Below are 72,089 nucleotides of genomic sequence, written 5' to 3'. Positions count from 1 at the left end.
CAAGGCCTGAAGAACTGCCACCAGTTCCCTGAAGTTGGAGGTTTTCTGAACGGTCTGTTGATCCCACTGACCCTGAAGAAAAGAGGAGTGGTAGTGAGCTCCCCACCCCCAAGGACTCACGTCTGTGGTAATGTTGAGAGTAGGGGTTAACTTCCATGGAATACCCCGCATGAGGTTCTCCTTGTTCAACCACCATCTGAGGGACAGCCTGGCTGCGGATGAGATGTATAGGGGTTGGTCCAGGGAGAGACTGCTCCTGTCCCACGGATTTAAAAATGTCCCACTGTAGGGCCCTGGCGTGAGCCCATAGTACAGCTGGGATGCATGATGTCATGAGGCCCAGGACAGACATAGCCTTCCTGAAAGATGTCATATGGCCCAGGTAGAGTTCTGATACTCTGTCTATCAGAGGATTGATTTTGTCTTCTGGAAGGACATCTGCTTGGAGGAGTCTAGCAGAATTCCTAGGAATACACAACTGTTTGATGGGTTTAAACTAGATTTTTTAAAATTTATGTTCCATCCTAACCTTGTTAGTATAGTGCAAACCATTTGTATTTGTAGGGTCAAGGTCTGAGATGTTTCTGCGACCAACAAATAAATCATCCAGGTACGGGATCAGGAGGATGTCCGAGCGGTCAGTGCGTCCTGGTGCTTCTCCTGGCGTTTCCATAATGGAGGAAGAAGACTGGAGACCGAAGCTCCTGCTGTTCAGGCCTAAATAGGCCTTGGATTGGCTGGGAGGCCCTCGGCTCAGAACGCTGGAACGCCTCTACCCCGCATGGGTCACCGGAACCACTGTCTCCTGGAGTGTTGGACGCGTCACCCCGCCGGAAGTGATGCATCGCGGCGACCGGAAGTCTCCAGTGAACGCGCCAGTAGCCACCAACGCTGGGCATCATCCAGCCCACCGAACCAGACCCCAGGAAACCGCTCCCCGCCAGAGGAAGGACCACAGTCTGGACCTTAAACCACCTCCAAGGAGGGAGGCGATGGACCGGGAGAGGAGGGAGTATCTATACCAGGCTTAAAGTTGCTCCCTCCAAAGGAGACTTACACCTTCCAGGGCACGCCTAGTGAAAATAAGGTAAGACCTTGCTAGGGGGTCTACAACCCCAGGAGAAGTGTTTTTCCCTCAGGACAATCCTTCCATCCGGAGGACAGGAAACCTGAGTGTGTGGCGGAGAGGTGTGTCCCTTTTTATATCCTCAGGTTTCCTGTCCAACGGATGGGATGTCTCTCCAGGGGTGCTGTCATAGGTGAAAGGGTAAAACAACAACTTTAGAAAACTTAAGGATGAAATTAAAAAAAAGTGTACTTCCCTAACTAGAAGCAATAGGCTGCTACCTAAAACGTTTTTGGTTTTTATAGAACGAGTGGACTTCCCTGACACTAAACCTAACTAGATTATTCCAAGCTTCCCAGACGCTAAGCCTAACTACAGTGACTGATTCCTGACCACTAAATTCCCCGACGCTATACCCAACTACACTTTTTGACGGTTCCCTGACACTAACTAAAACACGGACAGCACACGGATGGAAACGCACCAATATAACTAGAAGATAACTTTCTAAAGTAACTTTTTTTAAATATATATTTATGGGGTTTTTTTGCACTCTCTCACCACAACCGCTCTCCAACTCCAACAGAGCAGGCGTGGCAGGATCTGAAGTAAGAGCAGGAAATTATGTAAGGGTATGTGCGATCGCCACTATTGGTTGGTAGTCACTGACTAACCAATAGCGGCAATCGCTGAGGAAGGAGAACGATTGGTCCCTGCACACTGAGGTGTGATAGCCTGCTATCGGAAACAGCAGGCATCACAGCTCGAGGGGGAAATGGTTCTGCATTTTCCCCATGCCGTACTATTCAGTCACTGAACGAGAACAATGTGCTCAGCATGACGGAATAGTACGTCAAGGAGCGGGGAGTTAAAGACCTTGTGGCCCATTTGAAAGAAGTGTCTGGCCACCGTTGTCTCTCCAAACTTTTTTTGTCTTTTCTCACCATCATCTTGTCTCACTTTAATCTCATGTCCCTTTTTATCCTCATTTTTTGCTCAAAGGTTATGTTTTCTGATCGTTAAGACGCAGCTTAACAAGCTGCATCATCTGTCGCTTTCCGCATAATTGAACGCCTGTTCTCCTCCGGCAACATCTCTCCCTTGAATATGGACTATTTGATATTAAAGGGAAGGTGTCATGATTTATTTATTTTTTATTATACTGCTTTTAATATAATGTAAACAAAAATTTTATTTATTTGTGTTGTCACTTTTTACTTTTTAATGTATTCATACTTTTACTTCTCTATGGGGGCTGCCATTTTTTTTTTCATCTCTGTATGTGTCGATAAACAACACATACAGAGATGGAATATCACAGCACAATTCATAGGACACAATGAACGGCAGCCGTTGATTGCTTCTGCCATCTGGCTCTGTACTGCACAGACGCAGGTCAGAGTCACACAGCAGAGAAGCTGGTTTGTAGAGATAGCAGGCACCATTATGAAGACCGGCTGAACTGCAGGTAAGGGGGGTGGGGGGTGTGTGTGTCCCTCTCTCTGGGGGGGGGGGAGAGAGAGCCGTGTCCTATTCATGTGCAGCGGCATATGCACGGGCACCGCTGTTCCTTCATAGCCGCTTATCAGCTGTTTTGAAGAATCAGCGGCAACGCCTACAAACATCTGCCCATTGGTTTCAGTGGGAAATACAGCGTTCTGTTCCAACGGGGCGTTTTTGGAGCCGTTTTTCATTGACTCTAGAAAAACAGCTCCAAAAACGGCTGTAAAAAACGCTGCCAAAAACGCAAGTTTGATTAAAACATGGCTGAAAATCAGGAGCGGTTTTCCCTTTGTTTAGTAAGCGTGTGAACATAACCGTAGCCTTTTGGTGTGTCCTATAGCTTCTGCCAGCTGCATTTCAAAAATCACACCCAAAATAGCAGCCGGACACTGCTTAGCAATTTGAAGACACCTTTTCCTGGCTTGTAGGAGGAAGGGGGGAGATTCCCTCCCACATTTACAGCAGCTGTGAGTCGGGCTGCTTTGCCTTATTCACCTTGCTGTAATTCTGGGAAGTGCTCCCTCTGGTGGCCAACATAGGAAAACATGTCAAATTATTATTTCAATTTTTAATACTTTCCACCATGTCGAAGAAAAAAAAATAAATACAGCAAAAAACGTAAAAAATAATAGAAGTAGGGGGCGGGGCTTAGCCATGGCGGAGTGAAGACGTGCTTTGGGGGAGCTCCGTGCAGCGGTGGAGTAAAGAGCAGTCAGATCCCGTCTTGTACCGGCAGGAGATGCCCGGAAAGCGTCAGGGACTAGGCTCAACACCCTCCCGCTCCTTATCGCGCTCTCAGACGCGCAGCGCAAGCATGGAGCGCTTTTTTCAAGGGCCGCAAGCTGCACCGATGCCTCCAGGTGTCATGGCGGATTCCACACAGCAGCCGGCCACGAGGAGATCAGACGACACACTGAGCATGCCAGCAGGCTCCTGCACGCTGGGACACACGACCGCATCACAGCATGGAGTAACTTCTCTTGAGGTACCGCCTGTGTTCCCTGTCCTTTCTCTCTCTGTGCTACCGACAGCTTCTGTGCCCCTGCCTAATATTGCAGAAGACCTGCCATTACAGCCATTCCTGCATGCGGATTTACATTTACTTAGGGCACTGATTCAGGCTCTCCCCACCAGACAGGATTTAGATACCCTGGTCACAAGAATAGAGCAATCCCACCAACAAGATATCGCTGCTTTAAAACAAGAAGTGGACAGGGTGGACGCTAGGATTAATACCATTGACCACACGGTTTCTTCTATTGATAGCAGAGTGCTAGCTCTGCAGCAGGCGGCCATTTCCAACAGAACACACATGCAGTCCCTAGCACTCCAGTTGGATGATCAGGAAAACAGGGGCCGTAGAAACAATGAACGCCTGAAAGGCCTCCCAGATCTGGGCCTCAGAGATGATCTCTCGACCAGGATTACCGCCATCTTTAATACGGTCACCAATAGACCTCTAGACGCTACATTCTTACTAGACCGTGTTCACAGAGTCTCCCGTCCCGGCCCGGACGACCCATCAAACCCCCGGGACGTCCTATGCCGCCTACATTACTATTCTGACAAGGATCTAATTTTCAGAGGAGCATGGTCACATGGGCCGGTATCTATTGATGGCTGCAGGGTTTCGGTCTATCCAGATGTTTCCCCTCGTACACTCTACATGAGACGTCTCCTACACCCATTACTGGAAAAGATCAAAGCGACAGGAGCCACTTATAGATGGGGACATCCGTTCCACGTGGTCGTCAGGAAAGATGCATCTACTTTTCTTCTTCGCCATTTCTCGGATCTGGATGCACTATTCAGGTTCCTACAGATTGAGCCGTTTCCAGTACCGGATAGGTTGGCATTGGACCGGCCTGAACCGCCTCAACGTCGGCGCAATAGGCGCCCTAGCCTACCCCGCATCAGGCCTCCGCTCCGAGAGACACCGGGGTCTCACCGGACTTGTCGCTGCCGATACCTCCAGAGGCCTGAACGGGATTCCCTTCTGGAGATTTCACCTTGACCACGTGGCAACGTATTGACTGCACCTAGTATCTTTTTGCCTCCTACAGTGCCTAGTGGTTCTTTTTCTCTGTCACAGTTGCCTTTAACAACCACTCCGAAGAAGGGGTTTTTCTTTTATAGCGGAACTTTGAGAGCTGCCTCGCTACTACTACAGCGGATCGCTGAGACTCCCTTGGGACTCATGATGCAGCAGTTGATTCCACAACTACACTCAGAAATGTAGATATACACAGGCTTACATTGTAACCTTCCGTTGTTCCTTGTCGTCGCTCTCCCTGTCAGGTCCGTATTTCACACCGAATAACCACCTCTGTAAATTGAAAGCTGAAGGCATGGACATCAGCAAAGATCAAAGTAAAGACCAAAGACCTGAGTGAATCCGTCAGCAGGATCAAGTGTTTTGATAAGTAAGTGGCTAGGAGGGGGTAATAATAACTCCCCCACTGGACACCAACGTAGTCTGACTCCACAATTGTGTGGGTTACCCTGAGGGTGACAGTCAGTGAAGAGCAGAAGACAGGAGAAGAAGAAGACGATGGTGTACAGGACTGGCAATGAACTGATGGGACCCGAAACCTGAGGGTGATAGCATTATGATTATTAGTTGAGGCCCTATTGTTTATAATGTCTGAGGTTTATAATTATAATGTGTGTAAATATGCCACGGTGCTGCAAATTACAATCTGAGGAGTTTTGTGTGGAGGCGTGAGGTGAAGGTCACTGTGCTGCCCATGACCTGTTATATCTGCAGGGGTAAAAGTCCCATTAGGACAGTAAGTGACAGTGCGACAGTTGTTACCATTAATAAAATGTAGACCGGATTAATTATATATATATATATATATATATATTACAACCAGCAGCGGTTTGTAGATTATATCAAGACAACCATCCTGTATCCAGAGGAGAATAGGGAAAGTTAGGACCACTCCGACACCTTGGAAGTCCAGGTACAAAGGGGGGTCACTCATCAGGAGTAGCTCGTCTCAAGCTGGTGAAGAAATCCAAACCCCTACCCGCCTGGTTCAAGTGGTCAGTGGTAGGTCGATAGGCAAGACTCAGGGATAGAATAATATTTTTAGGGGGGACTGTCAGGGATCATTACCATGTATATTGTTTGAAAAATATTATCCTTACATGTATATATATATATATATATATATATATATATATATATACACATATACATACATATATATATATATATATATATATATATATTCAGTATATTACACAAAGAGATTGGATTAATGGAGCACAAAGAGCCTGCATAACACGCCTATGGAAGACACCGCCCCCTGGAATGCAAAGAGGAGTGTGCAGAAGAATGTACAGGAAAACTTACAGCAGAGGAGCCAATGGGACTTAAGCAAGTCCCACATCTCGAGGGAGGGGCATGTGTCTCCTCTGTCTGTTTCTTTGTTCTGAATAAAGTTCAGTTCTCCTCTTTTCTGATGAGAGGGAAGCTGTATCAAACATTTCTGTGTGATGTACTTCTCTCCAGGCATGCCTTCAGCTTTCAATTTACAGAGGTGGTTATTCGGTGTGAAATACGGACCTGACATCCCCTCCCCCTCTCATTTTTATCATGTCTTTTTGCATAATATGTTTCATGATCCCCTTCCCCCTTCCTTTCCCTACCCTCCCTTTCCCTCTCGCTCTCCTAATGGTGTTCGGATGGGGAATGGTGCAGTGGTCGGCACTACTTCGCCAGTCTCCATTAATGTATATCGGGATGTTTTAATGTATTTTTTAGGGCTGAATTCATTTCCTGTTAACTAATAGGTTATAAGATTGGCTCACGGGTACACTAATGGGGTAATGGATGTACACGCCTCTATCGTCTTTCCCAGCCTTCTTCCGCCTCTCCCATACCTTGTCCCTCCGCTCTCGACTGACACCTATGTGTACCCCTTTTCCTCCCCCTCTTTACCTATTAAATGTCCTATTGCTTTACTGCCCTCATCTTAGACAACGGCAGTTGGTGGATATCACACTTATACGATAATTTTGCTTGGGTATTCTTTGTGGTTATTTACGAATGTTCGTGGGGAAAAGGTAACTGGTCATTGTACATAGGGCCCTGCTTGCAGAGCCAGGGTCTATAAAGTGTTGTTGCCTCCCTTACTCATCTCTTGGTGGGTATCGGACGAGTTTGAATTTGTTTATGTTATTGTGCTGCCTGCTGCATGGGGCTCCCCCCCCCCCTCTGCCTTTGGTTCTCCCTATCCCCGTTCTGTTACTAACTTTTTCTCCACAGGTTTCCACACCGCTAAGGAGCCGGCATTTGGGCCCCTTTTCTGTCTATTCCTCCTTCCTTCCCTTGATCTTTCGCTTTTACCTTCTTTGCCCTCTCTCCCCTCCACCTCCCCTCCCCCTCCCCTCTCCCCGCCAGGGACATGGCAAGTCAATCCCAGACAGAACTGCGGATAGGTTCTCTGAATGTCAAAGGTCTGCATGGTCCTGGGAAACGATCCATTCTGTTTAACTTGTTGAAGGCTAGACACTTGCATGTAGCTTTTCTTCAGGAAACGCATCTGAGTGAGCAGAAACCCTTCAAGTTGTCTAATCTATGGTTTCCTCACGCTTATCATATTTTTTCCCCTGACCCGAAATCCAGGGGGACAAGTATCCTTCTTTCCCGCTCTCTACCGTGGGAATTCCTGGACTCACGCAGTGATGTGATGGGGCGAATGCTCTTAGTCAAGGGGAACATAGACTCCCAGATTTTCACCTTTGCGTCCTTCTACATGCCCAATGTGGGACAAGGTTCTGCCTTGATCGGCTTTCTGGATGTGCTGGAGGAGTTTGGAGAGGGTACCATCGTTCTGGGGGGTGATTTCAATGTTGCATTAGAGCCTACCATGGATGTTTCAACGGGATCTTCGTCAATTCCACACTCCCAGCTACGCCGTATTAAACGCGCGCTTCACGAACACAACTTCGTGGACACGTGGCGCTTACTACATCCAGCAGACAAAGACTTCTCCTTTTACTCACCTGTCCATGATGTCTACTCCAGACTGGACTTCTTTGTCAAACACCGGTCTCTTCCAACCGTACAAGCGGCCGACATTGACTCAATCTCTTTCTCTGATCATGCCCTTGTCACACTGTCTTTGTCTTTGCAAACTCCTATACTGCATCAATCTCAATGGAGACTCAATCCCTCGCTTCTCCAGCATTCCCTGGTCTCTTCTGATGTGTCGCGCACGCTTGACGACTACTTCGTCACTAATAACTCCTCAGATACGAATCCACGGGTACTATGGGAGGCCAGGGGAAGAAATAGATCCAGCGCTGATGATATTTAAAAGAGAAACTTTTTCCAAGTTTTATTTCTATTTGTTTAAAAATTGTTTGGATCAAGATAGAAAAAATTATGTGATGATGTCCTGTGATGCCAAGATGGATAAGTTGTAGAATAGATGGCCTACGAGTTTCGAACGCCGCTTGCGTTCTTAATCAAGCCATGATTAAGAACGGGGTACCTTCATTAAGCATGGGGCCCGGTTGAAAAAGGAGCACGCAGTGGCCATTACCCGGTTCCTTACGGAAATTAAGGCACTGGAGTTCACGCATAAACGCTCCCACGAACTGGAATGCAAAGTTGCGCTAATTCAAAAACGGGAGGAGCTACGTACCTTACTCCTAAGGCAAAAGCCACTCTCGCCAAATGCAAACGGCCCTTTTATGAGTACAGAAACAAATGTAGCAAGTCTCTTGCCAGAGCATTGCGCCTCCAACAAGCGCGCACTTATGTACCTTTTATTACAACCTCTCCTACCACTCGAGTTAATCTGCCTTTGGACATAGCGTCACAATTCCGCGACTTTTATGCTTCACTCTATGACACCGACTCCACCAATCCGGCCACACTCTCGAGAGATTTCCGTGCAAATATTAAGTCCTATATTGCGGAGTCGGGCCTCCCCTCCCTGTCTGAGGAGGTTCTCAATGCTCTAGAGGTCGCAATTACCGCGCCAGAACTATCCGACGCTCTCAAAAACTCTGCCTCTGGTAAGGCCCCTGGACCTGATGTGTTTACGCTTCCCTATTATAAAAAATTCCTCGCTGTCCTTAGTTCGCATTTCTTAGCGTCCTTGAATTCTTTCTCCTCCTCCGCTCGCGTCCCACCTGACGCGCTCAGGGCACATATCGCAGTGATCCCCAAGCCAGGGAAAGATCCGTCTCAATGCGCAAGTTATAGGCCAATTTCCCTTCTTAATGCAGACGTCAAACTCTTTGCAAAGATTTTGGCAGTGCGTTTGGCCCCATTACTCAGCGGTGTCATACATCTTGATCAGGCAGGGTTCATGTTGGGCAGAGAGGCCCGTGATAATACCACGAAGGCAATCAATGTCATTCATAAGGCTAAACTATCTCGAGTTCCGCTTATGCTCTTGTCAACAGATGCTGAAAAAGCATTTGACAGAGTCAATTGGACGTATATGGAGGAAACTCTTCTCCGACTTGGCCTTGGTCCACAAATGATGGGATGGATAATGTCGTTATACTCTTGCCCGTCTGCAAGGGTACGCGTGAATGGGATCCTTTCGGAAGAATTCAACATCCACAACGGGACCCGCCAGGGTTGCCCCTTATCCCCCTTGATTTTTATCCTGACCTTGGAACCATTTCTACGGCATATCAGAGCGAACCTTGACATTAAGGGCCTAGAAGTGGGAGCTCGGGTCGACAAGGTTGCAGCGTACGCAGATGACTTGTTGTTTTTCCTGACCAACCCGTCTATCTCCCTCCCGAACCTGATGCAGGAATTTCGTCGCTTTTCCAGTCTATCCAATTTTAAAATAAACTTTTCCAAATCAGAGGCCATGAATGTCTCCATCCCCTCCTCCCTTCTACGCACATTGGAACAATCCTTTAGCTTTAAATGGAACTCAAAGGCGCTCAAATACTTGGGAGTGCGCATCCCGGCGGATCTTAAGGAGCTTTTTAATTTGAATTTGCCAGTGTTTTTTCCCGAAGTGAAAACGGATTGTGCCAGATGGAGGGGGGGCACATTCACGTGGATGGGTCGCTGCACTATTTTTAAAATGAATATTCTTCCCCGACTACTTTACTTATTCCAAGCTCTGCCTATAGCAATTCCATCCTCGTTCTTCAAAGCAGTAAACTCTTTACAAATTTCCTTTGTCTGGAATGGTAAGCCTCCACACCTTAGTCGAACGCTCTTGTGTCGGTCACGGGAGTCGGGGGGACTGGCACTTCCTGACATCCGATCATACTACATAGCAACTCACCTAGCGCGCGTAGTGGATTGGTGTAGACACGCCCCCTACAAGTCATGGGTGGGTCTTGAGCAAAGCTTCACGGAGGCCCCTCTTGAGGTGGTTCCGTGGTTGCAACGCGGACTTCTTAAATCCATTCACCAACATCCCACTATCAGCCCCACACTGCGATGTTGTTCTCTTCATAAGGTCCGATCAAGCCTATTGCCCATCTGCTCCCCCATGTTTCCGATTCTGGGGAATCCTGCTTTCCCATCAGGGTTGACAGATTCGGTCTTCCGGGCTTGGTTCACGTTTGGTATATTTAGGGCAGCGCACTTCCTTAAGAGTGGCTCTCCCTCTCGGAGCTGTCGCATCTGCCTGAACTCCAACCTCTGGGCCATTGGCGCATATTTCAGCACCGCCATTTTTTCTCTTCATTATCGTCTCCGGCTTTATTCCAAGAGTCTAGATCCCCGTTGGAAGAGATGTGTGTTGGCTCCGAGCCAGCTCGTCACACACTGTCCACGATCTACCATCTCCTTCTAAACCCGCCGGATCTTCCCCCGCCAGGATACATCGCTGAGTGGGAAGCGGACTTGGGCATCATCCTTACCGCAAGTCAACGTTCCCGCATCCTAACTTTGGCTCATAAAACCTCGATCAGCTCGCGTTACCAAGAAGCCAGTTTTAAACTGCTCTCGCGATGGTACAGGACCGTATTTTCTAGACAGTTTCACCTCTCTGTTGGAGATGCGGGCGGGAAGATGGTACCCTCCTTCACACCTTTAGGTCTTGTCCGTTGCTCGCAGAATTCTGGGAAGGAGTGAAGAGAGTGATCTCCGAGGTAACAGATACCAGTTCTCGTTTGGACGCGGCCTTCTTCCTCCTCCATCATCATTGTGACATCCCAACAAATATCTACAAAAGCTTGCTGCTTCACTTTTTAGTGATGGCCGCTAGACATTGCATTCCACTGAGATGGAAAAACGTCTCCCCACCTACTCTGTCCCTCTGGGTCTCGAAGGTCAACGATCTAATGCACATGGAGGATCTGACCTCAAGCATTCATGATACCAACGCTAGGTTTTGCCTCACGTGGTCCCCTTGGATAGTGTTCCAGGACACTGACACCTATAAAGACATTCTTGGTGGGTTGGAAGTTGGTTGATAACCCGCACCGGATCTTCTTGGGTGTTGCAGAATCTCCTCGGCGGGGAGTGTTGCCCCTTCCTCCTCCCTTTACCCTTCTCATTTATCTTTCTTTATCTCGCTTAGTCTCTCTTGCTCCTTGCTCTCATAGGGGAATGTCAATCAGATCACGTGGGCTATGTCATATGTGGTTATACCTCTCATGAGGTTTTCAGTATGTGGTTAAATACTATGCATCTTCATTATTGGTTGTGTTTCATTTTCCTTTCTGTATTTGCTGTATTCTTGTTTTTTTATTATGTAAAAATATGGTTGTCTGCCATGAAAATAAAGAATTCAAAAATAAATAAATAATAGAAGTAACGAACTTAAAAAAAAAAAACTGGTTTCATTCGCGACACATTCCCTTTAAGGCTACCTTAGCCACTGCTGGGTCTATACTCTCCAGATTATGGTGAATATCGCTTCTTTGTACTGCCAATTTTTTGTACTGGATTGCTAAAAGAAAAAAGGTTTTTACTTGAAAACAGGATTGGCAATCCTGAAATAAACGAGAAAGCACAATGAGGAAGGAGGTACCTCACCTACATGTATCATAGCAGCGGTGCCTTGAAAATATACCTGGTTTTACACTATTGCTTGCTACGATTAAAAAAACTAGACCTGGCATTTACAGGAAACGTCTGGTGGTGATTGCTGCTAAAGGGGAAATGTTATTAAATTTGAGGGATCACTTACTTTTCCTCCTGCACTGTGAACGTTTACTCAATGTGCTCAATAAAAGACATGAACAGTACAACTGTATGTGTTTTATTAGATTGTGTTTGCCTATAACTGACTTGGTTACTAATAACATGTAGTCTGATTATTATCTAATGCAAAGAGTCCGGTAACTCCAAAGAGTTCACTTACTTTTTCTTGCAACTGTACATACATTTATTTAACTTTTATAAATATATTTTTTTTGGGGGGTTAAACCGTTCACTGTATGGTATAAACATGTTAACGATTCATAGGATAAAGTTAGGACTACGCTGATATAAAACAATATAGCCCCACCCCCCGTCAAACCTTTTATGGAGTGCGGTATCTCAGGAGTTAAAACAGCTGTGATCGGAGTAATCTCCGATCCTGGCTGTTGCTGCAGAATGACTGCTTCTCCTGTGCCCGCGCCATAAACTAAAAGAACAGATTTCTGTTACGTACATTTACGGCGCTGTATGAAAAGGTGTTAGGCCACATTCACACGAGCGTGACAGATTTATGCACGTAAAAAAAGCGTGTAAATCTGTCAGTGTGCTTTGCGCGTGGCATGTGTTTTTCACGCACTTGCAAACACTTTAATTTTTCAATGTAATTGATGCGTAAAACACGGACAGCACACGGATAAAAACACATCAATATAGAACATGCAGCGACTTTCACGCAACGGACACTCGCTGCGTGAAAATTCACGCGTGTGTGAATAGCCCCATTGAAATCAATGAGTCCATGTGCGGTCATTTATTTCAAGGCACAGCACACGGACGGACGAGAATCACGCTCATCTGAATGAGACCATAAAGCATTGACACTACAGAATTTCACAAGTAGTCTTGCCTGCCCCCTAGTGTAAGAGTAGTGGATGACATGTAACTTTATTCAATAATTTTTTCCTCCAAAGCTAAATGATACTAAGACAGTCAGATATTAAAAGATCTACTGAAATTAAAGGCAGGAGCTACACAGGCAACACTCGTGCACTATTCTGTTCACTACGCACTGGGGGGGAATTTACGACCAGTTCAGTGAGCCCCAACCGATAAGACATTTATGACATATCAAGTCAACATAAATAAACAGAATACGGATGTCTAACAAGATTTACATCAGTATTTATTTTTAAGCTCCGTGCTGGATGTTTTTTTTTGTTTTTCAGTTCTGCGCCCCATATTGCAGAGTCACATATATATTTAATATGTAGGTAAATCATGATCAAAATAAGAGGCTACATATAGTTATTTTTCCTTCTATGGGGAAATTAAAGTGTCTATATAGACAATTCTGAAAGTTGCTTAAGAAAAGTGCATAGACTGAAATGAGCTCCGTATACATGGAAACTTTTATATACAGAATAAGGACATGAAATAGAGTCTGGGGGTGGGGGGGATATATAAAAAGGTTTATGTCACATACAGGGGGATGGATAAGGCGCTTCGTTGTGGGGCATGGCCAGCCACAATTTGGACATGCGGTCAGCTGCAGGACAGGACAGTCTAAAACTGATGAGCGAAGGAAAAAAAAATAAAAAACTTGTATTTTGGTTCTGTGTAAGATAGAGAACATTAGTTATTGGAGGCTCAGTGAAGCTTATGTAAATCAGAACACACAAAAATCACATTCAGAATTTTTATTGACTCCAGCTTGGTTATGACATGACAATGTTTGTAAGCAGCTGTGCAACAGGATATTGATCAGAGAGAGAATCCTTCTCCAAGGCACTAGTGTTAACATGTAAGGTGCGGAGAAAACCGTACAATCTGAAGAACAGGACGGTCATAGCAATCATTCAGTAAGCAAGAGGCTATAAAAATAGATTTGCAGGGCAGCAAGGCAGATTATCTGTATTTATAAAATCCTTCTCCAGTCTTCTTTCCCAGTTTCTTCTCATCAACTAGTTTATTGAGCAACTCGCTGGGGGCAAAAAGGGGGTTTTCAGGCTCCAACTGGTGCCAACCTGAGGTGTGGGGGGAAGGGAAGGATGAATAAAATTCAAGAAATGGTTTAAATACCAAATTATTATTTTTACTTATTAAATTCAGTGCCTGAGATAAAATACTTGTACGTGTAGCATGCATGGCTTGGTCAAGATTTTTTACTGGTGCTTGTCCCCTTTGGAAGACCCCTTGTGTCCAATTAGGGGTGTAGACCAGCACATTTGTGCATTACATACAGTCCATTGGTTACAATAGACACCCTGTAACACTGCATTAGATATGATCAATGAGTGATGGCTTTCTCCAGTAATAGTAGCTGATCAATTGGGATCTGGCGATCAGTTCATCATCAGGGTACTTTAAAATTGAAATGAGATTTAAAATCCGTTTTAAAGGCTCATATTACAACTCCGTGCAATCCCTGGTTTTAAATGAGCCTTTATATGACCAGGGCCAGCCTAAGGCTGGACTCTATTGCTGCCCTCCACAAACCAAAAATTAACCACATACATACAGACATACAGACACACACACTGGAACACATATACTGCACATACATAGAGGCAATTCTTTAGATAAACCGGCAAAGTTAAAAAATATATATATACACACACACACACAAACATTAAACAGTGATAACACAGATAATGTAGTGGAGACACACACACACACACACACACACACACACACACACACACACCTTGCTGACAGGCTTCTTGCAGGGTGGGCTGTGGGCAGAGCTTTCTACTCTCCTCTGGTTTACTCCGTGTGTCTAACTAAGAGCAGAGGCACCCCCTACATGCTGGGAGAGCGCAGAGCTCTGTGCACTGGCACAGGTCACACACCCCTAAGGCCAGCCCTGTATATGACGGCCATAGAAGTATATGATGCAATACTATAGGAAGATTTTATTTTTTTTTTTCCTGTCGAAAAAAGCGTTATGATCCATTAGGCATTTTATTATGCTTTGCTTCTACGGGAGAATTTCTCCGTAATACGGTGCCATATGGACGCACCATATGGATGAGGGCTGCCCTACAGGCTCAGTGCACACAGTTCTGCCGTGTGTATAAAGCCTTTGGGTAGTGGGAAAGAATAGTAAAAATATGTGCTCTATCAGCATATATTGGAGCATGACATCACGGTGCACTAAATTAACAAAGTACCTGAACACATCTGCTGGTTTCATCATAGAGACCTATAATTTACAAGCAAGTATTCATTTATCAACCTTTCTCCTGTCAAACAGGAACTACTATATAAATTATAGAAAAAATCTGAACGTTATTATAGATACACTTAAGCAGATGTACAAATACAATACATAGTAAAGAGAAGTAGACAATTGTGGGTATGGGGAAAGAGGGAAAGTAGGGCAAGAATAATTGATGTCGCCTTCATATATCGTCTATATGGATACCGACAATTATAGGGAAAGGAATGTCCAGTGCAATGTCCCCTTGAGTTGCACTGAGAGATACAATTTATATTGTACTTTATTTTAATTTACGTTATATATTTCTCTATTTCAAATCCCATTAATTGAACCTACCATCCTGTATGAATGGCAATGTCTGCATCAATGGGAATAGGGAGGGAGTGCTCTTGGAGCTATGAGTTTGTGGCTTCGATCTAGTAAAATTGTTCATAGATCTCCTCTACATGTGGTTGACCACTTTGTTCTCAAATTCACATATTTTAATGGCTTGGTTAACCTGCATTTGTTCTCATTAAATGTCCTCATTAAGAATTGCCTAAATGGAACCTCAATCCATAAGGTCACATACACATAACCTGCTGGTAGTGTCAGGCAGCCGTAGTATAGCAGGCCAGGAGAAGCTACTCTCTCCCGGTCAGCAGTACTGTTTACGTGACCGCCGTGCAAGAAAATAGTTTGCAGGAGCAACCAGCCCACAATTTACTGTTACGATGCTGCCACTAGTAGCACACAGTGTCGCTGCTCTGAGAAATTCTCTTGGGCAGCGAGACCAGTGGTGAACAGGACCGTAGATTGGTCAAAGCTGCTGGCGGCTAAGGTGTTAGCCGTGAATTACTATGTCATCAGTGCTCGACGACTGATCAGCATGAGCGAGCGGTGTAAGCGCTAATCTCGCTCGCTACGGCTAGGAGGCAATGGGCAAGTATGAAAGGATTGAATTGTATATTGCTACACTAAACTCTCCCTTCTTCCGGGGTTGGGAGCATTTTGTTTATGGCGCTTTTTATAGGCCAAAAGCTGACGGACAGCAAATTCAGCCAGTCATAATTGTAGGGGTAAAATGTTATTAGTTTCGTCTTGTGAGGACATAACATTGTGAGTTTTGTTTCAATTGTAACAGGACATTTGCAACAAAGCAATATCCCATATCTAAACACACAAACAAATCGTGGAATATATATTCTGACTTTTCCACTAGACGCACAGTTATATTAAGATCAAAATTGCATATTATACGTAAGTTATGAAAGAATTTTTTTTGAGTATGTGAAGTTTTAAATGTAATACTTTAAGTATTAGTCTATAATAAGTGTACTTATTTGATGGTTATAAGAAGACAAAAAGTCATTAGGTTGGCCAACACAAAAGGTAGTATCGTCTCTTATGGACAAGGTGAAGAATTATTAAATCATCAAAATTGACAAACGCAGGGATCCCCCTATTACTCTGAGGGAGTACCAGTTCTAAAAAATAAAAACAGAACAAAAACACACGATTAACCCGTTAGTGACCGCCAATACGCCTTTTCACGGCGGCCACTAATGGGCTTTATTCTGATGCATAAGCCTTTTTACGGCGCTGCATCAGAATAAAGTAAAAACAGAGCAGGGAGCTGTCAAATCTCCTTACTCTCAGCTGCCAGAGGTAGCTGAGGGCTGGGGGCGTCCCTGCTCAAACAGGAGAGATCGATATAAGCATCGATCTCACCCGTTTAACACCTCAGATGCGGCGCTCAACAGCGAGCTTCGCATCTGAGTGGTTTTGGAGGGAGGGAGCTCCCTCTCATCCCACCGACACCCGGCAATAAGATCGCCGTGTGTCTGTCTCCGATGGCAGCCGAGGGCCTAATAAAGGCCCCCAGGTCTGCCTGGAGTGAATGCCTGCTAGGCCATGCCAGAGGCCTGTCCGTTTTAAACGGACAGGCAGTAATAGACTGCAATACAAAAGTATTGCAGTGTATTATAATAGCGATCGGCGGATCGAATATTAAAGTCCCCTAGTGGATATTGGATATTTTTGGGATTTCTTTTTTATGAAGTCCCTGGAGAAATGGCTTTAACAATATGTTGTTCTATGGTATTGGTTTTTCTATACCCTACAGAATCTGTGTTGTGCCTAGATGTTTTTTTTAGGTCTTACAAGTAGTAATATTTGCCAGTATGGTTTCATGATGTCATTCATTTCCTGCCACTTATCGTGCAGTGTGGTAATGAACCGACTTGGTCATCATTCTCCATTTTATCCTTCACCACCAGCAATGCATCTCTATCTGTCCGAAGGGCTAAATTGTATGCTTGTTTAATTTGAGGCACTGAGTAGTGTCTCTCCTTCAGTCGTTTTCTAAGGAACTTAGCTCCTGCCTTGAAGTTTTCAAATATGGAGCAATTTCTCCTTAGTCTCAGGAATTCTCCTTTCGAGATTCCTCTAATAGTTCTATTCAAATGAGCACTTGTTGAATCTAAAAGACCGTTTGTGGCTGTCTCCTTTCTGTATAAACTGGTAATTATTTTAATTTTAACATCCAGGAAAGATACTTCCCTCCTGCTGTAATTTAGAGTACATTTTAGATTTAATACATTTGTATTGAGGTTATCAATAAAATTCAGCAGTTCATTTTCAGTTCCTCTCCAGATAAATATGATATAGTCAATATATCTACACCATATTGAGATTTTATCAATATGCATCTGGAAAGTTTCACCAAAAACGTATTCTTCCTCCCACCACCCAACGGTTTGGAGGAAGGAGCGCGAATCAAAGACAAAATAATTCCTTGTCAGTATAAACTTCAATGCTTTGTTGACAAAAGTCCTCCTATTGGGACTATAAGGGTATGTTTACACGCCCTACTCACAGATGTAATTCAGGCGTTTCAGGTTGAAAAAACGGCTCCAAACATCTGCCCATTGAATTCAAGGGGGCTTACGGTGTTCTGTGCAGACAGGCTTTTTTTTTTACACGCCACTGTCAAAAGACGGCGCACAAAAAGACGCCCGCCTCAAAGAAGTGCAATGTCACTTCTTGGGACTTAATTGGAGCAGTTTTTCATCGACTCCAATGAAAACCAGCTCCAATTACGTCCGTAAAAGACGCACCGAAAAATGCGTGCACTTGTCAAAACGTCTGAAATTCAGGAGCGGTTTTCGCCTGAAAACAGCTCCGTAATTTCAGACGTAATTGGCGTTGCCATGTGAACATACCCCAATTGTGCTCACGACCTAGGATGGGGGAGAGAAAAAAAAAAAAAAAAAAAAAAAAAAGAGCTCTACACCCCAAATGATGTTGGATATTGGTGAAGAGACTCACTACATCCAGGGTTACCAAAAATTCACCCTCCTCTAGGTTGGCATTATTGAACTCCTGGAGTATCTGCATTGTATCCCGAGTGTAAGAGGGAAGCTTATATACAATATTAGGTAACTCCAAATCAAGCTATTGACTGCACCTCTCAGTCAGACACTATAGAGCTGTCAGGTGGCTGACCCACATTTTTGTGTATCTTAGGCAACATGTAGAAAGTTGCCACCTTGGGGTGTCTGACAGAGAAACTTGGCCTCATTTGAGGAGATGGCTCTCTCTTCTAGACCTGAACGGATGAGTCTCTCCTACTCTTGTTGGAACTATAGGGTGGGATCCCCCCACAGGGATTTAGAACAATCTCTATTGTTGAGCTGTCTTTTAGCTTCCATAATATACAGATCTTTAGGCCAAATAACCACGTTCCCACCTTTATCTGATTGTTTAAAGACTGCATGTTCTTCAGTTGTAATGTTAATAGAGAGGGAGGTTTCACTCAATTGATTAATATCCTGTGTGACCAGGTCTACAAAAACCTTTACCTGTGGGCATAGATCCAGGGGGGACATGTTCTTGGATTTCAGTTTCAACTTTGAATTTGTGGCACCCACTTCCTCTACTTCGGGAGCCGCCAACTGCATGTCTCTCTGGTCATCTGAAATTTGGCATTCATTAGCCAACTCCTATGGGATCTTTAAAGTTTCACGTTCTTGTGTATTTGAGATTAGGGTTAGGGAATCAGTTCCCCTGTCCTTTTGGCTAAAGATTTTTTCCCAAAAAAATCAAAAACGTGCGGCCAAACAGGTGTAAGTCTTTAATGACCTCAAATTTATTCAATCTTGGGGTTATGCAAAAATTGAAACCTCTTTTTAGAATCTTTCTCTGTGCACTGGCAAGGAAGGATAGGTTTTGAAAGATTATGTATTTGCATTGTGCCATCATTGAAATGAGGTGTCATGGTCGTCTTCTCCTCCTGCCTCTGAAGGAACCCCCTCTCGGTTGCCCCCTGTAGCCACAACGTAGTCTGTCCCGTAAACAAGTTGGTTGTTCATCTTGAGAGGATTGTCCCCCAATTTTACTACCCCCTGCTCTATCAGACTCCCCTTCTATTTCAGAAGAGTCAGACGTAGAACTCACTTATCTCTGGGCCGTGTTTTAAAAAACTCTGGACATTCCTCTCTCTTTAATTGTCGGTATCAATATAGACGAAATATGAAGGCGACATAACCAATTATTCTTGCCCTACTTTCCCTATACCCACAATTTTCTATCACTCACATTGGTGGTGCACACCTGGGCAAGAACTGCAAAATTAAACAATATAAAATGGGAGGTTCTATTTCCATAGTAAAGAGAAGACATAGTAGAATTCTCCACCTAAAATATTATCGGATTTTACACATTTAAATAAATAAATGAATGAGCCTACCATCAATGATGTATTTACTAGTGTCAAGACCAACGTAATCCAAGAGTTCAAAAGGACCCATTGGGTAACCGGCTCCCAATTTCATTGCAACATCGATGTCTTCCTTAGATGCGTGACCTGAAAACATAAGATTTCACAAGACAAATAACTTAATCTCCTGCGCACTTGTATACTGTACCATCTCTCTATCCATTCTCTTTTCTGTTAAAAAGCATGCGTATTTGTCCAAGTCCTTCGTTTAAATTTTCTCTCTGTTGAGGGTCGACTACTGATTTTACTAAATATAAAAAAACTGACCAAAATTTGTGTGAATAAGGACCAATGATCGGGTAAACGAGCACTCATACAAATGTTCTATCTTGATCATTGCCCTGTGTAAACAGGGCAGCAATCCGCCGGTAAACCAGAACACACTTGTTCATCATCAGCTGATCGCATCTTTTATTTAACCCCTTCCCGACATACGCCGTATATATACGGCGCTGTCGGGAGGTGGTTCCCGCAAAGCGCCGTATATATACGGCGCAGTGATGGTGCGAGCTCAGAAGCAGAGCCGGCACTATCACTGCGGGGGGACAGCTGGCACCCTCCTGTAACTGCCAGGATCGGAGCTACTCTCCGATCCGGCAGATTAACCCCTCAGATGCTGCGCTCAATAGAGCGCAGCATCTGATAGGTTTTCACCCGATCGGCAACCCAGTGATGCAATCGCTGGGTTGCTGTGGCAATCGGACGCCAGAAAATGGCGTCCGAGTCTGCCTTGTACGGGAGCCGATGAGGACCCGCCTGCGGCGAGTCCTAATAGGCTTGCTGTCAGTGAATAACTGACAGCGCTAATACACTGCACTACGTATGTAGTGCAGTGTATTAGAGTAGCGATCGGGGCATCAGGCCCTCATGTCCCCTAGTGGGACAAGTAAAAAAAGTAAAAAAAAGTAAATAAAAATGTGGTAAAACAATAAAAACACACACATTTCAAATAAAAATAAAGCTAAACTGACTTTTTTCCCATAGTAAGTATTTTATTATGGGAAAAACCGTAAAAATAAAAAAAACTATACATAATTGGTATCGCCGCGTCCGTAACGACCCAAACTACAAAACTATTATGTAATTTATCCCGCACGGTGAACGCGGTAAAAAAAAAAACATGAAAAACAGCGCCAGAATCTTTGTTTTTAGGTCACATCTCCTTCCAAAAAATGCTATAAAAAGTGATCAAAAAGTCACATTTACTCCAAAATAGTACTAATAAAAAACGCCAATCCGTGCCGCAAAAAATAATCCCTGACACCGCTTTGTGCACGCAAAAATAATAAAGTTATGGGTCTTAGAATATGTCGACAGAGAAAACAAATGATTTTATAAAAAAAGTGATTTTATTGTGCAAAAGCCGCAATACATAAAAAAAACTATATAAATTTGGTATCGCCGTAATCGTATCGACCCGCAGAATAAAGCTAACATGTAATCTAGGGCGCACTGTGGATGCAGAGAAAAAAAAAAATCAATAAAAAACTATTCCAGAATTGCTTGTTTTTGGTAATTTCCTTTACCAAAAAATGAAATAAAAAGTGATCAAAAAGTCGTATGTGTTCTAAAATGGTACCAATAAAATCTACAGCCCGTCTCGCAAAAAACAAGCCCGCACACCGCTCAATCAACTGAAAAATAAAAAAGTTACGGCACTAGTAATGCGGTGATGAAAAAACATCTCAATGCGCAGGCCGGAGGGGAACATTCCTTCAGTTTCAGGGCCCTAGTATTTAGGAACTAGGAAAGGGCAGGGACATAGCACATCCGCTGGAAGCGAGGGCGCCCGTATTATACCAGCGCAAAACTTTCCCAGTAATATTTCCCAAACTACGAAGGAGAAAAAGTCCCCAAAAGGTGCAGAGCGTTACAAAGGAGGGATAAGAAAGAAAACCGTTTCAGTGTGACGCCGGCCTGCGCATAACGGATCGCTTCACATCGTAACACACCTATGGATAATTGTATTATTTACCCCATGATTATACCCTCCTATTATGCCCTGATATACTCCGCACAGATTACATATGCCACCACATTATAAGCTGAAATACCAGCAAAACCCCAAACAGAACTATTACCAAGCAAAATCCATGCTCAAAATGGCGGTCTTTCCCTTCTTGGCCCTACAGTGTGCCCAAACAGCAATTTATGGCCACAAGTAAGGCATTACCATGCCCGGGAGAACCCGCTTAACAATTTATGGGGTAAGATTCTCTAGGGGCACAACATCTTGTGCGGTGAATGGGCAGATCAGTGGAGAAATTGCAATTTTCACTTTGCACCATCCACTGCGTATTCATTTCTGAAAAACACCTGTGGAGTCTAAATTGTCACTACACCCCTTGATAAATGCCTTTAGGGGTGTAGTTTCTAAAACGGGGTCACTTTTGTTTGGTACATCAGGGGTTTTGCAAATGCAACATGGCATCCGCAACCCATTCCAGCAAAATCTACGCTCCAAAAGATAAATACCGCTCCTTTTCTTCTGAATGCTCCCATATATGTAAACAGTCGATTATAACCACATATGGGGTGTTACCGTACTCGGGAGAAATTACTTTACAAATGTTGGGGTGCTTTTTCTTCTCTATTCCTTGTAAAAATGAAAAATGTGTATCTAAAACTACATCTTGTTGGAAAAAAAAAATATTTTTCATTTTCATGGCTTAATTCTAATTAATTCAGCAAAAAACCTTTGGGATCAAAATTTTCACTATACCCCTAGATGATTCCTCAGGGGGTGCAGTTTCCCAAATGGTGTCACTTTTGGGGTGTTTCCACTGTACTAGTACTACAGGGGCTCAGCAAATATGACATGACACCCAGAAACCATTCCAAAATCCAAATGGTGCTCCTTCCATTCTGAGCCCTACCGTGTGTCCAAACAGATGTTTGTGACCACATGTGGGGTATTATTTTACTCGGGAGAAGTTGCTTTACAAATGTTGTGGTGCTTTTTCTCCTTCAGTCCTTGTGGAAATGAAAAAAAAAATACCTAAACCTACATTTTCTTTGAAAAAATGTAGATTTTCATTTTTACGGCCTAGTTACAATAAGTTCTGTAAAAAACCTGTGGGGTAAAACTGCTCACTCTACCCCTAGATAATTCCCTCATGGGGTGTAGTTTCCAAAATGGGGTCACTTGTTGGGGGTTTCCACTGTTTTGTCCCCTCAGGAGCTTTGCAAATGCGACATGGCCTCCGCAAACCATTCCTGCTAAATTTGAGTTCCAAAAGCCAAATGGCGCACTTTCCCTTCTCAGCCTCGCCGTGTGTCCAAACAGCCGTTTATTACCACATGTGGGGTATTGTTTTACTCGGGAGAAATTGCTCTACAAATGCTGTGGTGCTTTTTCTACTTTAGTTCTTTTGGAAATGAAAAAAAATTAGCTAAACCTACATTTTATTTGAAAAAATGTAGATTTTCATTTTCACAGCCTACTTGCAAAAATTTCTGCAAAAAACCTGTGGTGTCAAAATGCTCACTATACCCTAGATAATTTCCTCAAAGGGTATAGTTTCCAAAATGGGGTCACTTGTTGGGGGTTTCCACTGTTTTGTCACCTCAGGGGCTTTGCAAATGTGACATGGCCTCCGCAAACCATTTCTGCTAAATTTGAGCTCCAAGAGCCAAATGGCGCACTTTCCATTCTAAGCCCTGCCGTGTGTCCAAACAACCGTTTATTACCACATGTGGGGTATTGTTTTACTCGGGAGAAATTGCTCTACAAATGCTGTGGTGCTTTTTCTACTTTAGTTCTTTTGGAAATGAAAAAAAATTAGCTAAACCTACATTTTATTTGAAAAAATGTAGATTTTCATTTTCATGGCCTAGTTCCAAAAATTTTTGCAAAAAAACTGGCCGGTCAAAATGCTTGCTACACCCCTAGATAAATTCTTCGAGGGGTGTAGTTTCCCAAATGGGGTCACTTTTGGGGGGTTTCCACTGTTTTAGTTCCACTAGACCTGTTCAAAGCTGACATGGTGCCTAAAATATATTCTAATAAAAAGGAGGCCCAAAATCCACTAGGTGCTCCTTTGCTTCTGAGGCCGGTGCTTCAGTCCAGTAGCACGCTACGGCCACATGTGGGATATTTCCTAAAACTGCAGAACCTGGGCAATAAATATTGAGTTGCATTTCTTGGGTAAAACCTTCTGTGGTACAAAAAATATGGATTCAAAATGAATTTCTGGAAAAAAATAATGAACTTTGTAAATTTCACCTCTACTTTGCCTTAATTCCTGCGCAATGTCTAAAGGGTTAAGAAACTTTCTAAATGCTGTTTTGAATACTTTGAGGGGTGCAGTTTTTAAAATGGGGTGACTTATTGGGGGTTTCTAATATCTAAGGACCTCAAAGCCACTTCACAACTGAACTGGCCCCTGTAAAAATAGCATTTTGAAATTTTCTTGAAATTGTGAGAAATTGCTGCTAAAGTTCTAAGCCTTGTAACGTCCTAGAAAAATAAAATGATGATCAAAAAACGATGCCAATCTAAAGTAGACATATGGGGGATGTTAGTTAGCAACATTTTTGTGTGGTATAACTGCCTGTCTTACAAGCAGATGCATTTAAATTGAGAAAAATGTTAATTTTTGCAATTTTTCGCTAAATTTTGGTGTTTTTCACAATAAATACTGAATGTATCGGGCAAATTTTGCCCGTAACATAAAGTCCAATGTGTCACGAGAAAATCTCAGAATCGCTTGGATAGGTAAAAGCATTCCGGAGTTATTACCACATAAATTGAAACATGTCAGATTTGAAAAATGAGGCTCTGTCAGGAAGGTCAAAAGTGGCCAAAGAGGGAAGGGGTTAAAAAAACCGGCTTGCTTGTTGTCAGCAGCACATCTCCCGGTGTAAACAGAGGATGTTCTGCCAACAAGATGCAAAATGTATCGGGAACAACAACTGTATTAAAAATCGTTGGTTGACATACATTTCGACTATGATCCATATAAAATGGAGCTAAATGAGTGCCGGTCGACGTGCTGTACAGTCGATCGGCACTCAAGTATTTTGGCGTCGATTTGGACGCGGAAACTGCGCCAAAAAACAGTTGAAATCACCCCCTTTTGATTTAAATGGGAAGAGGCAGAGGTGTTTTTATTTCCTGGGCGGCTTTTGTCCTTTCTTGCATTATTAGTTATACCTTCATTGGGTGGATGGTGTATGCACAAGTTAGAGTAAGGCCGGATTCACATGAGCGTGTGCGTATTGCGCGCGCAAAAGGCACTTAACAGCTCCGTGTGCCATCACCATATGATGCGCGGCTGCGTGATTTTTGCGCAGGCGCCATCATTAGGACACGGTTTGTAAACAGAAAAGCACGTGGTGCTTTTCTGTCTTCAATCATACTTTTTACTGCTGTTGCACGAATCACGCGCGTCCCACGGAAGTGCTTCCGTGTGGTGCGCGTGATTTTCACGCAACCATTGACTTCAATGGGTGCGTGATGCGCGAAAAACGCACAAATATAGGACATGTCGTGAGTTTTACGCAGCGGACTCACGCTGCGCAAAAATCACTGACTGTCTGCACGGCCACATAGACTAACTAAGGTCCGCGCGAGGCTCGTGAAAATTACGCTCGTTGCACGGACGTATATCACGTTCGTCTGAATAAGCCCCAAGGGTAAGTTCAAACGGGCTATTTTCAGTCGTTTTTCGGACTGTAAATCGGAATCAGAACGCCTACAAACATCTGCCCACTGATTTCAATGGGAAACACAACGTTCTGTTCCGACAGGGCGTTATTCTACGCCTCATTTTCAAATAATGGCGCGTAAAAAGACGTGCATGTCACTTCTTGAGCCATTTTTCATTGGCAATAGAAAAACAGCTCCAAAAACAGCCATAGAAAAACGGCTGAAAATCAGAAGCGGTTTTCCCTTGAAAACAGCTCTATTTTCAGCCGTTTTTTATTAAGCGTGTGAACATAACCTAACTCAAATTATCCAACCACAAGATGGAATACTTATGGCCTAGGGTTGTCACCATAGCAAAATTTGGGCTTCGATACCGATACTTTGTGTAGTATTGCGATTCTCAATCCTAAAACGATACTTTGCCAACAATAATAAAAAATAAAAAAAAAAGAAAGAAGTGCTTACATTTTCTGATATGAGGCACATGGGGTGATTAATTTTGAATTAATAATCACATTAATAAGTGAAAGAAAGCGGTTTATTTTATTTTTTTACAGCGTACTCATCATAAATGCCGCTATAAATTTGTTGTACAGGTTATTATGGTCACAATGAAATAGTGTGTGTGTTTGTATTTTTTATTTTATTTATTTAACTTTAATGTACTGGCCTATATTTATATGCCAGTACATTAGCCTGTGTACTGATAGGTATGCCCTAACAGAAAATATGGTCAGACATCCCTGGGGTCCTTCAATGGCCCTGGGCTGTCTGACCATATATGGCATGTCCCACGATCGAGTCACAGGGATTCCCTGCGACACAATCCAAGGGGCAACCGTTTTGTCATTTTCCCCTTGAATGCTACATTCAGCTTTGATCGCAGCATTTAATGGAATAATGGCGGCGATCAGAGGTTTCAATAAGGGGCTTCAATAAGGAGCGGCGGCGCCGGCACTGAAGACAGAACATGTGTTTTGGAGTTTGCTGGCCGCATCACATCATGCTTAACACACACACGGCAATGGCTGTATTAGGGTATGTTCACAATCTCAGCAAAAAACATCTGAAAATACGGAGCGGTTTTCAATGGAAAACAGCTCCTGATTTTCAGATGTTTTGTAAGCTACTCACGTTTTTCACCGCCGTTTTTCTATAGAGTCAATGAAAAACGTTGTTCGAAAAGGAGGTGTACAAAAACGCACCGTCGGAACAGAACGCCATATTTCCCATTGAAATCAATGGGCAGATGTTTGTAGGCGTTCCGCTTCCGCTTTTTTCAGGCGTTATTTGAGGCGTAAACGCTCCGAATTACGCCTGAAAACACTGTGTACACATACCCTTGCACAGACGGAGTTCTGCTCTGACTACATTCATGTATTCCAATACTAAGCTGTGCAGCTTAGTATCGAAATACATGAATTAACGGTATTGAACCATTTGAGGGTGCACTGCATTGAAATAGTATTGATATTTTGACGCATCATGCAACCCTATTATGGACATAGAAAAATGCGGAACCAACTACTTTTGTAGTTCATAGGACGAATCTGCTCATCTCACAGGTTGCGCTTCCGACATGTTGATGTCAACAGATTGGGCTGCTGAGCATAAACAGACTGGTGGAAGATTTACTATTCAAAATGTGCCAAAACTCTGGCTCAAATTGACGCAGCGTCCGTGTGGCACATTTATTAATGGTTATAGACACTCTCAACCAGGGCGTGTGGCTTAAAGGAAAAGGGGTGTGGTTTATTGGAAAGAGCATGGCTTAAAACGTGATACTGTGCGCCAGCCAAAAATGCGTCATAATTTTGGCCCAAAAACTGGCGTAAACTAAGCCAACTAATAGGTGGTATAAGGAAGATTACACGGCATGCATCGTTGTGATAAATTTACACGGTCTAAAACTCATTAGTAAATCTGCCCCACTGTGATAGGAGTAGCAGTGATGTACCTCTTTCATAAAGACGGACGGATTCCATTAGGTAGGGTACCAGAAGGCGGTTAACAACAAACCCAGGTGTGTCCTGATAAAGAAAGAAGAATATTAATTCTTGTACATGTAAAAATAAATACTGGCCATATATAATAAAAGTCTTACTACTGATTATCAGAGAACTGAAATAAGCAGCTGTAAAGAATAAGGATTTAAAGAGGCTCGGTCACCAGATTTTGCAACCCCTATCTGCTATTGCAGCAGATAGGCGCTGCAATGTAGATTACAGTAACGTTTTTATTTTTAAAAAACGAGCATTTTTGGCCAAGTTATGACCATTTTTGTATTTATGCAAATGAGGCTTGCAAAAGTACAACTGGGCGTGTTGAAAAGTAAAAGTACAACTGGGCGTGTATTATGTGCGTACATCGGGGCGTGTTTACTACTTTTACTAGCTGGGCGTTCTGATGAGAAGTATCATCCACTTCTCTACACAACGCCCAGCTTCTGGCAGTGCAGATCTGTGACGTCACTCACAGGTCCTGCATCGCGTCGGCCACATCGGCACCAGAGGCTACAGTTGATTCTGCAGCAGCATCAGCGTTTGCAGGTAAGTAGCTACATCGATTTACCTGCAAACGCCGATGCTGCTGCAGAATCATCTGTAGCCTCTGGTGCCGGCTCGTCTGACACGATGCAGGACCTGGGGAAGTGACGTCACAGCGTGATCTCTCGAGAACACACTGTGTGTCTGCACTGCCAGAAGCTGGGCGTTCTGAAGAGAAGTGGATGATACTTCTCGTCAGAGCGCCCAGCTAGTAAAAGTAGTAAAAACGCCCCGATGTACGCACATAATACACGCCCAGTTGTACTTTTACTTTTCAACACGCCCAGTTGTACTTTTGCAAGCCTCATTTGCATAAATACAAAAATGGCCATAACTTGGCCAAAAATGCTCGTTTTTTAAAAATAAAAACGTTACTGTAATCTACATTGCAGCGCCTATCTGCTGCAATAGCAGATAGGGGTTGCAAAATCTGGTGACAGAGCCTCTTTAAAGTTATAATGTGCTTGGCTATCTGCGGCAGTGCCATAGAGAAGAATTGGAGGAGCCGGGTGAATGCTCGACCTGCCTCTCCATTCATTCGGAAGAAAGGGACTACCGTTTTTGTGCTCGGTGGGGTCCCAGCGGTCCGACCCCCACCGATCTGCATGTTATCACCTACCCTGTGGTTAGGGGGATAACATTTAATCTTTGGATTACCCCTTTAATATATATATTTTTTAAAAAAGCAAGCAAGGAGTGTAAATTTTTTATCTTGTATCAAAGTACAATTTATGGCACCACTTTACCTTACATGACACAGGAGTCTTTCCAAGTGCTTTACTGAAATCCATGAGAGAATCAAAGGTCGGTTGGCTGGTCATTGGTGTCTTAATGACCTGAAAGACAGGGTAAGAATGAAAAAACACCTTAGGAAAACGGTTTCCACCAAGCATTTTTTATTGATCAATTTTGGTGTGCAGCAAACATACATAAATCTCATGAAAAGTAGCATGTAAACGCCGTCCTACGGAACAAAGGGTGTGTCTAGTTTCAGCCTATAAATCTCTCCATGTATAGATGACACATGAAGTGGCAATTGTAATTTAAGTGTTCCAGTCAGATCAACCCAAGATTTGAACCAGAATCCGCAGGGGCCATTCTGTGAAAGCCATTACACACATTAGATCCTTATATGGTCTCAAGTATGGGGACACCCGTCCGAATGATTGAGTTCAGGTGTTTTAGCCACACCTATTGCAAACAGGTACATAAAACCAAGCACACAGCCATGCAATCTCCAGAGACAAATATTGGCAGTAGTAAGGTTTATACTGAAGATATTAGTGACTTTAAATATGGTGCTGTCATAGGATGCCACCTTTGGCACAGGTTCGTTTAATTTTTTTTTTTATCTGCTAGGTCTGCCCCGGTCACCTGTAAGTGCTATTATTCTAAAGGGAGTTGTGCAGCAAAAAAGGTGAAGGGAATGGTGGCGCTCCGAGACTATATAGGAGGTGGAAAAGTGTAGGTTGCCGGCTGCCACCCACTGTGCTAAATCCTTAGTACCTGGGTCAAGATAAATATATGAAGGCAAGAAAAAGTTGCAGTCTAATAACGGGCATCGGCGCCAGGCTCAAGATGATAAGGAACTGAGTCAGGTAAGTATGATCAAGGAGATCTTTAACCCCTTAATGACCAGCCTATTTTGGACCTTAATGACCAAGCTATTTTTTACGTTTTTCAATCGTCGCATTCCAAGAGCTATAACCTTCTTATTTTTGCGTCGACATAGCTGTATAAGGTCTTGTTTTTTGCGGGACAAGTTGTATTTTTTAATAGCACCATTTTTAGGTACATATTGTTTATTGATTAACTTTTATTAACTTTTTTTTTGGGGGGGGGGGGGAATAGAAAAAAAATCTGAAATTTCGCCACTCTTTTATGCGTCCTAAATCTACGCCGTTTACCGTGTGGTATAAATAACACTAACTTTATTCAGCGGGTTGTTACTATTGCAACAATACCAAATTTGTATAGATTTTGTATGTTTTACTACTTTTACACAGTAAAAACACTTTTTTTTCTAAATTATTTGTTTTTGTGTCTCCATATTTGAAGAGCCGTAACGTTTTTATTTTTTCGCCGATGCGGTTGTATGAGGGCTTTTTTTTTGCGGGACGACCTGTAGTTTTTATTGGTACCATTTTGGAGTAGATGCGACTTTTTGATCACTTTTTATTACATTTTTTTAAAGTCAGTATTCACAGAAAACAGCAATTTTTCCATAGTTTTTTATTATTTTTTTTACGGCGTTCACCGTGCGGGTTAAATAATGTAATAGATTTATAGTCGGGGTCGTTACGAACGCGGCGATACCAAATATGTGTAACTTTATTTTGTTTTTTTTAATAGTAAAGCATTTTGTAAGGGGAAAAGCTGGGTTTTTCATTTTTTTTAAATTAACTTTATTAAACTTTTTTTTCACTTTTTTACTAGTCCCATTTGGGGACTATAATATGCAATTCTGCGATCGCATTTATAATACACTGAAATACTTTTGTATTGCAGTGTATTACTGCCTGTCCGTTTAACACGGACAGGCATCTGCTAGGTCATGCATGCGGCATGATCTAGCAGGCATTCACTCCAGGCAGCCTGGGGGCCTTTATTAGACCCCCGGCTGCCATTAGAGACACAGACACTCGGCGATCGTATCGCCGGGTGTCGGTGGGGGAGAGAGGGAGCTCCCTCTCTCCAAAACCACTCAGATGCGGTGCTCGCTATTGAGCACCGCATCTGAGGGGTTAAACGGGTGAGATCGATACTAATATCGATCTCACCCGGCAGAGCAGGGACGCTCCCAGCCCTCAGCTGCCTCTGGCAGCTGAGAGCAGGGAGATTTGACAGCTCCCTGCTCTGTAAACTTATTCCGATGCCGCGACGTAAAAAGTCTATGGCATCGGAATAAGGCCCGTTAGTGACCGACGTAGAAACACGATGGGCCGGTCACTAACAGGTTAATTCAGAGGACGAAGCGTTTCTGGACCGGACTGGTCCCTTCGTCAGGTCAACTTCCTCCAGTGTAGCCTCTATTTTTGCAAGAGTGACGACCGGATTTTCTACCATTTTTTTGTCCCTTTTGCCATAAATATTAACCTTAGACTACGGAAGGCTGGAGGCCCCCCAATCATTATTTATTCACTGCCTCTCAGGTAATGTCTCTGTGTAGTAACAGGGTGAGAATTAAAATGTTGGGGCGGAAATGTGATATACAGGAAGAGGCTAGTAAAAAATAAAAGGGGGGGGGGGGGGGAGTGCTATATTGTTGCAACAATGAAGAGATTAGTTAAATTTCCTTACCTCAACAAGCTTCATCATTGGAACGGGATTAAAGAAATGCAGTCCACCAAACCGGTCCTGCCTAGTTGTGGAATTGGCTATGTCGGTTATTGGCAATGATGAGGTGTTGCTGACAAATATTGTATGTCTGTTAGAAATTGAAAGCAGTTAACAGTCAATCATGATATAAATACTTCAGGTACTGGACATATATTAATTTTATAGCATTAGTAATCATATGATAGAGTGGTCACTTTGGCACAGAAGTCCAAAAATATATTTTTTTATTTCAGTTTATAAGAAAAATACCCTTTAACATTACTATTAAATTTGCCTATGGTACACATTCAAGGTTGTCCTTTTGGCATACACTGGGTCATATATAAATCGGCATACATTCTATTTCCCTGTATGGCAGATACCGCGCATTATACATTTCTATACTATGGGTGACATAAGCCACTATGTCTGCACAGTGGCATAGGTCGCAGCCTTCCATCAGAGGTATATATCAAGAAATCCTCCCAACATATATCTTCAATGAAAGGCTCGAAGAAAGTGTGAACAGAGGCTTAACTGGACGGTGTATGGAATTAGCAGGATCTCTTGACTATGATACAAAAGGGGACACGGACACACACTTAAATGAAAGGGGATACAAGCCTTAGGGAACAGACCACTGTCCCTGTAGAGAAAAAGCAGTAAATAGGCAGCACTCACAAATGCTTACAGTAGGGAAAAAAAAAATAAATAAAAAAAAAAAAAAAGGAGGGTGCTTTATTGACCCCCAAAAGTGCAACGTTCAAGTGAAGGCTTATATTTTGCGGGATGAGCTGTAGTTTTTATTAGCACCATTTTTTTGGTACATACAATTTTTTTTTTAATCATTTTATTTCATTATTTTTTGCACTAGTGACCAAATAAAACCACAAGATTCTGGGGTTTTACTTTTTTTTTTTTTACGCAGTTCATCGCGAGTCTAATAATGGTAGAATGTAATAGCTCGGACTTATCGATACCAAATTTTGCATTTTTTTACATTGCTTGGGGAAAATTTGTATTTTTTTTTGAGCTTTTAATATTTTATTGGACTCCAGAAAATGTATCTAAGTTTTTTGTTTTTTTTGGGGCTTTTGTGTTTTTTTAACACATTTTATTAGTTCCCCTATTTGACTTGAAACAGCAATCATTAGATCGCTGGTACAATACATGGATGAGTTACGGAAACAGCGTAACTTGCTGAGCTACGCTGTTTCCGTAACTACTATTCAGTTCTATGGGAGTTACGGAAACCGTGTAGCTACGGAAACAGCGACCTTGTAAGCTGTTTTCGTAGCTACTAAGTTCCAGAAATAGCTTAGCTCGCAGAGCTACGCTGTTTACGTAACTCCCATTCACTTCTACGGGAGTTACGGAAACAGCGTAGCTCTGCGAATACTCAGCTGTTTCCGTAACTCCCGACCACCTAACCAGGAAGGTGCTTGGAGACAGCAGAGCCGAGTAAGCTAGAACGGGGTTTAGGGGGCCCCGTTCTAGACATAGGTGCGGGTCCCAAAGGTGGTACCCGAATCTAACATTTATGACATAACCTGTGGATGTCATAAACGTCCTCCACGGGAAGACCACTATAAATGCCACAGTCGCTATTGACCGCGGCATTTAGCTAAACGGCCAGGAACAGCGCCATCACTGTTGCTGGTAGTTAGAGCAGCGTGTCAGCTGTAAAACGCAGCTGACACCTGCAGTGTATGGAGCGGGTTCAGCACCTGAGTATTGAGTGCATATACTGTACATACTTTTCAGTAGGCCTACATTTCGGTATTAAAAATCATTTTTGAAATTGGGCTTATTTAATATTCTAATTTTCTGAGACACTAAAATTTGGGTTTTCATTAACGGTTTGCCATAATCATCAACATTAAATGAAAAAAAATACTGGAAATAGATCACTCTGTGTGTAATGAATCTATAGAATATATGAGCTTCACTTTTTAAATTTAATTACTGAACTAAATTAACTTTTTGATGATCTTCTAATTCATTGAGAAGGACTAGTATTTGGTAACGCCGCGTCCGATAAACCCAAACTATAAAACAAATTTAGTATTTAACCCGCACGGCGAACACTGTAAAAAAATAAGATAAAAACAATGCCAGAATTACGGTTTTCTGTTCATCCTGACTTTACAAAAATTTGATAAAAAGTGATCAAAAAGTTGCATGTACTCCAAAATGGTGCCAATAAAAACTACAAGTCATCCCGCAAAAAAAAAAAAAAGCCCTCATACAGCTGCACTGGCAGAAAAAAATAAAAAAATATGTTTTTACTGTGTAAGGGAATGTTCACACGTTAGACTAAAAACGGCTGTAAAATACAGAGCCGTTTTCAAGGAAAAACAGCCTCTGATTTTCAGCCGTTTTTTTTACGGCCGTTCATTGACCCAATGAAAAACGTCTCCAAAAACAGCTCAAGAAGTGACATGCACATTTTTAGTGGGAACGAAACGCCGCATTTCACATTGAAATCAATGGGCAGATGTTTGGAGGTGTTCAGCCCCCGTATTTTCAGCCGTTTTTCAAGGGTGTTTACGGCCGAAAAACGTCTGAAAATAAGCTGTGTGAACATACCCTAAAAGTAGTAAAACAAGAATTGTAATGCAATTGTAACGACCCACTGAGTAAAGTGGTTAAGTTATTTAGGACGGAAAAAAAAAAAAAAAAAGTGGCAAAATTACTGGGTTTTTGTTTTTATTCCCCCCTAAAAAGTTAAATCAATTAGGCTTCGTTCACATCTGCGTTGGGTTCCCGTTCTGACGATCCGTCAGAACAGGACCCTGAACAGACACGAACGGAAACCAGAGGGTTCCATCACCATAGATTTCAATGATGACAGATTCGGTGCCCAAGGTTTCAGTTTGTGTCTGTTGTGCACCGGACCAGTCGTTTTGCCGGAAGCAATAGCGTAGTAGACTACGCTATTGCTTCCGGCAAAACGACGGGTCCGGTGCACGACAAACGGAAACCATGGGCACCGGATCCATCACCATTGAAATCAATTGTGATGGAAACCTGTGGTTTCCGTTCGTGTCAGTTCAGGGTCCCGTTCTGACGGAAACCTCAGACGGAACGTCAGAACGGGGCCCAAACGCAGATGTGAACGAAGCCTAAAATGTACCCCAAAATGGTGCCATTAAAAAATACAAACATGTCCCACAAAAAAACAGCCATGTCGACACAAAAATAAAAAAATTGAATAGCTCTTTGAATGAGACGATACAAAAACGTAAAAAAATAGCTCTGTCATTAAGTTGTAAAAATCGGCTGGTCACTAAGGGGTTAAAACAGGACCAAAAAAGTGCTATAAACCTGGCCTCTTAAAAAAAAAAAAAAAAATCTCATCACTTGGAAAAGAGTATATGAGCTGTACTGTATTGTGATCCATTTTTGTATCTGCCAAATAATATCGGCGGAAGAGGTTAAAATATCTCATTTAGTCTTGTTCCCTACTCTGGTGCAAATTTATCAAGCCGCTTGAAGAGCTCGTTTTTCACGTCCAAGTTCTCAACGATGGCTTCCACCACCAGATCAGTGCTGTGTACCACGGCCGCTGGGTCTGTGCTAGTGCTGACGTTTGAGAGAGTTTTCTTAATGAACTGAGAAGCGGCCTGAAAAAACAAAAACGCAAAAAAAAAAAAAGTTACACAAGCAAAGAATTGGTTTCATGGGGATTTAACACACTAGTTCTGATATACATTATAAGCACGGCCGTCAACAGAATATCGATTCCTGTTCTAACCCAAATGATAAAGAATGTAGCCAGAGCTGCAACGCACACCCCAATCTGTGCCCTACGTAAAAGAGGATGTCCTGGTGATCCCTTTTAATTCCTCGTTAGTAGAGTTGTAAAATTGCAAGTACACTTTAAGGCCGGGTTCCCACGGGTCGGATACACGGCGTAAAAATCACTCAGCGTGTCCCACCTGGAACCCGCAGTACACTAGGTCCGAAAAATCTCACCACATTGTGGTGCTGTGTTTTGAACGGAATTTCCGCTGCTGAAGAAAGCGCTCATACTTACCCCCTCCGTTTCCTCTGCGCGTAGTCCGGCCTCCTACAATGACGTTACAGGCCATGTGACTCTGTAGCGGTCACATGGGATGAAACGTCATCCCAGGAGGGTGGACTGCAGGAAGGAGGAGGGCGTTCTGGGAAAGTATGATTTTCTTTTGTTTTCGGTAGTTGCGATTTTTGCGGCGCAATCGCTGTGAAGACACCGCAAAAGTCGCAACATTTGGCTTTCTGTTGCTGGTTTTGCATCCCCATTGAATTCAATGGGGAAACCCCACAACGAAAGAAAATAAAACTAAAAACGCAGCATAAATTGACAAGCTGAAGAATTAAATTCCGAACCGCAGATTAATTTATTAATGTTTAAGCTGCGTTTTTTTCCGCAGCGTGGGCTGGAGATTTTCTAAATCTTAACTACTTTGCTGCTACTGTAAATACTGCGGAATTTCCGCACACAATTCCATAGCGTTTACGCTACGTGGGAACCCGGCCTAAGTGTATATTCACACGTGGAAGATCTGTTGCAGAAATTTCTGTGGCTGTCCTATTCATCTGAATGGGGCATGCAAAAATCCATAATCCATGCAGCAGAAAAATCCCTGTTCACATGATCTTCTGATGATTGCGAATATAACCTTATGACCAAATGCACACGATGTGTATTGCATGCGGATTTGCCGTGCGGATTTTCCTGCGTCAAAACCCTGCAGTGTAATACGGTACCAGCCAAGTAGATGAGATTTCAAGTAATCTCTTCTACATGTTGCAGAATTTTTCCGCAAGCAAGTTGACCTGCGGTGGGCATTAGAAAACTCTGCAGCATGTCAACCTATCTGAAGTTTCTGCCTGTGGAATTTCCGCAACGGAATTCTGTGCGAAAATCCCACAGCATTTGCAGTAGCAGAAAAGTGAATCACATTTGAAGAAATCTTATGCACACCCTGCAAAAAAATAAAAATAAAAAATATTCAAAATCTGCAGCGAAAACAAAAATTGGATATCCGCAGCACGTGAATTCATGCTGCGTATTCGTTGCTCTCCTGTTGCCTGCCCCCCCCCCCCCCCATTAAATTCAATGACTTTCAAAGACCCACAACAAATAGCCAAGTGTTGTGACTTTTGCGGTAGAAGCGCTGAGATTCAGACACAAAAATCGCAAATAAGAAAAATAAATAAATAAATATTGCTTTGCTTTATTTATATGTGAATGAGAAAAGCTTCTACTCTACATAGAGCACAGCGGGGCCGGTCACATGACGAAGAGTCAGGTCTTCACGAAGGAATACTGCAAGTAGACTTCCCGTCAGCGCTATAAAAATCTATTAAAATCTTATAATCAGCGTGACGGGGGCCGCAATGTACCCACATACTGCAGTGAGTACGCTGGTAATACTTTTCGCTCCCCACATAACCCCTTCAAAGTAGAATAAAACACCAGAATGTCACCTCAGGCTTGTCTGCAAATATCTTCTTGGTGACTCTTTTCAGGCTGTCTTCAATACTTTTGGTGGACTTTTTTAAGATGTCATCAGTCTGATCCACTAATACTACAGTGTGTCCGGTTGCTGCGGCCACCTACAAAGAGAACGCAGAAGGGAACAATTTCAGCGTTATATACTGAATGGCACTCTGATCATTAAGTCTAGGATCATACAAAATAGATTTAGCTCTACAAAAAAAAAAAAAAAAAGTGACTTTCAATGCGAAATCCGCAGCATAAGGCCACTTACACAGCAGGATTTTGGTCAGTATTTCGCATCAGTATTTGTAAGCCAACACCAGGAGAGGAGCCTACGGAAAAGATTTGTACCTCTTCCGTGTTTTGGCCCCACTCCTGGCTTTTATTACTGATACGGATGCAAAATACTGACCAAAATACTGAGAAAGAGGGCTAATAAGCGTGCTCTAAATAAAATCTGTGCAGATGTTTTCCACTACGTGTGAACGCGGTTTAGAACGTCCCATTCACTAGCATCGTACTGTATTATGTTGAGGATTTTTGGTGCGCAATGATCACTGAAAAGCTATGGCAACTCATCATGTTGGAATGCGACGTAGCAAGCTGACCTCAAACATAATCAGTGATAACTTAAAATCAAAGGTGAACCCTGGAGACAAATAAAAAAACGGTAATCTGCAGTATTTTCAAGGTCAGCACAGGCTAAATTAAACATTAATCTGACCCACCGGACAGCGCTGTTTTAGTGCTTCGCTCTGCTTACATGTATCTAGAACATTTGTTTCTTGTGACCACTTTGATCTCTTAGAACAAACATTTTGTAAGCACATTAGGTTCCATGCACACAGTGGTATGTCGCCGCATGGTAAAGTTCTATGGAGTTATATTCCCTTAGAAGCAATGCCCCTAGGGGAGAATATCTCCATTACATGGCGTCCAATGGAGCATGCCACAGATTTTTCAGACCCATAAGGAATCAGAAATAAAAAAAAATGTAAAAATTTAGAGGCATACGGAGACACACTATGGCCACCCAGAGGTTGTACCAAACAGTTATATGGCCCGTGTGGGGCTTCATTTATCAAAACCGTCTAACAGTAAAACGGTCATTGTTAAACATAGCAACCAATCAAAGCTCAGATATAATTTTTCCACAACAGTTTAAGAAATAAGAGGTGAGCTCTGATTGGTTGCTATGGGCAACGCTGTAAATGACAGCTTACAGCGAGATCACGCTTGCTGTGCTGTAAGTCCCACACAAACATTACTGAAGTGTCGGGATTGTGAATGGACATCGAGTCCTGGCTGGACGTGATGTCTATTCACTGTCAAGACACTTCAGTAACGTTAATGTGTGTGTATGTGACTGCACATAGTGATCCTGCGTTGTTCATTATGTGCTGATTACATGAATGGAGAGAAGTGTATGACGCTGATTGGTTAGCTTCATACACTTTTCTTTACAACGCTCACTTGGTCAAAAAGTAAAACACGCCCAGTTGTCTATTAAGAAACTCATTAGCATAAATCTAAAATAGGTCATAACTCAGTAAAAATTTAGTTTTTCTAAATAAAAAAAAAACCACTGCTGTAATCTACATTACAGCGCCGATCATATTATGTAGAAGATAGGGCACTTATAATGTGGTGACAGAGCCTCTTTAAACTAGCGCTGTGCCCAGGGAGTCCTCTGTACTAGTGCTGAGGCATGGAGTTGATGGTTCCCTGCTTCAGCATTGGGTTCAACTGTATCTACGTCCTGAGGACGCAGAAACAGTTGACACTGGGGGTCCGGGACATACCACCGGCCGCTCGGGACACCATCCGAAATCCAAGATCGTTGGGAGGTATGCTTGAGTGGAGAGTTTTACCTCCCTATGCATTTACACTAGGGCCCAGACATTGGAATTATAGGCCAGAATATGTGGGTCACCCACCAGCACAGGTTTTGTCCCTAAACCCACAGGTTTTATACCATAAACTTCCTTTAACCCCTTAGTGACCACCAATACGCCTGTTCATGGCGGTCACTAAGGGGCTTTAGGCTAGGCTGTCGCCTTTTCACGGCGGCCCAGTCCAAGTACTGCACGGGTGTCCCATGCAGGCTGTAGCTGGGGCTCGGCTGTCTGATAACAGCCGGGCTCCTGCTCCAACGGTAGCGATCCAAGTTTACTTCGATGCGGCCGTTTAAGTGCCGCGGTCAATAGCAACCGTGGCATTTAACTTGTTTACAGAGGGAGGGAGCTCCCTCTGTCACCCATCGGTGGCCAGCAAATCGCGGTCCTCTGATGGGGTGCCATGGCAGGTCTGTCCTGGGCATATGCCTATTAGACTTCCTGTCAGATTTACACTGACAGGCAATAATGCTTTGGTATACTAAGTATACCAAAGCATTATAGCAGTGATCTAAAGATCGCATAGTAAAGTCCCCTAGAGGGACTAAAATAAAAAAATAAATGTGAAATAAAAACCTACAGTAAAAAAATAAAACCTTTTTTTTTTCCATAAAAAGGCGTTTTATTTAGTAAAAGTGTAATAAATAAAAGTACACATATATGGTAGCGCCACGACTGTAATGATCCAATCAATAAAATTTAATATGTAATTTAAAGCGCAAGATGAACACACAAAAAAAAAAAAAAAAAAAAGAACGCAAAAAACAATGCCGAAATTGCTATTTTTTTCCCACTGCTCCCCAAATAAGTCATAATAAAAAAAGGCAATCAATAAGCCCCATGTACCCCAAAACAGTACCAATCAAAACGACGTCTTGTCCCGCGAAAAACAAGCCCTCATATCACTACTTTGATGGAAAAATAAAAAAAATTAAAGCTCTTAGAAAGAGACGATGCAAAAACAAATAATTTTAGTTCAAAAGTGTTTTTATTGTGCAAAAGTCGTATAACATAAAAAAAAAAAAACTCTACGTATGTGGTATCGTCGTAATCGTACTGACCCATAGAATAAAGGTAACGTGTTATTTACTCCGCACAGTGAACGGTGTGAATTTAAAAACGCATAGAACCAGTGTCGGAATTTCACGTTTTTTTCTATTCCCCCCCAAAAAAAAGTTAATCAAAAAATGATATGTGCCCCAAAATGGTGCCATTAAAAAGTACAACTAATCCCGCAAAAAACAAGTCCTCATACAGCCATGTCGACGGAAAAATAAAAAGTTATAGCTCTTTAAGCCCTTCAGGACCCAGCCTGTTTTGGCCTTCAGGACACAGCCGATTTTTTCAAATCTGACACGTGTTACTTTATGTCGTAATAACGTTGGAATGCTTTTACCAATCCAAGCGATTCTGAGATTGTTTTCTCGTGACATGTTGTACTTTATGTTAGTGAAAAAATGTTGTCGATAATTTTGGTATTTATTTCTGAAAAACACCACAATTAAGAAAAAATTTGCAAAAATTTGCATTTTTCTAAATGTAAACGTATCTGCTTGTAAAACAGATAGTAATACCACACAAAATAGTTACTTGTTAACATTTCCCATATGTCTACTTTATGTTTGCATCGTTTTTTGAACGTCCTTTTATTTTTCTAGGACGTTACAAGGCTTAGAACTTTAGCAGCAATTTCTCATATTTTAAAGAAAATTTCAAAAGGCTATTTTTTCAGGGACCAGTTCAGTCTGAGGTGGCTTTAAGGGCCTTATACATTAGAAAATCCCCAGAAGTTGCCCCATTTTGAAAACTGCACCCCTCAAGGTATTCGAATCAGTATTCACAAAGTGTTTTAACCCTTTAGGCGTTTCACAGGAATTAAAGCAAAGTAGAGGTGAAATTTACAAATTTTATTTTTTTTGCAGAAATTCATTTCTAATACATTTTTTTTATAACACAGAAGGTTTTATCAGAGAAACGCAACTCAATATTTATTGCCCAGATTCTGCAGTTTTTAGAAATATCCCACATGTGGCCCTAGTGTGATAATGGACTGAAGCACCGGCCTCAGAAGCCGTTTAAATTATTTAAGTCTTTTACGGTGTTCACCGTGCGAGTTAAATAATGGTATATTGTAATAGTTCGGCCTTTTACGGACGTAGCGATATCAATTCTGTTTATTTTTTTACATTACTTTTGAAGAAAAATGGGAAAAGTTTTTTTTTTTCTTTCTCACTACTAATAATTTTAATTCTTCTACACATTTTATTAGTCCCCTTAGGGGACTTGTACCAGCCATCATTGGATCCGCGGGTACAATATGCTGCAATACTGATGTATTGCAGTATATCGTTATTTCTACAGACTCCTGTAACAGCGCGATCGCTGTTCCTGTCCGTTAGTCCCGGGTGTCAGTTGTAATACACAGCCGACACCCGCAGCGTATGGAGCGGGCTCAGCAGGTGAGCCCGCTCCATACATCACTACCGCACCATGACGTGCTATTAAGTCATAGTGCTCAAAGGGGTTAATGCACAGCGGATGGTGTGAATATTGCAATTTTGCACTGATGTGCCATTTTAGTGCATAATATGTTGTGGCCAGTTTGTGCCCCTGAAGACAAATACCTCATAAAACGTTAAGCGGGTTCTCCCGGGTATGGCGATGCCATATATGTGGGCACAAACGGCTGTTTGGGCACGCTGCAGGGCTCAGAAGGGTGGGAGCGCCATTTTGCTTTTGGAGTGCAGATTTTGCTTGGTAGTTTTTCTGTTTTGGGTTTCGCTGGTATTTCAGTTTATAATGTGGGGGCATATGTAATCTGTGCGGAGTACATCAGGGGCATAATAAGAGGTATAATAATGCAGTAAATAAATAATAATTCATAGATGTGTGGCCGATGTCGCACTGATAAATGGTGTCGGATCTTATACTGCACATTTTGCATCGCCATATTCCTGGGAGCCAGAACGTCTTTATTTTTTCTCCACCGGAGCCGTGTGAGGGCTTATTTGTTGCGAGACAATCTGTACTTTTCATTGGTACCATTTTTGATCACTTTTTATTAAAGTTTTTTGCAAGCCGGGTGACCAAAAACAAGCAATTCTGACAATGTTTTTTAGTTTATTTTTTGCTGCCTTCACTGTGCACTATAAATAACCATTATATTTTATTCTGCGGGTCGGTACGATTACGGCGATACCATATGTATATAGGGTTTTTTATGTTTTGCAGCGTTTGCACAATAAAATCTCTTTTTTATAAAATAATTAATTTTCTGTGTCACCATATTCTGAGAGCCGTAACTTTTTTATTTTTCAGTTAAAAAAGCTGTGTAAGGGCTTGTTTTTTGCGGGACGGGTTGTAGTTTTTATTGGTATTATTTTCGGGTACATGCGACTTTTTGATCACTTTTTATTCTCTATTTTGGGAGGGGTGGTGACCAAAAAATATAGCGATTCTGGTGTCGTTTTTTTATAGATTTTTTTTGGGGTGTTCATCGTGCGGGAAAAATAACATTATAGTTTTATAGTTGGGGTCGTTACGAACGCGGTGATACCAGATGTGTACTTTTTTTAACGTGTTCATTTTTTTCCTATAATGAAAGACTTATTCTAGGAAAAAAATGCAGTGTTTGTTTATATAACTTATAACTTTTATTTTTACACTTTTTTAAAACTATTTTATTATCTTTTTTTTTTTTACTTTTTTCACTTGTCCCACTAGGGGACACTTAGACTTGCAGCTTTGATCGCTGCTAGAATACATTACACTACACACGTAGTGTAATGCACTCCAACTGTCATTGTGACGTGACAGTCACACTGACGGGAAGTCTCGGAGGAGCGGCAGGAGGCTGCTCCTCCGAGGCTTCCGTACATGGCAACCCGGAGGTCATTGTCTGACCTCCGATTGCCACGACAAGCATCGGTAGCCCCCACGATCACTTCGTGGGGGCTGCCGATGTGCTTCAAACCACTTAAATGTGGCGACGGCAATCCGTCGCCGCATTTATGGGGTTAATTGCCGAAATCAGCGGCGATGGTCTGCTGACCGGCAAGGCTGGAGTGTCAGCTGTCAGGGACAGCTGACCTCCCGATTCTCGGAGACTGTCCGTTAGGACAGTGTGTGCCGGGAACTACTCCGCAATAGTACGTCTGGATGCGGGAACTAACCCCTCTGCAGGACGTACTATTGCGGAGCAGAGCGGGAAGAGGTTAAACACAACTATAGAAAAATGAAAATAAATAAATAAAATAGTGGTCATTAGGGCCTAAAATAGGCTGGTCACTAAGGGGTTAATCTGGCATTAATGGGACCTGATTAGTGCTGGATTATCAGATAATTATAGAAAAGCATCTAAAAACTTGTAAGAGTATTTATAGTTTGACTACTACAAAATATGCTATTATGTTTTTTGAATCAGACCATTGGTTATACAGCGGTCAAGATTATAGGGCACTTGTGCTGGATTATCACATTTTTGGATTATTAAACCATTAGATTTAATTCAACTGTATTAAGCATAAGCAGAAAAACATTTATCAAATCCAGAAACTTGTAACCAATGTAATAAAATGTAAACCGAATCATCGGACACAAAAGCCGCCCTAGTCACACGGATATGGAGCGCATATTTGTTCTGGATTTTAAGAATGGATTCCAAACCAAAAATCCAAACAAAAATAACTGAATGAATAAGAGTGAATAACTTCTTGAAAACCCCAGCAGAAAAAAAACAAAAACTGTGCATATTAAAGTCTGTAGCATGCGCTATCCTGTTGCAGATTTCACTTACGGTACTTTATGGTCATAGGTAAAATGCGCCGCAAAATCTGCATACATGTGGATTTGTACTGGGCTCCATATGAACCCAGCTTTAACGGGAACCAAGGTCACGCTGCCCTATAATCCAGGGTAGAATGACAGTGAAAGGTCTGAAGATCATAATCCGCTATGTGACAGGCTCCGTTCAGATCTGCACTACGAGCCTTTGTCAACCTTTGCCGACGTTTCAGCCTGATCTTGGTGACGCCCATTTTTTGCCCGTGACTTTCTTGCTACAATCATAGCTTAAAGAGGCTCTGTCACCAGATTTTGCAACCCCTATCTGCTATTGCAGCAGATAGGCGCTGCAATGTAGATTACAGTAACGTTTTTATTTTTAAAAAACGAGCATTTTTGGCCAAGTTATGACCATTTTCGTATTTATGCAAATGAGGCTTGCAAAAGTACAACTGGGCGTGTATTATGTGCGTACATCGGGGCGTGTTTACTACTATTACTAGCTGGGCGTTGTGTATAGAAGTATCATCCACTTCTCTTCACAACGCCCAGCTTCTGGCAGTGCAGCACTGTGACGTCACTCACAGGTCCTGCATCGTGTCGGCACCAGAGGCTACACTTGATTCTGCAGCAGCATCAGCATTTGCAGGTAAGTAGCTACATCGACTTACCTGCAAACGCCGATGCTGCTGCAGAATCATCTGTAGCCTCTGGTGCCGACACGATGCAGGACCTGTGAGTGACGTCACAGTGCTGCACTGCCAGAAGCTGGGCGTTGTGAAGAGAAGTGGATGACACTTCTATACACAACGCCCAGCTAGTAAAAGTAGTAAACACGCCCCGATGTACGCACATAATACACGCCCAGTTGTACTTTTACTTTTCAACACGCCCAGTTGTACTTTTGCAAGCCTCATTTGCATAAATACGAAAATGGTCATAACTTGGCCAAAAATGCTAGTTTTTTAAAAATAAAAACGTTACTGTAATCTACATTGCAGCGCCTATCTGCTGCAATAGCAGATAGGGGTTGCAAAATCTGGTGACAGAGCCTCTTTAAGGTATCATGCACACTTCGATTACCATTTTATCGGCCGTTTTTGACAGATCCGTGTGTCCAATCACAGGATGCAGCGCTCACATGGACTGCCAAGTCATCCAGGGAGGTCGGACTGAATGTCGATAGAGGGACGCGTCACCAAGACAACGGCCGGGTAAGTTTGAATTTCTTTTACTTTTACTACAGAAAGGGCTGTCCCTTCTCTCTATCCTGCACTGATAGAGAGAAGGGCTGCCGATTAGTGCAGTGCAATTTTGCAGCGAAAACGTGCCCGTAAATACGGGTCGAATACGTGTGACCAAGGACCCGTATTTATGGGACGAAAAAAATACGTTCGTGTGCATGAGGCCAAACATTTTCTCATGCTGAAAATGCAATCAATTGTACTGATCCAAGGGAAAAATGTAGCATGGTATAACAATGTTTGTTTAAAGAGAACCTGTCACTAGGTCATATAAAGTGAACTGGTTATCGGACCTGAATAGTGCGGTCTCCCTGATTCCAGCGCTTTTTTTTTGCTATTTTTTCCTGAAACCCTGTTTAAGAGATATGGCCCACTGTTGTGTTGGCTCACTATATGCTAATTTGCAGTAGTTAGCTAACAGGGTGTGAACTACACTCAAGCTGCCTCGTGCTGATTGGTCAGCAGAGACACTAGCTCCACCTCATCGGCCAACTACAGCAAATTAGCATCTAGGGAATCAACACAACAGTGGGCCACATCCCTGGAACCAGGAAAAAGCAATGGGAAAGGGGGCGGGTTTGAGCATTCAATGTATGAGAAAATATATATATATATATATGTACTGCAGTGTATTGTGCGTTTAGCTTTCTTCTATTATACGGGTTGGCCGCTTTATATATAAGGTTTTCTAAACAGTGGATAGGGCGATATTTACCACTTCCTAATATTTCAGCCATCCAATCCCTTCAAGACCTCACGGGGGGCAGATGGGATGACAGAGGGTCCCCGTCACACAGACGTATTCAATGTTGGTGTGAATAAGCCCTTAGATCAGGTTGTCAGCTGCAATATACAGCGAATGCTCGCTGCAAATGGAGCCGGCCCCATACATCCCCCTCTCCCAACTACGACATACATGTACACCAAATATTAGTGAGTACTTCATAAAATACTAGGAAATGACATGACTTTACAGTATCTGTTGTGCGCTGGATCTGGCTTTTCGTCTTGGTTTTTCGTTTTACACATGGATACCAACACTTATTTACTGCAGGATCCATAGCAGAAATCGAAGGCCTCATGCACACGACCGTAGTGGTATGCACGGGCCGTGACTTGCGGCTCGGAAGGCCACTGAGTGTCACCCGCAAATCGCGTGCCCTACACGCGTGCATTCATTTCTATGAGCCTGGACCGCAAAACATGGCCGTAATAAGACATGTCCGTTCTTTTTGCGGTCCAGGCACCTGGGCCATGCACGGACACTGGAAACCGGGGGTGAATTGCGGACCCATTCATTGCTATGGCACCATGCACACGACCATAATTTCCACAATTCTTTCCAGGACCGCAAATACGAGCTGAAGAAATTCAGTACATGTCTTAGGCCCCATGCACACGAACGTATTTTTGCGGCCGCAATTCATCTGCGGGTGAATTTTGGCTCCATTCATTTCAATGTGCCCATGCACACGACCGTAGTTTCCACGGTCCGTGAATGGCCCAGGAGCCTAGACCGCAAAAAGAACGGACGTGTCTTATTACAGCTGTGTTTTGCGGTCCAGGCTTATAGAATTGAATGCATTCGCGGGCGGCCCGCAGGTGACACTCCGTTCCGACCCGAAAATCACGGCCGTGCACATGGCTACGGTCGTGTGTATGAGGCCTTATTACAGCCCGCAATTTTGCTACGGACTTGCCCACAGAGGTCAATGGGTCCGTGTGACATCTGTAATTTGTGGAAGTGTTGCTAAACAACGACAGGAACTCTACGGTCGAGTGCACGAGGCCAAGGAGTAGCCGAATTTAATGGGGCTAATTAGTGTGGAAATCTGGTGGCTTTTCTGAAAATAACCCACGGAAAAATGACATGACACGAATGTTTCTCAATCAGCGCAGAAGATTTCTGAAGCGTCTGCACACATGAAAATTTCACATTAAAGTAAACGAGATTAAGATTTTTGCTGATTTCGGCACAGAATCCGCATGGAAATGAGGAACGCAGGACCTTACATCCGTACATGTGGATTTTACCCTAAATGGCGTTGCTAGTGAAATCCAAGACTATTCCGCAACATGCTGCAGACGGCATATCCTGTAGCGTGCGATAATTTGATGCGGATGCTTAGTGTATTATAGTGCTCCTATGAGTGTCCTCCTGGACGATCCAATGACACAATGGCTTGGTAAGAGATCATAGTGCGGTGTATTGCTAGTAACACAGACACCCTCGTCCAGGTCACATGACTCGAATGCGTCTCTCACCTGCGCTATCCCAGCTCCCATGAGGCCTCCTCCGATCACCGTTACGTGCTTGATGGCGAGCTTCTTGGCGGCAGCGCTGGATGACATACATCTTGCAAGGAGCTGCCGGCTAGCGGAGGCCATGTCTGCTGCTGGTACAACAGGGAGGTGAAGGACAAGCGTTATCTGACAGCAGGTGACGTCAATACGGAGCGCCGGGTTTAAGGGCAAAAGCTAGTGAGGAGGTCACATGACAAGTCAGGGGCGGGGTTTACCCCTAAAACGCGGCTCTATGTAGGAGAAAAAGCTAGAATATAGACACAACCTTGTAAGAGGGGGCTGAGCAACAGAGGCGAGCGGTCTGTGAGGGAAAAGGAGAGACATGTAACTGAACGTTCAACAAACTTCTGACATGTCTAATTTTGATTGACAAGCACTGAGACCCCCACCAATCGCTAAAACGAAGCGACAGAAGCGCTCGTGTCAGCGCGGAGCAGCTTAGTTTCTGCTTCGGCTTTTTCCATAAATCAATGTAGCGGTGTACCGGCTCAATAGAAAGTCTATGAGTATGTACTCCAATACATCGGCTTTCCGGAAACAGCCAAACAGAAACGAAGCGGCTCCGCGCTCACACGAGTGCTTCTGTCGCTTCGTTTTAGCGATTGGTGGGAGTCTTGAAATTGACCCCCATCAATCAAAACTTCTGACATGTCAGAAGTTTGTCAAACGTTTAGTTATCCTTTAAGGCTACATGCACATGTTACGCATTTTGCTGCGTAAGATACGCACCAAATACGCAGGTAAAGACCGCACCTAACTGCATTTTTCATGCTGTTTTCGGTGTGGTCTTTACGTTTTTATGCGTTTTTCGCCACGTTTTCATGCTGCGGGTTTCGGTGCGACTTTCCTCAGCACTAGGCAGATACAAGTCGCAAGCGGAAACGCAAGATAAATTGACATGCTGCGGATTTTAAAATCCGCACCGCAGGTAAATTTATGTGTGGAAAACTACCGCGGCGTGTACAGGAGATTTCCTGGAATCTCATTGACTATACTGGTACTGAATTACGCTGCGGTTTTGCCGCACGCAAATACGTGTGGCAAAACTGCACGTAATACGCAACGTGTGCATCGACTCTAAAGAAGTATTCCCCAAATCATAAATTATCCACTGGAAAGGTGATAATTGTCTGACCACTGGGGGCCCCACAGCTGGGAATCCCACTGATCGTGAGAACGGGGGTCCCGAACCCCCAGCTCCTTCTCACTGCTCGACCGCTCCATTCAAAGTCTATGGGAATGATGGAAACAGCCGAGTTTTAGCGCTCTGCTTTTTCCGTTATCCTCATAGACATTGAATGGAGTGGCAGGCACATCGGGGGTTGCAGTGAGGAGGATCTGGGGTTTGGGACCCCTGCTCTTACGATCAGTGGGATTCCCAGCTGTTCAGAAAATTATCACCTATCTTGTAGATAGGATCTAATTTTGGGAAAATATTATTGAAGGCACCTTGTGGGGAGGTGCTCTACATGAGGGAGATAGGTAGTGCTCTGAAGATAATGATTCCTTATAAGAGCCTGTCCCATGTCAGAATGTGCAGACCTAGTTGTGGAAAAAAAACCAGTCCACTACAATGTCAGATTTCCTGTGGTCGACTCATTTATGGTACCAGGTCTTGTTGGTGCTGCAGACTCGATATTAAAGGAACAGTGTTATCACAATTTTTTTTTTTAATATGTTAAAGATGTTAGTGCTTTATTAAAAACGTTTATATTTATTTGTGTGTTTGTGTTTTACTTTTTCTTATTTTTACACTTTTTCTTCCCTATGGGGGCTGCCATTTTATTGTCCATTTCTGTATGTGTCGATTAACGACACATACAGACATGGAATACGGCAGCCACAGTCCCATAGGGACTGCGAACGGATCCCGTCCCATCCACTTCTGTGTTCGCCGTCTGTGTGGGAACTGCGCATGCGTCGCTCCCACACAGTCCAATTTGAAATGCGCGCCGTCCGGCGCCATTTTCCTGTGGACCGGAAGTCGCGGCCGGACAGTAAGATTACTACTTCCGGTCGCGGCTTCCGGACTTGTGCACTTGGAGCAGCGGCAGCAGACGGAGCGGACGGGCCGGAAGGAGCCGCGGCGGCAGGAGCAGGTAAGAGATTTCTATGTATGTTCGTGTTTGTGTGTGTTTACTACTGTATGTAAACCTACTACACTGTGTGTTAGCTCAAAAAATGGCGACACACAGTGTAGGAGGTTAGACCGTTCAAACCCCTCGTTTATCCCGGCACTAGCCAGGATAAAGGAGGGGGGGATTCTCAGAGCTCACTAGAGCGAGTGCTTTTTTCCCAATTTTGCAGCAAAAAGCAATGTGGTTGCTTTACCACATGCAATGCTGCAATTTTGGGAATTGCTCCATCTAGTGACCAGCAATGGGAAATATTATAAATTAGAATCTAATTTATAATATTTCCTGACTCGTGAAAAAAAATAAATAAATTTGAACAATGTTTAATCACCTACACACTAAATGTTTAATTAAAAAAAAAAACAAACATGTTTTGCTGGCAACACATTCCCTTTAATGATGAGTCCTCACGGTTCGGTTTTGCACCATTTCTCTACATTTCTCATGATGCAACTGTGCAGAACCTCTCAGCTCTGTACGCTCCTCCTCTGGCGTGCTCTGTGTCTCTCCTCTTAGGTTATGTTCACAACCTATTTTCAGACGTAAATCAGGCGTTTTACGCCTCGAATTACGCCTGAAAAGACGGCTCCAATACGTCTGCAAACATCTGCCCATTGCTTGCAATGGGTTTTACGATGTTCTGTGCAGACGAGCTGTCATTTTACGCGTCGCTGTAAAAAAACGGTGCGTAAAAAGACGCCCGCGTCAAAGAAGTGCAGGACACTTCTTGGGACTTTTTTTGGAGCCGTTTTTCATTGACTCCAAGGAAAAACAGCTCCAATTACGTCTGTAAAAGACGCCGCAAAAAACGCCAGTACATGCAAAAACGTCTGAAATTCAGGAGCTGTTTTCGCCTGAAAACAGCTCCGTAATTTCAGATGTATTTTGCGTTTGCGTGTCAACACACCCTTACTGTTTCTCCCTCCAGTGTAACTCCTCAATAGCAGGGAGAGTTGAGCCAGACCCTCAAACGGGATGTTAGTGACTTTCGTTTCACTGGAGGACTGGCTTCAAGAGAAAAAGTTGTGTACGTAGCGTCATCGCTTCCTGTAGAAATGCAGAGGACCCTGTACCACGTCACACGCTACCTGAACCCGTAGAAATCTTCACTATTATTATTATAGATACTCCGCATTGGAGAGTATCCCCTTTTGAGAGGTTAGGAAAGATGGGCAACAAAATTAAATAAAACAAACACCTTTAACCCACTAATAAATTCTCATGTCCATGCACGTCTAGGGAAGGGTCCCCCTCCCTCATTGCGACATGCATGTACGTGATAGTGATTGCGCGGGCATAGAAATTATGCCTACGCGATCACCGTGGTAGCCCAGCTGTGACTGAAACCTCCCACCCTCGCCATTTAGTCAATAGCGTCCGCAGCATTTTAATGGTTTGACAAAGGGAGAAAGCCCACGACCGCAGCTGCTGATGAGTTGCAATGGCAGTTGGGGGCCTAACAAAGGCCCGCAGACCTGCCATGACTGTATGCCTATTAGGTCATACCAGAGGCACATCCTAGTAGACCGCCTGTCAGTTTTACACTGACAGGCGGTAATGCTTTGGTATACTAAGTACACCAAAACAATATATCAGAGATCAGAAGATCGCATTGTAAAGTCCCCTACTACATAGAAGGAAAAATATAAACGTTATGACTCTTGAAATCCACCGATGAAAAAACTAAAAAGAACAACAAAATAGGCCCGGTAGGTAAGGGGTTAATTTTTCCCTGACCCCTTGCTCATGGCACTGCTCCAGACAGGCCGCACACTCATTCCCTTGGGGTACCTTAGGGGGAGTTCACACAGAGTTTTTTTTACGTGGAAACCGCGCCAAAAAACGTCCGAAAGTGCCTCCCATTGATTTCAATCGGAGTCGGAGGCATTTTTTTCCCGCAAGCGGAAAAACCGTCTCGTGGGATAAAGAAGGGACATGCCCTATCTTTGGTCGTTTACGCCTCTGACCTCCAATTGACATGAATGGGAGGCAGAGAAAGCGTATTTCGCAACGTTTTATGCCCGCGGCACTCAATGGCCGCGGCGAAGAACGCAGCGAAAATCGGCGTGTAGGCAGAGGAAGATCTGCATCAAACTTCCAAATGGAATTTTGAGGCAGATTTTCCTCCTGCAAAAAACTCTGTGTGAACCCATCCTTAGGTGGCAACACTGTCCCCTACATCCAGCGTCCCACGGCCGCCATTTCCCCTTATCACCATCATTTCGCCTCTGTCAGGGGGTGGGACTTGCACCCCTACTCCTGGCTAGCAATTGGTGCACAGCCTTCATGTAACCACTGGTGACCAATCAAGGCACTGAGTGCGGGCGGGTCATCATCTCCCGCTCTATACTTCTCACAGACGAGCAGGAACTCAGCATCACAGGACCTCTCCAGGGCTGCTGCTGTTGGCGCAAACGAGTAGGATCTACCTTTGGCACACCCTCCTTCATTCTAAGCCCTTCTCAGACTCTGAATAAGTAAATTACAGTAGCGGAACATAAACTTAGAACACACTAGGTAACATCAGGCGGTCATTAAGGAGTTACAACCCTGTTTCTTGCAGTATATTGAGTGAACTTATAGTCACTATTTTATTCCCAGTCATAACTGAGGAACATGATGACCCCTATACTGCCATGTCAGATCCAGGGGAGAATGCTCCAAACAGGTACCTTATGAAGCTCATGTTGCCTGTTCCACATGTGGTTCTCATGTGGTCAACCTATTCCTCTGTGCGATGCATGCCGGCCTCCAGGCCAAGCAACTTTGGATGCCCACCCTTCTCTGGCACCCCCAGCAATGTACACGCCTAATGCTGATGACGAACTGCAGTGTGCTCAATCCCTCTACAGGGTTTTTGGTGACCTCTCCAACATCATCCAGTCCATAATGGGCATCTTGGTTCGCCCTGCAGACCAACTTTTTGGGGACTACCCGTCCATGCCTTCTTCCTGTGGCAGGTCTCCAAAAGTGGTCAGATCAGCGTGGCCTTACATGCCTTTAATATTACCTGCCTTATCAGTCTCCCCTCCAGGGGACCTATCTGTGGCTTCTTCCCCTCACCGGGAACACTTCTACGAGGGTGAACTCTCGGATTTAAATTCGGAGTTGAATAACGAGCAATCTCTAAAATTGGCCTCTTTGGAAGACAGTCTCATCACTGCGGTCAGAGACGCTTTTTATCATATAGATGTGGCCCATTCTCCCCCTGTGCACCTGTCCCCTTCCTACACCCTAGCTATCGCACAGACCTTTCCCCTCCTATTCAGGGTTTGAAGAGCTAGTCTCAAAGGAATAGAAACAACCTGTTGAGACATTTCGCCAGCCCTCTCGTTTGGATTTTATGCATCCTTTTCCAGAGGAAATTTCCTCCGGCTGTGGATCCTTTTTATAAAAAGTGGGCGGATCTTAGCGGATTGGGGGGTGGTCACCCACGGCCCGACGCATTTACTATAATTTACGACAGAAACTGACGTAAATTATGAAGGAAACCTACGCCAGCTCGTGGCTTGCATAGATTTCATTCTGGTCGCACAGACAGCAGATGATGTGACTAATTTATTAAGAGGAGTGTGCCTTTTAATAAATTTGTCGCAACTTACCCTAGTTTGTTTTTTATTCAGACTGGCACAGTCTTAATACATCCCTTCCCATAATGTGTTAGCATTTTCCTGTATTCTAGCACATTATACTGTGTGACTATGACACCGGCTGCTGCTAGTGTGACCTAACAGCAGGTTTACTGAACAAACAGCCCTGAGGTTCTTTCTAGGCCTTTGAGGAGTCCTCTTTGATCATGTCATGGGCCATGGTGATGAAAGAGTTAGGCCCCACGCACACGAACGTGCTTTTGCGTCTGCAATTCCCCCGAAAATCCACGGGAGAATTGCAGCCCCATTCATTTCTATGGGCCCATGCACACGACCGTGGTTTCCACGGTCCGTGCATGGCCCAGGAGCCTGGACCGCAGAAAGAACGGACATGTCTTATTACGGCCGTACTGATGGTTCTGCAGAGAGCGCTCTCTCAGTCTGTGTGTGTTCTCGCGGGACGGAACACAGCGCAAGCTGCCCTGACACTGTCCGTAGCTGATTGGACAGTGTCAGAGCGAAGACATCATGCCCCCTTTCCATTTAGATAGATAGAAACGCCCCTTTGACAGTTCAGGGCCTTATTTACATATCGGGCGCCAAATATAACGGCACCGATATGTAAATAACGGAGGAAGATAGGAACATTTTTTAAAGTGAGACAGTGTTTGTGAAGCCCTGCCCATTACATGCTGCACTCAGCTGCACATGTATGGGCAGGTGAAAGGTTCTCTTTAACCCCTTCAGGACCAAGCTAATTTTATTAGAAAATATTTTAGGCACCATGTCAGGTTTGAAGGGCTCTTTCGGTGCCAAAACAGTGGAAATCCACCAAAAGTGACCCCATTTGGGAAACTACACCCCTTGAGGAAATTATCTAGGGGTATAGTGAGCATTTTGACCCCACAGGTTTTTTGCAGAAATTATTGAAAATGGGCCATGAAAATGAAAATCTACATTCTTTCAAAGAAAATGTAGGTTTAGCTAATTTTTTCTAATTTCCACAAGGACTAAAGGAGAAAAAGCACAGCAACATTTGTAAAGCAATTTCTCCCGAGAAAAACAATACCCCACATGTGGTAATAAATGGCTGTTTGGACCCACGGCAGGGCTTAGAAGGGAAAGAGCGCCATTTGGCTTTTGGAGCTCAAATTTAGCAGGAATGGTTTGCGGAGCCCCTGTCACATTTGCAAAGCCCCTAAGGGACCAAAACAGTGAAAACGCCAAAAAAGTGACTCCATTGAGAAAACTACACCCCTTGAGGAATCCATCTAGGGGTGTAGTGAGCATTTTGACCCCACAGGTGTTTCATAGATTTTATTAGAATTGGGCAGTGAAAATAAAAAAAATCCTTTTTCTTCAATAAGACGTAGCTTTAGCTCAAAATTTTTAATTTTCTCAACAAATAAAGGACAAAAAGAACCCCAACATTTGTAAAGCAACTTCTCTGGAGTACGGGAATACCCCACACGTGGTCATAAACTGCTGTTTAGACACACGGCAGGGCTCAGAAGGGAAGGAGCGCCATTTGCTTTTGGTGTACAGATTTTGCTGCATTTGGTTTCTGGTCGCTATGTTGCATTTGCAAAGTCCCTGTGGAACCAAAACAGTGGATTCCCCCCAGAAGTGACCCCATTTTGGAAACAACACCCTCAAGGTATTCACCTAGCGGTGTAGTGAGCATGTTAACCCCACAGGTGTTTTGCAGAAATTCGTGTGCACACGATGTGGGAGAGTGAAAATGGGAATTTTTCCTTAGATACGCCAATATGTGGTGCCCGGCTTGTGCCACCATAACAAGACAGCTCTCAATTTTTATGCGGTGTTAGAAGCACCCTACGTGTGGCCCTAATCTTTTGCCTGGACATTCGACAGGGCTCAGGAGTGAAAGAGTACCATGTAAAATTGAGGCCTAATTTGGCGACATATAAAGTAGTGGTTCGCAATTGCAGAGGCTTTGATGTGAAATAAAAGAAACCCCTGAGAAGTGACCCCATTTTGGAAACCACACCCCTCAAGGCATTTATTAAGGGGTGTAGTGAGCATTTTCACCCCACGTGTCTTTTCCATAAATGATTGCGCTGCTGAAGGTACAAATTAAAATGTTGCCCTAGATATGCCAATTCATTGTCAAATATGTCGTGCCCAGCTTGTGCCACTGGGGGGACACACCTCAAAAATTGTTAAAAGGGTTCTCCTGGGTATGGCGATGCCATATATGTGGACGTAAACAGCTGTTTGGGCATGCTGTAGGGCTCAGATGGGTGAGAGCGCCATTTGGCTTTTGGAGCGTGGAATTTGCTTGGTAATAGTTTTGTTTGGAGTATCACTGTTGTTTCCGTTTATAATGTGGGGCATATGTGAGCTCGGCACAGTACATCGGGGCATAGTCAGGTGGTATAATAATAAGGTAAAAAAAATAATAAAATGATCTATAGATGTGTGTTACGCTGTGATCGAACCTTTCTGCACAGGCCGGTGTCGCACTGATAACTGGCGTCCTTCCTTATCCTTTTTTTGGGAGGCAAGGTGACAAAAAAACAGCAATTCTGCCATAGTTTTTTTATATACAGCATTCACCATGCGTTATAAACTACATGTTACCTTTATTCTGCGGGTCAGTACGATTCCGTCGATACCAAATTTATAGAACTTTTTTATAACTTTTTGCACAATAAAATAACTTTTGGAAAGAGAATGTATTTATTCTGTCGCGATGTTGTGAGAGCCATAACTTTTAAATTTTTTCGTCGATGTAGCTGTGTGAGGGTTTGTTTTTTGCGAGGCGAGGTATAGATTTTATAGGTACCATTTTTGGATACATGCGACTTTTTGATCACTTTTTATTTCAATTTTTGGAAGACGGTGACCAAAAAAACAGTAATTATGGCAGTGTTTTTGAGGTTTTTTTTTTACGGCGTTCACTGCGCTGGATAAATAACATAATATTTTTATCATTTAGGTTGTTACGGTCGCAGCGATACCAAATATGTATGGCTTTATTATTTTTTTCAATAATAAATGACTTGATAAGGGAAAAAGGGCGATTGTGTTTTATTTTATTACTTGAAACTTTTATTGTATGTTTTACAACTTTTATTTTTACTTTTTTTACACTTTTTTTTTTACATTTTTTTTAGTCCCACTAGGGGACTTGAATGTCCAACTGTTTGTTTGATGTTCTAATACATTGCACTACCTATGTAGTGCAATGTATTGGAACTGTCAGTTGTTCACTGACAGCAAGCCGATCATGCTCCGCCTTTGGGCGGGGCCTAATCAGCTTACGTAATGGCAGGCAGGAGTCCATTGTTAGGGCTCCTGTTGCCATAGTAGCAGTCGCCAGCCTTGCCATCGCGTGGCAAGGCTGCCGATTTGCTACAAACCTCTAGAATGCAGCGATCACAATGGATCGCTGCATCGAAGGGGTTAATGGCAGGAATCGGAGCTAGCTCCGGTTCCTGGCGATAGATTGGGGTGTCCGCTGTAACATACAGCGGACACCCACTGCTGATGACGCCGGCTCAGCTTCTAAGCCGGAAGCTGAGCCGGCGCCATCTTGCCGATGGTACCGGAAGCCTCCTGGGCCCCACCGACGACGGGGCATAGGAGGATTCCGTTACTGGCGGACCGGGAGGTAAGTATAAGCCCTCCGATCGCTTTTGCAGCCACCGGCAACCCAGCGATCACGTTGCTGGGGTGCCGGTGGCTATAAACTCCTCACATGCTGCGATCTCTATTGAACGCAGCATGTGAGTGGTTAATCGGCCAGATCGGATGCTAGTTCCGGTCCTGGCCGATACCTCAGGGTGACAGCTGTAACATACAGCTGTCACCCGGCGGTGATGTCGCTGGCTCAGCTCCTGAGCCAGCTTCATCTCCATCACGTACAGTTACGTGAAAAGGCGGTAAGACATCAGCTTTAATCACGTAACTGTACGTGATTGGGCGGGAAGGGGTTAAACAGTCAGGATCGAAGATTCCTCCAATCCTGGCCGTAGTCAGGAGGCTGTACTAAAACAGGAGCTGTGAGCAACAGCTCGTTCTTAGGGTATGTGCACACACACTAATTACGTCCGTAATTGACGGACGTATTTCGGCCGCAAGTCCCGGACCGAACACAGTGCAGGGAGCCGGGCTCCTAGCATCATAGATATGTACGACGCTAGGAGTCCCTGCCTCGCTGCAGGACAACTGTCCCGTACTGAAAACATGATTACAGTACGGGACAATTGTCCTGCAGCGAGGCAGAGACTCCTAGCATCGTACATAAGTATGCTGCTAGGAGCCCGACTCCCTGCACTGCGTTCGGTCCGGTACTTGCGGCCGAAATACGTCCGTCAATTACGGACGTAATTAGTGTGTGTGCACATACCCTTAGAGCATGAGCTCAACCTGCACCACCTGCTATTAAGAGATTTTATTCTGAAGTACTGTAAAAACACAGCGCTCCGGAACAATGGATGCACAAGACAGCCAGACACCCAGTCGAGAGAGGGTTTTCCAGAATTTTTATTTTTTGTTCTCCCTCCAATTCAAGCAAAAAGCAGCAGCTATATGAAATACTTCTTGCTGCCAAAAGCCTGTTGCTGCATTATTTAATTGACAGCATTATCCCATGATGTGGGAGAGTGAAAATGGGAATTTTTCCTTAGATACGCCAATATGTGGTGCCCGGCTTGTGCCACCATAACAAGACAGCTCTCAATTTTTATGCGGTGTTAGAAGCACCCTACGTGTGGCCCTAATCTTTTGCCTGGACATTCGACAGGGCTCAGGAGTGAAAGAGTACCATGTAAAATTGAGGCCTAATTTGGCGACATATAAAGTAGTGGTTCGCAATTGCAGAGGCTTTGATGTGAAATAAAAGAAACCCCTGAGAAGTGACCCCATTTTGGAAACCACACCCCTCAAGGCATTTATTAAGGGGTGTAGTGAGCATTTTCACCCCACGTGTCTTTTCCATAAATGATTGCGCTGCCGAAGGTACAAATTAAAATGTTGCCCTAGATATGCCAATTCATTGTCAAATATGTCGTGCCCAGCTTGTGCCACTGGGGGGACACACCTCAAAAATTGTTAAAAGGGTTCTCCTGGGTATGGCGATGCCATATATGTGGACGTAAACAGCTGTTTGGGCATGCTGTAGGGCTCAGATGGGTGAGAGCGCCATTTGGCTTTTGGAGCGTGGAATTTGCTTGGTAATAGTTTTGTTTGGAGTATCACTGTTGTTTCCGTTTATAATGTGGGGCATATGTGAGCTCGGCACAGTACATCGGGGCATAGTCAGGTGGTATAATAATAAGGTAAAAAAAATAATAAAATGATCTATAGATGTGTGTTACGCTGTGATCGAACCTTTCTGCACAGGCCGGTGTCGCACTGATAACTGGCGTCCTTCCTTATCCTTTTTTTGGGAGGCAAGGTGACAAAAAAACAGCAATTCTGCCATAGTTTTTTTATATACAGCATTCACCATGCGTTATAAACTACATGTTACCTATATTCTGCGGGTCAGTACGATTCCGTCGATACCAAATTTATAGAACTTTTTTATAAATTTTTGCACAATAAAATAACTTTTGGAAAGAGAATGTATTTATTCTGTCGCGATGTTGTGAGAGCCATAACTTTTAAATTTTTTCGTCGATGTAGCTGTGTGAGGGTTTGTTTTTTGCGAGGCGAGGTATAGATTTTATAGGTACCATTTTTGGATACATGCGACTTTTTGATCACTTTTTATTTCAATTTTTGGAAGACGGTGACCAAAAAAACAGTAATTATGGCAGTGTTTTTGAGGTTTTTTTTTTACGGCGTTCACTGCGCTGGATAAATAACATAATATTTTTATCATTTAGGTTGTTACGGTCGCAGCGATACCAAATATGTATGGCTTTATTATTTTTTTCAATAATAAATGACTTGATAAGGGAAAAAGGGCGATTGTGTTTTATTTTATTACTTGAAACTTTTATTGTATGTTTTACAACTTTTATTTTTACTTTTTTTACACTTTTTTTTTTACATTTTTTTTAGTCCCACTAGGGGACTTGAATGTCCAACTGTTTGTTTGATGTTCTAATACATTGCACTACCTATGTAGTGCAATGTATTGGAACTGTCAGTTGTTCACTGACAGCAAGCCGATCATGCTCCGCCTTTGGGCGGGGCCTAATCAGCTTACGTAATGGCAGGCAGGAGTCCATTGTTAGGGCTCCTGTTGCCATAGTAGCAGTCGCCAGCCTTGCCATCGCGTGGCAAGGCTGCCGATTTGCTACAAACCTCTAGAATGCAGCGATCACAATGGATCGCTGCATCGAAGGGGTTAATGGCAGGAATCGGAGCTAGCTCCGGTTCCTGGCGATAGATTGGGGTGTCCGCTGTAACATACAGCGGACACCCACTGCTGATGACGCCGGCTCAGCTTCTAAGCCGGAAGCTGAGCCGGCGCCATCTTGCCGATGGTACCGGAAGCCTCCTGGGCCCCACCGACGACGGGGCATAGGAGGATTCCGTTACTGGCGGACCGGGAGGTAAGTATAAGCCCTCCGATCGCTTTTGCAGCCACCGGCAACCCAGCGATCACGTTGCTGGGGTGCCGGTGGCTATAAACTCCTCACATGCTGCGATCTCTATTGAACGCAGCATGTGAGTGGTTAATCGGCCAGATCGGATGCTAGTTCCGGTCCTGGCCGATACCTCAGGGTGACAGCTGTAACATACAGCTGTCACCCGGCGGTGATGTCGCTGGCTCAGCTCCTGAGCCAGCTTCATCTCCATCACGTACAGTTACGTGAAAAGGCGGTAAGACATCAGCTTTAATCACGTAACTGTACGTGATTGGGCGGGAAGGGGTTAAACAGTCAGGATCGAAGATTCCTCCAATCCTGGCCGTAGTCAGGAGGCTGTACTAAAACAGGAGCTGTGAGCAACAGCTCGTTCTTAGGGTATGTGCACACACACTAATTACGTCCGTAATTGACGGACGTATTTCGGCCGCAAGTCCCGGACCGAACACAGTGCAGGGAGCCGGGCTCCTAGCATCATAGATATGTACGACGCTAGGAGTCCCTGCCTCGCTGCAGGACAACTGTCCCGTACTGAAAACATGATTACAGTACGGGACAATTGTCCTGCAGCGAGGCAGAGACTCCTAGCATCGTACATAAGTATGCTGCTAGGAGCCCGACTCCCTGCACTGCGTTCGGTCCGGTACTTGCGGCCGAAATACGTCCGTCAATTACGGACGTAATTAGTGTGTGTGCACATACCCTTAGAGCATGAGCTCAACCTGCACCACCTGCTATTAAGAGATTTTATTCTGAAGTACTGTAAAAACACAGCGCTCCGGAACAATGGATGCACAAGACAGCCAGACACCCAGTCGAGAGAGGGTTTTCCAGAATTTTTATTTTTTGTTCTCCCTCCAATTCAAGCAAAAAGCAGCAGCTATATGAAATACTTCTTGCTGCCAAAAGCCTGTTGCTGCATTATTTAATTGACAGCATTATCCCATGATGTGGGAGAGTGAAAATGGGAATTTTTCCTTAGATACGCCAATATGTGGTGCCCGGCTTGTGCCACCATAACAAGACAGCTCTCAATTTTTATGCGGTGTTAGAAGCACCCTACGTGTGGCCCTAATCTTTTGCCTGGACATTCGACAGGGCTCAGGAGTGAAAGAGTACCATGTAAAATTGAGGCCTAATTTGGCGACATATAAAGTAGTGGTTCGCAATTGCAGAGGCTTTGATGTGAAATAAAAGAAACCCCTGAGAAGTGACCCCATTTTGGAAACCACACCCCTCAAGGCATTTATTAAGGGGTGTAGTGAGCATTTTCACCCCACGTGTCTTTTCCATAAATGATTGCGCTGCCGAAGGTACAAATTAAAATGTTGCCCTAGATATGCCAATTCATTGTCAAATATGTCGTGCCCAGCTTGTGCCACTGGGGGGACACACCTCAAAAATTGTTAAAAGGGTTCTCCTGGGTATGGCGATGCCATATATGTGGACGTAAACAGCTGTTTGGGCATGCTGTAGGGCTCAGATGGGTGAGAGCGCCATTTGGCTTTTGGAGCGTGGAATTTGCTTGGTAATAGTTTTGTTTGGAGTATCACTGTTGTTTCCGTTTATAATGTGGGGCATATGTGAGCTCGGCACAGTACATCGGGGCATAGTCAGGTGGTATAATAATAAGGTAAAAAAAATAATAAAATGATCTATAGATGTGTGTTACGCTGTGATCGAACCTTTCTGCACAGGCCGGTGTCGCACTGATAACTGGCGTCCTTCCTTATCCTTTTTTTGGGAGGCAAGGTGACAAAAAAACAGCAATTCTGCCATAGTTTTTTTATATACAGCATTCACCATGCGTTATAAACTACATGTTACCTATATTCTGCGGGTCAGTACGATTCCGTCGATACCAAATTTATAGAACTTTTTTATAAATTTTTGCACAATAAAATAACTTTTGGAAAGAGAATGTATTTATTCTGTCGCGATGTTGTGAGAGCCATAACTTTTAAATTTTTTCGTCGATGTAGCTGTGTGAGGGTTTGTTTTTTGCGAGGCGAGGTATAGATTTTATAGGTACCATTTTTGGATACATGCGACTTTTTGATCACTTTTTATTTCAATTTTTGGAAGACGGTGACCAAAAAAACAGTAATTATGGCAGTGTTTTTGAGGTTTTTTTTTTACGGCGTTCACTGCGCTGGATAAATAACATAATATTTTTATCATTTAGGTTGTTACGGTCGCAGCGATACCAAATATGTATGGCTTTATTATTTTTTTCAATAATAAATGACTTGATAAGGGAAAAAGGGCGATTGTGTTTTATTTTATTACTTGAAACTTTTATTGTATGTTTTACAACTTTTATTTTTACTTTTTTTACACTTTTTTTTTTACACTTTTTTTTAGTCCCACTAGGGGACTTGAATGTCCAACTGTTTGTTTGATGTTCTAATACATTGCACTACCTATGTAGTGCAATGTATTGGAACTGTCAGTTGTTCACTGACAGCAAGCCGATCATGCTCCGCCTTTGGGCGGGGCCTAATCAGCTTACGTAATGGCAGGCAGGAGTCCATTGTTAGGGCTCCTGTTGCCATAGTAGCAGTCGCCAGCCTTGCCATCGCGTGGCAAGGCTGCCGATTTGCTACAAACCTCTAGAATGCAGCTATCACAATGGATCGCTGCATCGAAGGGGTTAATGGCAGGAATCGGAGCTAGCTCCGGTTCCTGGCGATAGATTGGGGTGTCCGCTGTAACATACAGCGGACACCCACTGCTGATGACGCCGGCTCAGCTTCTAAGCCGGAAGCTGAGCCGGCGCCATCTTGCCGATGGTACCGGAAGCCTCCTGGGCCCCACCGACGACGGGGCATAGGAGGATTCCGTTACTGGCGGACCGGGAGGTAAGTATAAGCCCTCCGATCGCTTTTGCAGCCACCGGCAACCCAGCGATCACGTTGCTGGGGTGCCGGTGGCTATAAACTCCTCACATGCTGCGATCTCTATTGAACGCAGCATGTGAGTGGTTAATCGGCCAGATCGGATGCTAGTTCCGGTCCTGGCCGATACCTCAGGGTGACAGCTGTAACATACAGCTGTCACCCGGCGGTGATGTCGCTGGCTCAGCTCCTGAGCCAGCTTCATCTCCATCACGTACAGTTACGTGAAAAGGCGGTAAGACATCAGCTTTAATCACGTAACTGTACGTGATTGGGCGGGAAGGGGTTAAACAGTCAGGATCGAAGATTCCTCCAATCCTGGCCGTAGTCAGGAGGCTGTACTAAAACAGGAGCTGTGAGCAACAGCTCGTTCTTAGGGTATGTGCACACACACTAATTACGTCCGTAATTGACGGACGTATTTCGGCCGCAAGTCCCGGACCGAACACAGTGCAGGGAGCCGGGCTCCTAGCATCATAGATATGTACGACGCTAGGAGTCCCTGCCTCGCTGCAGGACAACTGTCCCGTACTGAAAACATGATTACAGTACGGGACAATTGTCCTGCAGCGAGGCAGAGACTCCTAGCATCGTACATAAGTATGCTGCTAGGAGCCCGACTCCCTGCACTGCGTTCGGTCCGGTACTTGCGGCCGAAATACGTCCGTCAATTACGGACGTAATTAGTGTGTGTGCACATACCCTTAGAGCATGAGCTCAACCTGCACCACCTGCTATTAAGAGATTTTATTCTGAAGTACTGTAAAAACACAGCGCTCCGGAACAATGGATGCACAAGACAGCCAGACACCCAGTCGAGAGAGGGTTTTCCAGAATTTTTATTTTTTGTTCTCCCTCCAATTCAAGCAAAAAGCAGCAGCTATATGAAATACTTCTTGCTGCCAAAAGCCTGTTGCTGCATTATTTAATTGACAGCATTATCCCATGACTCCATTAACCAATATGTAGAGTGGTAGAGCTGCTGATGCTTTCTGTTTAAAATGCAAGAAAAAAAAAACAGGATGGGAGATGTGGTAGAAGGATGTCTGGTGTTGTTTCAACAAACCCATCAGTGTACATGATGCACATAGATTGTAAGCAGGGCCGGCATCAGCACCCGGCAAACCCGGGCAAGTGCCGGGGACCACTCCACTTGGGGGCGCCCACTCGGCCACCAGGTGCTGACGCTGCCATTGTTAAGGCATCACTGTCCATATATGGACAGTGATGTAAGAAGGAGAGGAGTCCCAGGCAATGTGCTAGCGGCTCTGCTCCGGGACTCCGTCTCTGGGAAAGCCCCTGACATCACTGTCCATATATGGATAGTGAATATGGACAGCGATGCCAGGACCAGAGCAGTCTCTCTCCTAGCCTGACTGTGCCGGTCCAGCCTCCAACTGAGCCTGCGTCCGCAGGATGCAGATTCAGTTGGGTTGAATGCTGGAGCCTTGCTCCAGCATTCACTGTGCCGTGAGCAGCTCAGCACAGGAAGGCGCGATGCAGTGACGTCACCACATCGCGCCTGTCTGCGATGAGTCACTCACAGGACAGTGCAGTGGAGGAGAAGGATCCTCCACATGTCGTGGGAACTGGGGTAGGTAAGTAATTATGTTGTTATTTTTCTATTCGGTACATATGGGGGCATTATACTGGGTATGGGAGGGGGGTCCCATTGTAGCTGCTGAGGGGGCATTATAATGTATGGGACAGCTGTGGGGGGCATTATACTGTATGTGGCAGCTATGGAGGGCATTATACTGTATGGGGGCATTATACTGTATGGGACAGCTATGGGGGCATTATACTGTATGGTGCAGCTATGGGGGGCATTATACTGTATGGTGCATCTATGGGGGCATTATTCTGCATGGGGCAGCTATGGGGGGCATTATACTGTATGGTGCAGCTATGAAGGGCATTATATTGTATGCTGCAGCTATGGGGGCATTATGCTGTATGTGGCAGCTATGGAGGGAATTATACTGTATGGGGGCATTATACTGTATGGGACAGCTATGGGGGGCATTGTACTGTATGGTGCAGCTATGGGGGGTATTATACTGTATGGTGCAGCTATGGGGGCATTATACTGCATGGGGCAGCTATGGGGGGGCATTATACTGTATGGTGACGCTATTGGGGGCATTATACTCTATGGTGCAGCTATGGTCGGCATTATACAGTATGAGGCAGCTATGGGGACATTACACTGTATGGTGCAGCTATGGGGGGCATTATACTGTATGGTGCAGCTATGGGGGCATTATACTCTATGGTGCAGCTATGGGGGCTTTATACGGTATGGGGCAGCTATGGGGGGGCATTATACAGTATGGTGCAGCTATGGGGGCATTATACTGTATGGTGCAGCTATGGGGGGCATTATACTGTATGGTGCAGCTATGGGGGGCATTATACGTCATGGTGCAGCTATGGGGGGCATTATACGTCATGGTGCAGCTATGGGGGCATTATACTGTATGGTGCAGCTATGGGGGCATTATACTGTATGGTGCAGCTATGGGGGCATTATACTGTATGGTGCAGCTATGGGGGGCATTATACGGTATGGGGCAGCTATGGGGGCATTATACTGTATGGTGCAGCTATAGCGGGCATTATAATGTGTGGGTCAGCTACGGGGAGTATTATACTGTGGTGGTCAGCTATGGGGGTAATTATACTGTGTGGGGCAGCTACGGGGAGCATTATACTGTGGTGGTCAGCTATGGGGGCATTATACTGTGTGGGGGGGCAGCTATGGGGGCATTATACTGTGTGGTGGATTTATACGGTGGGAGCAGCTATGGGGGGCATTATACTGTGGTGGTCAGCTACTGAGGCATTATACTGTGTGGGGGGCAGCTATGGGGAGCATTATGCTGTGGGGGGCAGCTATGGGAAGCATTATACTGTGGTGGTCAGCTATGGGGGCATTATACTGTGGGGGGACAGCTGTGGGGTGGTCATTATACTGTGGGGGCATTCATGGGGTCTGTCTGGCAAGGCAGCCGGGCATAGGTGGGTCTGGTGTTGTTGGGTAGGGGGGCCTATGCTGAATTCTTGCACCAGGGCCCATGAGCCTTTAGCTATGCCACTCCCAGGCAGAGTGCTAGTAGTGCTCTGCCCGGGACTATGGATCTAGGGTTGCCCATGACAACACTGTCCATATATAGACAGTGACATCAGGAGCTGTGTGGCACTACCTGGGAGGGGGCTGTGTGGCACCACCTGGGAGGGGGGGCTGTGTGGCATTATCTACAGAGGGCACTAAATATTGGGGTACAAACCCTACGTACACTTTCACCCTACGTATACGCCCTTTTAATGAATCTGGCACGTGCCTCTAGGGAAAAGACTGGCGCTGTAATGAAAAAAAATCTCCCCGGTTCATTTGTTTTAAACAGTTTCAATACTGTCTAAGGCTGGGTTCACACGACCCATTTTCAGGCGTAAACGCGGCGTATTATGCCTCGTTTTACGCCTGAAAATAGTGCTACAATACGTCGGCAAACATCTGCCCATTCATTTGAATGGGTTTGCCGACGTATTGTGCAGACGACCTGTAATTTACGCGTCGCCGTTTGACAGCTGTCAAACGACGACGCGTAAATTGACTGCCTCGGCAAAGAAGTGCAGGGCACTTCTTTGCCATGTAATTTGAGCTGTTCTTCATTGAACTCAATGAAGCACAGCTCAAGATTTACGAGCGTCACAGACGCCTCGTAAATTACGAGGAGCATTTACGTGTGAAACGAGGCAGCTGTAAACAGTCTGTCTTTTCACACGTAAATGCCTCTCAGCGTGTGAACATACCCTAAGGGTATACGCAGCGGCTGTGCTGCAGTATTGAGTACATTGCCACGGTTTAGCGATGAGGATTTCGGCTACTGCAGCACAGCTGCTGCATGTACTTGGCACCCAAAGGGCTTGTTCCCACGACAGATTTTGCAGAGTGGGTCCGGCCCCAAAATTCACTGCGGAACTATTCCTGCTGATGGCAGGAAGATTCCTCCCTCCCATTGAAATCAATGGGAGGTTCAGGTGGAATCCAGCCGAAGATCGAGCAGGACGCTTCTTTTTCCCGCTAGCTAAAATAATCAGCTAGCAGAAAAAAAGAAGCGTCCTACTCCCATTCAAATAAATGGAGGCAGAATTTTTGGGCAAAATCCGCCGCAAATTTCCTCCATGTGAACATACTCGGTGAGAGTATTGATACATGAGCACCACATGTCTAAGACAAATGAAACATAGGGGGAGGTTTATTATTACTGCTTCACCGGCACAAGCCGCGTGGCTGAAAACAAACGCTACCGCAGCCCAGCCGCCGCGTGTATGGGCACCCTACGAAAAAAACTGTCTTTGTTGTCCATAGCAACCAATCAGTGCAGTTTTTATTTTAAAATAACAGTTTATTAAATAAAAGCTGAGCTCTTACTGGTTGCTATGTGGAACAAGGCCAGTTTTTCTCTAAGGCTGGATTCACACGAGCATGTTCGGTCCGTAAAGGACGGAACGTATTTCGGCCGCAAGTCCCGGACCGAACACACTGCATCATAGTTATGTACGACGCTAGGAGTCCCTGCCTCGCTGCGGGACAACTGTCCCGTACTGTAATCATGTTTTCAATACGGGACAGTAGTTCCACAGAGACCGAACATGCTCGTGTGAATCCAGCCTTAGGCTGGATTCACACGAGCGTGTGCTTTTTGCACGCGCAAAAAACTTGACTTTTGCGCGCGTTGTAGGTGCGTGTGGCATGCGTTTTTGCTGCGTTTCTGCATTTTTTACGCTCGTATGCCATGCGTTTTTCACGCGCGTTAAAAAAACGGAGGGTGGAGTAATGGAGAGGCCAGCCTACAAAAAGGCACGCTTCTCAAACACATGCTTGATGTGAGCACATGTTCTCAGCCTTTTTGCACGTTGCAAAATACTTTGGGTAGTTTACAGTGTTTCTTGGCTTGTTGGCGTCTATAAGGCAAATTATGCCATTGACTCCGCTGGGCCGTGTGCTGCTATCGTGGATGGTTTCTCGGCGATTTGGTGAGCGCCGTCCCATGCTTCAGGAGGGAACGCGGAGAAGAGGGAGGATTTCGGTTCATCCTCTTGTGGCTCAGCGCACCTCCAAAGGCCACTTTCATACTCTCTATGATGACCTCCGCCGTCCCCCCGAAAAATTTAGTTAGTTTTGCCGCCTGTCTAGCGACGTTTGATATTCTGCTGGACCAGATTCGTACAGGAATCACCTACCAGGACACAAACATGCGGCGTTGCATTTCCCCCGAGGAGCGACTCCTTGTGACGTTGAGGTATGTGTGTTTTAGACAATTAGTGCTTACAGGATAGTGTGTGGGTGTCATGTCCTACATAAAGTGTATATTTGTTTGTGTGTTTTTTTCTCACCCATGTAGATTTCTTGCAACAGGAAATAGCTACCATTCATTGCATTTTGAATTCCTTCTGGGAGTGAGCACAATTTCTGGCATTGTGACAGGCACATGTGTCGTGCTGTGGCAGAGATTAAAGCCCACAGTGATGCCTCAGCCCACGGCGGAGCACTGGCTTACTATTTCCGACGATTTTCTGTCCGCCACCCAATTTCCTCATTGTATTGGTGCCCTAGACGGGAAGCACATTCGTGTGAAGAAGCCCCCCCACTCTGGCTCAAGATACTATAATTACAAACAGTATTTTTCCATCGTCTTGTTGGCCTTGGCCGACAGTAATTATTGTTTTACAATAGTATACATTGGGTCGTATGGAAGCTCTGCTGATGCACGCATATTTAGCTCATCCAGAATGGGCCATCGTCTTATGAGCAATCAACTTTCTGTGCCGGTACCGAGCATCCTTCCTGGCTCGCGAGGACCACCAGTTCCATATGTCATCGTTGCAGATGAGGGTTTTGGCCTCACAAGCCAAGTAATGCGTCCATTTGCAAGAAGGGGCTTGGATGACCGTAGGCACATCTTCAATTACCGGCTAAGCCGAGCTCGAAGATGTGTTGAATGTGCGTTTGGCATTATGACCAACAAATGGCGGGTGTTTCTCACAACAATGCAACTGACGGCACAGAATGTGACCCGTCATACAAGCATCTGTCGTTCTTCATAACTTCAGCCGCATACATGACGCAGGTTTTGTTGCAGAATATATTCGAAGAAATGCTACCACATCAACCATTCTGGCCCAAATTCCACTAGGAAGGCCACAAACATCTGGTATCCGAGTGCGCGCCATTTTTGCCGAATATTTTGACAGCCCCGATGGAGCACTGCCATGGCAGGACGATTCTCTGTGAAGGGTGGCTTCGTTGAGATTATTGCCACAATTTATTATTATTGAGGGCAATGTTAGTAATTTTGGGGGGGATTTTAGTATTAGGGACTCGCAAGACATGAGGACCCTTGACGTGGGTTGCGAGCTTATATCTTTTGGGGTTTCGCCGTATAGTTTTGCTGCCAAACAAGTAATTGTACGTGAATCACATTGGCAAATCCAATGTTCGCAAATACAATCACAAATGTCCTTAGTGCGTCCATTATCATAGCACTGCAAAGCCGCAGAAAAGTCTTTTTTGATTCGTGCAAAACCGCAAAAGATACACTAATACCTCAATTATGGCATGCAACTATCTTGGTCCCTGGCCAGCATGTTGCAACGTTACCTAAGGACATGTTTGGGAAAGATTGTTACACCACATATATGTAGGGAAACACACACACTTTTGTTGCTCCACAAAACCACACTTTATTGTGTAATGGGCCAACAAAAAAGAAAAATACAACATATGTAAAAAAAACGCCAAAACAACGCACCAACATGATGCACAATCGGGATACATTAATGAAAATTAGGGCTAAATTCTGAAACAAAAGTATGCTGCGGCCACAGCACTACAACTGCTGATATCGGTGGGATGGGGAGTTGTAGCTGCCCATTTCAGCACCACTATGCTGTCCATGGGCCTGCAGAGGATGTTCCTCAACAGCATAGTGGTGCTGATGCTGCGTGTGGTATTCTAGAGGTGGGCCATGTGGAAAGTTTTCCACGGGTCGGCTGTAGGCTGGTACAGGCCGGTCCCGCACCGGCACAGGAACAGGTGACATGCGGGACGGCATTGGGCAGTGGTAGTGTTGGCGTGGCAAGGGGGTGGCAGGCTGGGAAGGGCCAGGTGCAGTGAAGGGCACCGATGGCTCCGGCAATCCACGCCAATGCTCAATTGCCTGGAAGCACTGGCGTGGATTGTTTGGAGGTGTGGCCAAGGCTATTAGGCTGAGTATGGAGCCTTGGAGGTGCTCCATACGGTGGTCGGGTACTCGCCGGAGAATCGGGGCAATGCTGCGGCCAAAGGCGTCAAAACCGTCCTCCTCGGTGCAGCGCCGCAGGTACTCGAGTACCCTGGAGTCCACCTGGGCACCTGTGGAACCAATGTGGCTGCGCCTGGCTGCTGCCGTCGTTTCAGGTGGTACGTCCCGTGGCACCTGGGGTTGGCTTCAGGGCTGTGGGGCTGGTTCTGGAGCAGTCACCTCTGGGGTTAAGGGAAGCAGGGGATTTTGCTCTTGTGGCGCCTGCGCCTCTTCATGGCCAGCCTCCTCTTCAGTGTCTAGAAGATTGTCACTGCATCTGTAATAAAAATGTACAGTTATTCGTAACATTGTCACAAGGGACAAACAAACTGCATGACATGTGAACACAAACATTTCTTGAAGGTACAGTCATTACTTACGGCTGCATCTCCATAATGTCCTTGAGGAACATCAGCTGCTGGGTGTAGATATATTTCCTCTTTTTGGAGGCCCTGTCACCACTTCGCCCTCTGGTGCTATATTAACGCCGGAATTGATCCCGGCAGCTCCTCCACGGGGTTTTGACATCAAACTGTACAAAGGAACAACAAAACCAAATTGTACTGTCACCAGGTGACATAACCGAAATCTGAACTTGTTGGAAACGTTGCCATTCCCTTACACACCAAGATACATTATACACAAGCTCAATGATGCTGTGACACACCCGCAACGTTGGCCATTGGGAACATGTTAACACAAGAATACACTACAGCAGAGGTCTCAAGCACGCGGCCCGCGGGCCGCATGCGGCCCCTGGGACTGTCATCTGCGGCCCGCGGGACACAGAGCGCTTGTATCGGCTCAGCTCCGAGACTCTGGAATTCCCTGACATCGCTGTCCACATATAAACAGCGATGTCTGGGGCTTACCCAGAGCCGGGGTCCCGGGCAGAGCGCTAGTACAGGCTCTGCTCCGGCACTCTGTGGAATTCCCTGACATCGCTGCCCATATATGGACAGTGTGCCAGGGTCTTCCCCAGAGCGTAGTCCCGGGCAGAGCGCTAGTATCGGCTCTGCTCCGGGACGCTGCAGAATTCCCTGACATCGCTGCCCATATATGGACAGTGTGTCAGGGTCTTCCCCAGAGCGGAGTCCCGGGCAGAGCACTAGTATCGGCTCTGCTCCGGGACGCTGCGGAATTCCCTGACATCGCTGCCCATATATGGACAGTGTGTCAGGGTCTTCCCCAGAGCGGAGTCCCGGGCAGAGCGCTACTGTTGGCTCTGCTCCGGGAAGCTGCAGAATTTCCCTGACATCGCTGCCCATATATGGACAGTGTGTCAGGGTCTTCCCCAGAGCGGAGTCCCGGGCAGAGCGCTATTATCGGCTCTTCTCCGGGACTCTAGGGAAGCCTCTGACATCGCTGTCCATACATCGACAATGATGTTAGGGGCTTCCCCAGAGCAGGAGTCCCAGTGATGTCAGGAGCACAGCTGGAGACCCAGTCTACAGGGGGCACTGCTGTTGTGGCATCTACAGGGGGCACTGCTGTGGCGGCATCTACAGGGGGCACTGCTGTGGCGGCATCTACAGGGGGCTCTGCTGTGGCGGCATCTACAGGGGGCACTGCTGTGGCGGCATCTACAAGGGGCACTGCTGTGGCAGCATCTACAGAGGGCACTGCTGTGGCAGCATCTACACAGGGCACTGCTGTGGCAGCATCTACACAGGGCACTGCTGTGGCAGCATCTACACAGGGCACTGCTGTGGCAGCATCTACACAGGGCTCTGCGGCAGCATCCACCGAGGGCACTGTGGCACTATCTAAAAAGGGGCTGCCCAATTTTGACATGTGTGCTAACTGAGCCGCCGGACTGCATTTAGTGACACTTAAACTGGAAAGCTGGATTGTTGAAATAAGCACGTGGAGAAATCTCTCAAATTTTAAACCTAGCGGTATTATTATAGTAATGTAGTGTTATAGTATTTCAAATAACTAATTGATTAACAATAATTTTGTATTGTATCAAATTTGAAATTCATGCGGCCCGACCACTTCACATTTTTTCTATATGCGGCCCACTTACCCGGCCGAGTTTGAGACCCCTGCACTACAGCATGTGTGTTTTACATGGCATATATAAACCAATGTACTTACCAATGCTCTTTCGGTCTCGGGTGCTGCCTTTAGCCTACTCATGGCTGAAGAGGGTCTGCGCTACTTCATCCCAAGCGACCTCCTTGCCCGTGCGGTCGTGGTAGGCCTCTGCCCGCATGTCCCACAACTGTGGCCTCTCCTGGACCAGGCAGATCAGCTTCTCGACGTCACAAGCGCGAGGCATTCCAGCAGTTGTCGGTGTTCAGATCAAGCATGTGCCCAACAAGTGAAAATCAACTTCCTGGTTTGTGCTTGTTTGGACAAGTTTTCTCAACTCATTTACATAGACTTAACAAGTCTTGCGTGAAAAACGCAGGTCGCACGGAAGTGCTTCCGTGTGGCATGCGTGGTTTTCACGCACCCATTGACTTCAATGGGTGCGTGATGCGCGAAAAACGCTGAAAGAACGGATATGTCGTGACTTTTTCGCCGCGGACTCACGCTGTGTAAAAATCACGCAACTGTCTGCACGGCCCCATAGAATAATATAGGTCCGTGCGACACGCGTGAAAATCACGCGCGTTGCACGGACGTATATCCCGTTCGTCTGAATAAGCCCTTAGCATGGGTTCACACTGAGTTT

General features: G+C 44.6%; 1 protein-coding gene across 1 annotated transcript; it reads right to left on the bottom strand.

Moving 5' to 3' along the window:
* Positions 1-13,342: 13,342 nt before the first annotated feature.
* Positions 13,343-47,034, bottom strand: HADH (hydroxyacyl-CoA dehydrogenase). The gene is made up of 8 exons (XM_075860508.1): positions 46,828-47,034; positions 36,629-36,757; positions 34,622-34,779; positions 31,136-31,262; positions 28,582-28,671; positions 27,247-27,319; positions 19,610-19,726; positions 13,343-13,684 (listed from the first exon to the last, which is right to left on the bottom strand). The coding sequence occupies exons 1-8, from the start codon at positions 46,948-46,950 to the stop codon at positions 13,566-13,568; spliced, it is 936 nt and encodes a 311-aa protein (XP_075716623.1). The 5' UTR covers positions 46,951-47,034; the 3' UTR covers positions 13,343-13,565.
* Positions 47,035-72,089: the final 25,055 nt, after the last annotated feature.

The sequence above is a fragment of the Rhinoderma darwinii genome, chromosome 1, assembly GCF_050947455.1.
Source record: "Rhinoderma darwinii isolate aRhiDar2 chromosome 1, aRhiDar2.hap1, whole genome shotgun sequence".
Lineage (NCBI taxonomy): Eukaryota > Metazoa > Chordata > Amphibia > Anura > Rhinodermatidae > Rhinoderma > Rhinoderma darwinii.
This window is presented reverse-complemented; position numbering and strand designations above follow the sequence as displayed.

Excerpts from the sequence above, each read along its gene's own strand:
- HADH (XM_075860508.1), bottom strand. The coding sequence starts at position 46,950 with ATGGCCTCCGCTAGCCGGCAGCTCCTTGCAAGATGTATGTCATCCAGC. Across the intron at positions 34,780-36,628 it reads TATTTGCAGACAAGCCTGAG|GCCGCTTCTCAGTTCATTAA; the intron begins GTGACATTCTGG and ends TTGTTTTTTCAG. Across the intron at positions 28,672-31,135 it reads CAATGATGAAGCTTGTTGAG|GTCATTAAGACACCAATGAC; the intron begins GTAAGGAAATTT and ends CCTGTCTTTCAG.